This window comes from Manis pentadactyla, chromosome 14 (genome assembly GCF_030020395.1).
Source record: "Manis pentadactyla isolate mManPen7 chromosome 14, mManPen7.hap1, whole genome shotgun sequence".
Classification (NCBI taxonomy): domain Eukaryota; kingdom Metazoa; phylum Chordata; class Mammalia; order Pholidota; family Manidae; genus Manis; species Manis pentadactyla.
In genome coordinates, this window is record NC_080032.1 from 68,920,356 (window position 1) to 68,981,303 (window position 60,948).

Here is a 60,948-nt window from a genome sequence, read left to right on the forward strand (position 1 = left end):
CCATGCTTATGCTTTTCTTCGTTTACCAACCTCTAGCCACAACTAAGCCATCATACTTTAGAAGGTGTCCTTATTCTTCAGTGTGCCCATGCCTCCCCCTCTCCTCCAAACTCCTTTATAAACGCAGTTATGGAATGTTCTACCACTAGGACCCAGTCTCAGTTACCCTGACTGCTGTTTGGCCCTGAACTGGCCCACTTCTGTTCCCTTTAATCTCCTTGATCTCTGATCACCACTGAGGCCTACCACTTGTCACAGTGAGCAGGCAGTTGGCTGAAATACCTCCCAGCAACGAATTGAATTCAATAATATAAGTAAAGTTCAATGAGTGGAGTCTGGACATGTCAGGAATACTTTCTGCTGGATTTATACCCTAATCCTGTATTGACTTTGTCAATCTGAAAGAACAGAGAGATAACTAGTCCTCTACCCAAGGGCCACAAATAAATAAATACATACATACATACATACATGAGATGATGATAGATAGATGTAAATAGATGATGATAGACTAGATAGACAGATAGATATAGATAGATGATAGTTCTGCTTAAAGAACATTAAAGCAGCGGTCGGAGAAAAATTAATGGTTGTTAAAAAGGTAGAGAAATAGTATTATTTACTGGAGGACCTACTGTGTGTATAACCTCCTAATGATGACAGCTATTTATCAGTGTCCCTATCTTGCAAATGAAGCAACAAATATTAACAGTAAGAGGTTAATTGACTTTCCAACACATTATTGCTAATTCTGGACCTATGTTTAAAATCAGGCCTGGCTGAAACACAGAGCACAGAGACACCAGAGATGTAGAAGAGCCAGGATTAAAAAAAAAAAACCTCTTTCCATAAAGCTTGAATTCTGGAACCAGGCAGATCTGGCTTGAAATGTCAGCTTTGGCTTGTGTGACTGGAGGCAAGTCACTCTACTCTAAAGCTCAGATTCACCACAGTAAAATACTGCAGTCTTTGCCTTCTAAAGTTGCAGTGAGTATTGAGACAAGGTATATGCGGTATCTAACTAGACCTGGCAAATATATAGCAGGTGTTTATTAAACATTAAAGATTATTATTGAGGCCCAAGATTGAAATCCTTAGTTGTAAAAATTTGAACAAGTCACTCCAAATCTTCAAGCGTCAGTTTCCCCACATATTGAGTAAGAATGTCACTCACTTCATAGACTTAGAAGAATTCAGTGAGCTTAGCACAACAGATGGGATTTCTTAAACTCAAATAAGTAATGTTCATTTTTTCTCTCTTTCCCAAGTTATTAATAAACAATGGAAGAGCCAGGATTGCAATCCAGAATTCCTACCGCACTGAGCAAGGTTTTCTATCCTAACACATCAGGTTTGGAGTTCAGATGATTAGAAGAAAGTGGGGGAGACAGAGGGCAAGGGCTCATTAATACAATGTAGGAGCTTGGAACCATGTGGCAACATGCTACCTCCCTAGGAAAATCATTCTGGGACCTCAGATCTGGTTATTTGTATCTTACTGCCCATGGACATACTGGTAATGTTGAGCCTCTTCTCTGTTTTGATGTGCATCCTTATAGTTGGTGAAGGGTGGAGAGTTCTCAAGAGGGACGCTAGACAGGTGCAGAACCCTGTTACACTCGTTTGTCTGCTCCTCTATATAAGCTCCATCAGTTATGTGCCATGTCTGTCTCGTTCATTACTGTAACTGCAGTGCATAGAAGAGACGTGATATCTAAGTGTGCCTGGATGAACAAGGTTGACATCAAGAGGAGCTGACTACAAAATCAAGATTTTTCATTGTTTCAGAGAGAGGCAGAATGAGATTAATAATTGTAAAGCCAAATTGTGTGGCTGCTCCTCTAACTCCATTTTCTTATTACTAAGCTCTGATTTCTGGAAAAAGCAAATTTCTTCTTAACTGAGAAGACAGAGAGCATCAGAATGTAACAGCAGTAACTTCAAATGGGAATAATTTTGAAACACCTAGCATGGCTCTTTGATCAAAGAAGCACAAAACTGGAAGCACGAAACTTCATCTATTATGACTGGTTAATAGAACAAAAAGACATTTCAAGAATATTTTGAATATTCCTGTAGTTTCTTTTGGACTCACTTTTGTACAAAACACATGAATATATAAAGCATGCATTTGTTTATCTCCTGGACGCTTTGCTGCAAGGCCTTTTTCACTTGGGAAACCACACATTTTACCCCCATCCCTTCCTGACAATACTGTCAGCTAGAAGCTTAGCACACAGCTTCTAGTCACACCTTTAAGCTTTCCGGTCACACTTGAAAACCTCAATGGCTTACCATTTCACAGTAGCATGCTGTACTTCCTGTTCCAGGCTGAAGTGAAGGATGGCTAGAAAACCACCAGCTCCCAGGGACAGAGGGTCTGCACCCCTCTATTGGGAGGGGCAACTTCCCCTGGGAAGGCTCCCACCTCTGCGGTCATTCATCCTAATGTCTAACCTTCACGACATTGACACCAAATTTTCTGGCTCACAGTAAAAACTCAAAAGACCTCGTTTGAAGTTTCCTTTTCCCCTAATTAACTACTTCATTTGCCCTTCTTATCCTTACAATAAAAGCTATTTCAATGCTCTGGGAGTTAAAATCCTCTATCTTGTCCCAACTCACCTCCAGTGGTCAAAAGGTACCCATTCTTCCTCAGTTTCTAAGCAACTAAATAAGAGCGCCACCTCAGAAAATAAGCAAGCATGAAAAAATAGTGGCCAGAAAAGGATGTTAGATTGGGCTCTGTGCTAAGGGATAATGCCTATTTAGAGGTGGAAAGGGAAAATAGTTCTGGGAAGTAGTGCCATAATTAAGCACTTTTATTCTTCGGGTTCTGATTCACATAGTTCAGACTCTAAGCTCACTCATTTGCCTTTATTTTTGCTACATATTTTGCATTTTCTGCTCTAGCTCTTCACCAAATAATGCTAGACAGTCAGTTAAAATAAGACTAATGTTCACACAAAAACCTGCACTTTTTAGCATTTTTATTCATAATTGTCAAAACTTAGGAGCAACCCAGATGTCCTTCAGTGGATGAAAGGATAAATTGTGATACATCCAGACGTAGAGTATCATTCAGTGATAAAAAGAAATGAGCCATCAAGCCATTAAAAGACATGGAGGAAGCATGCATTACTAAGTGAAAGAAGTCAATCTGAAAAAGTCACAGACTGTCTGAGTACAACTCCATGACACTGTAGAAAACAAAATTACTACAGAGACATAAAATAAGATCAGTGGTTTGCCAGGGGTTGGGAAGACTGAGAAATGAAGAGGTGGAGCACAGAGGATTTATAGGGCAGTGAAAATACTCTGTGTACTATAATGGTGGATACAGTATTCATTTGTCCAAACTCATAAAGTATACATGAGAGAGTTTAAGCCCTAAGGAAAACTATTGGCTTTACGTGACTATGATATGTCACTGTAGATTCATCAACTGTAACAAATGTGCCTTCTGGTGGAAGGTGTTGATAATGCAAGAAGCTATTCATGTGGTGGGTGGGGGCAGGTAATATCTGTACCTTCCTCTTGCTGTGAACCTAAAATCGCTCTGAAGTCTCTTAAAAAATCATATGCATCAGTGGTTGAATTTAGAGTACAACCCATGTTCACAGATCTCACACATTTCAAATCAAAACAAAGTGGTCTAATGGTAGGATACCAAAGAAATAACCTCAGCTATCATTTATATTTACATTTAAAATGTCCACATGAATGTTCAGCCTGATTATTGATGAAGTATCTGTCTGCACTGTTAACTCTGAGAAGTACAGGCACAAGACCTGGAAACTCAAGTTACAAGTATATCAATAAATAGAATAGAAAGGCAGAGCCAGAGCAACCATGGCAGTTCTCATCAGTCCTTCTTGCTGTGCTGTTTGTTGCTTTGGTTGAGCAAAGTGCTCTATTCAGGCTCTACATGAGAAATTAGGATCAGTTTGCCCACATTCAAATGATATAAACATGTTCGTATGCAAAGTTCACGGTAATTAAAAGGTTTCCATAGCGACAGAAATGAGTCTCTTCCACCTCAGACTGTTACAAAGACAATCTGAAGGCAGTTAAGTACAAAAGAGGAGAGCACCTACCTTAAGGAAGAGTCTGTGCTGGGTGCCGGCAGCGGCACTCTACCCCGTGAGGGGCAAAAGGAGGGACGGAAGGCTGAACCAACACTTTGGAAAATAAGTTTATTTCAAGAGGTTTCTTAATCTTGGGGGTGTGGGGTGAGGACATGTACCTGCTGACCTGACTGGTATAAAAATCTCGTTTCATATAAAGCCAATGCTGTACAAAATTTGGCGTTTAATAATCCTTGTCCACCAGCAGTTTACAGTTGAGCAAGAGTCAGTTCTAAGTATAAGAAAATCAGAGATAATATGAAATATTTATCCTGATGACCTATTTTTCAGTCTTGGTTTGAGTATATGAGAAACTTAGTTGAGTAAAGACACAGCATAAGCAAACCAGCACTAAATGGGAGTTAGTGAATGGGAATAAAGAGCTCATATGCTGTAGATTTTTTAATCTTGCTGTCTGGAGTGGATTATCTTACTCAACAGGAGCAGCAGAATGATTATTTTGAGGAGCAATCAAAAATTGTGGGCCCGCAGGAGGTTCAAAGAGTAACTGTGTCTCCCTTTCTCCTTGAGGTTGACGTCTTAAGAAAATTAAAACATGATTTTATACTGCACATCCACCAAGTCTACAGCATGGACAGCAATGTTTATTTCCATGTAAGACACCTGACGGTGACAAGTGTAATCTTGCACACTGGAGATCAGGTGACTTTCCATTGCAAACCTGAGAGGACAGCCGTGCGTTTCTATGCAGCACAAAGCGCCAACAGCACTCCACGCAAACATTCTAGGCTCCTGCTCTAGGGTTATGTGGCCCGGTGGGTGACCACAAGGCACACTGGCGCTCTCAATTTAATCAAAATTAAATAGCATAAAATAACAAATAATTAAGTAGCCAAAGTGGTCTATTGGGACCAATTACACTAGTTATTCCACTCTTACATAAAAAAATCAACAGATCAGGAGTTATTATAGACTTATTTCAGTAAAAAAAAATATATAAAATCTGGATTGGTATATGGGTGTTCGTTTTTATGTAAATATTAAGTAATACTGTAAATTTAATTATACTAGCCACATCCCAAGCACTCAGTAGCAACATATAGTAGCCAGTGGCTACCCTACTGGACTACACAGACACAGAACATTTCCTTTATCTCAAAGTTGACTGGACAGAGCCACTCTAGAACCTACTTGCTCAGAAGTCCTGACAAGCCTTAGGAGACGAATTCTTCTACCCTAAGGTCAGTACTGACTGGCCTCTGGGGCAAGTGGATTGTGACTACCAGGACAGCGTACGTCTAAAGAGTCAGGGTTCACATGGAGGAGTGACAGAACACCAGGGCACAGTTACTATTGTGAGAAGCAACGGAAGATCAAGTCTGTAGAAAGAGGTTGAAGAGAACTGGGAAACATGAGAGGGACCTATGCTCATTAGTGTGTGTACACACACACATATGCACGGGTGTATTAAAGTCTGAATTTGAAATGTGTGAAACTGAGAATTCATTTAGTTCCCACAAACACACAAGATGTACCTACTGTGAAATAAGGAATAAGGGCATAGAGATGTGCCTAACTTGGGTTACTGACTTTGCTCTTGTAACCCGTTAGGCAATCACTGCTTATACCAAAAATATTTAAATGTGAATAACCCCCGAGGGGTTCATAATAAATGTAAGAAATTCAGAACCTTCTGTAAACAACTATAAGCACCAAAAAATGAAATCCATCAGGTATGGAAGAAATGAGGGAAGATCTACAACTGGAAATCTGGATGGCAATCTGGCTACATATTTCTAGTTCAAAGAACTTCTGCCACAGGATGTAACACTAGACGTTTTATTATCTTAAAGTGAATGAGACACAGACCCTAAAAACAAAAAACAAACCACTGTCCAGGTTTTGATATGTTTTACTGGAGTAAAATTTCAACAAAAGGCGGCTTTTATTTACAGAATTTAATGTGTGTGGGGACTGTTCAAAGCCACTTGGACCCAAGTGAGGATAACCATTAAGCCTGCTTATGTATATTTTATTTTCAGTTGGCATTCAAATACAAAAACAAATTGTTTGCTTCATGTTCATAAAAATCCCAATATTGTAAAAGACAAACCCTCCCTTACCCATCTTAATTAAATATAAAAACAGCTTCAAAATCATACAATTTAGATTGGTTTAATCTTGAAATGTAATCCAATAAGACTAAAAACTAAACATTTCAGGTCTTGTACCAAATAGTAAAATACACGAAGGCCTTCAGGATCCCTAAAATTTAAAAAGATAAAAGTTAGTTTTTTCTTCCTAGAATGAAACATAATTGTATAAATTAATTCCTAAAACAAAGCAAAAACCTCAAACAACTAAAGGCATTCAGGAGAAAGGGAGGATTTGCTGGACTAAAATGTACATACTGAATGATTTACCATCAATACCTTTTCTGTAAAGAAAAAATATATAAATTTTCTTCATCAGTATTCATTTTATGTTTTAAGTGTTTACTTTCATATAAAAAATGACTAGCTTTATATCAAAAAACATTTAAAGTAAATGAAAACTATAAAGAAAAAAATACTCCTTAAGACTATATGTCACTTCTTGTAGACTATTTTGTTATTAATATTATTATATTTTGTTATATATAATAATAATAATTTTTTGGTGTTTCCCAATCTTTTTTCACTAAAATCATTCCTTGAGCCCTTTGTAACATTACTTTTTCCATTACATTAAAAAGATAATTTACAAATAATTTTTAATAATTTAACAATTCTCTCCTTGTTAGGCACTTGGATTTTTTTTCCCAATGATAAATAAGCCTCCAATGGCCATCTTCATGAATAATAAAACCTTCTCATTATTTGAGGTTATTTCCCTAGATGCTCAGAAATGAAATTAACAAGTCAAAGATGAATTTAAAATGTTAACTTTTTGATGCATATTATCAAATTGCTTTAAAAAAACACACTGTACCAATTTATAATCTCAGTAGTGTATGAATGCCACACCTTCACCAACTGTGGGAAGCCAAGTTTGATAGTTCCAAAGTACCTGGTTGGTCTTTATGAACACAGTCTTTTTTTTTTTGAGAGGGCATCTCTCATATTTATTGATCAAATGGTTGTTAACAGTTAGCAACAATAAAATTCTGTACAGGGGACTCAATGCACAATCATTAATCCACCCCAAGCCTAATTCTCATCAGTCTCCGATCTTCTGAAGCACAATGAACAAGTTCTTACATGGTGAACAAATTCTTACATAGTGAATAAGTTCTTACATGGTGAACAGTACAAGGGCAGTCATCACAGAAACTTTCAGTTTTGATCACGCATTATGAACTATAAACAATCAGGTCAGATATGAATATTCGTTTGATTTTTATACTTGATTTATATGTGAATCCCACATTTCTCCCTTATTATTACTATTATTTTTAATAAAATGCTGAAGTGGTAGGTAGATGCAAGATAAAGGTAGAAAACATAGTTTAGTGCTGTAAGAAAGCAAATGTAGATAATCAGGTGTGTGCCTATAGGCTAAGTATTAATCCAAGCTAGACAAGGGCAACAAAACATCCATGGATGCAGATTTCTCACAAAACAGGGGGGGTGAGGTTCTAAGCCTCACCTCTGTTGAACACAGTCTTTTGTACCCAGTAGTTAATATGCATTCATTCCTTTCTCTCTTCTAATATTTACAAAGCACCTTGTGTGTGCCAGGCACTGTGCTAACTTGAAGATACAGCACTGTTCTCATGGAGCTTACGTTCAAACCAGTAAAGCCAACAATTAGGTCATTGCAATTCAAGGTGATAGGGAAAAGGAGGAGCACTGTGAAGACATGTTGAGGGGAAGGAGTAGAAAGAAATAACTGGAAGCAGAGAGATTTTTAAGACAAAGATTAACAGTGTGGCCACAAAAGCCCAGAGGAGCCAAACTTGGAAGACACAGGTAGCTAAAGCCGTACTTCAGCTTTACTGGACTTTTTCCATTTCTTCCAAATAGTGAACCCAAGGAGGGGAATGATGTGGCATGGGGCAAAGGAGGCTGATCCGATTCAATAAGGATTTCTTTTAAATTCTGTGACACTGTAGCCAGATTTTTATAAAAAATAACTAATAATATTTGGACATTATTATACATAGCTGTCAGATCAAGATTTTTTGGCAAGGTTAGTAAAATATGCTGCTAACTTCTTTGACAAGTCTTTAATGACATAAAAATCAGCATTACATCTGCATAATAAATTGACAGGATGTCAATGACATAATCTGAGCAAACTGGCTACTGTTCTAAAACAAGCCTAATAATGTATGTCAATTTAGACAAAATATTTTAACATACTCACTTTGACTGATTTACGTCAATAAGAGAACCTATTTTTGATGTGGTAAAAGAAATGTGTTCATCTCCAATTACAATTTCAAGCTCCTGAAAAAAATAAAATACAGCAATGTAGTTATTAGAAAAATCCATCCCAGAGGTATCTATGCTTCTGTTACCAAGAAGTCCCAATTTTAGCTGCAAGTTTCCTAACAGTCAGAGCAGAAAAAAAGAACTTGATCTATTAGACATAAACTGTCTGCAAAATAAAAATCTCATTCACTGCTCAGGAGTCCCCATTATTAGATCCAACAAAAAATTACTTTTTAGGGATCTCATAAGAAAATACTATAAAATATGAATGATAAAATTAAGGATGACATAGAAATGTTCCTTATAATGTCAATAAAATGTTATAAAAATAATAATATGGTATAAACCAATTTTTAATAAATAAACACAAATGCATCTAACCTTTCTACCAGACTCTATAAATAAAATGCATACTATTAATAATAGCACCACTCAATACCTACTATGTGTTAGGTCCTGCTGCTAGGGACTTCACAAACATTTCTGTAATCCCTAAAAATACCCACATCAGGTTGGCTTTATTAGTCTAATTTTACATGTGAAATACAAGACTCATAAATAAGAAAAAAACTTGTGATATTCACAACCACCAGTCAGTTAAGGTACTGCTATTTGAATCCTGACCTGAAAAACTGGGAGATTCACTCTCTTTTGGCTTCACAAAACATTAAAACTAACAATCAGTAAAACAAATACAACATAATGTGGCTGTTGCCACTGTGCCATAATTACTGCATAAATTTTTCTCTATAGTTTATCTACTAATCTAAAATCAGTAAGTGAAAGTCTACATCTGTAGTGATTTTTCATGTTAAATAACATGTGCCATTAAAGATAGTCTTAGCTATGTATTTAATCAGAAGACCTAATTAGGTACAGTTTAAGGCACATACAAAATGGAGAATTAACTAAGGCTCTCAAACAATCATAAAATCTCTGATTTAGAGATCCAACAATTTCTGGAGCATGTCTAAGCCTCCCCACTCCCCGAGACACAAGAACACATCAAGTGGGTAGACGGCAGTAGTGAGCTCTCCCTCAATCTAAAAGAGATAAAGGTTTACTGCTATAGCTTCTGTTCTACAGTACATATGCATAAAAAAACAGATCTAAATTTACTTTTAAAAGTGTTTACAATGCATAAAATAAATACTGATAACTATTACCTTTGCTTTCCTAAATAATGTTTCTTTAAATAGAAGAGTTAAGTTACTGCTACAGAGTATCAGCATCTGTTAGATTTCTCCACATTTTCTTCTAGTCAAAGAAGGTGACATAAAGTACAATCCTCAGGAATATACAAAAGTGAAATGAAATGTTTCTTCCTCCAGGAGCTGTATCTCATTTCTCCAAGAGTTGAAAAGACCCAATTCAGAAATCAAACTGTCTTTCTATAGAGTGACATTAGACCTTCAAAGCTCTTCAGTAGCCCTGTGAGAAACATCAAATGCTCTGAAGGGAATATGAGAGGCAAAGGCAATGGTCAGTTTGAACAAAGAAACCAGTCAAATCCCTCTCTGGGGCATAAAGATGCAAATAAGAGTCCTCAAAGTTATAAGTCTGAAGAAAGTGAATTTTTTACATAGTAAGTGAGAATCCTAAGTATTGAATTTAACAAGCGTTTGCACTTATTAAAAGTGATTAATATACAACAGAAATGATTCATAACAATGTAAAAACATTCTAACTTTGGCTAGCAAGGTTATACAGAGAAGACTTCAGAAAAGATGTCTAAGTTCAGAGCTATGCATTGATTCCTTTACTACTAGAAAGCAGCACAAAAAAAGAGGCTAGGTGAATAAGAGTATGGACTAGGGGCCTACGAAATGGAAAACCAAAGAATCAGTGAGGATCTATTTTAATAAATAAGGAGAAACGTTATCAATTATGTTACCGATTTTTAACACTTATACATTTAAGCAATCACTGAATACAAACCTGCCGGCCAACCCTGTCAGGGGGAGGCCACAAAGCATCATCTTCTTTTGTAATTTCACTGTCATCAATAATTCTCTTCAGTTCCTCCATGACACTCTTGTGTACGTAAGCCTGAAAGTAAGTTATAATGCAAATTAAATAATGCCTCTTTACTTTCTCCCACAACTCAGAAGGTAATAATAAAACAGAAATAAAAACCCTGGATATTTAAATAGAATATCACAGAAAAATTTAATTCTGATTCCACAAGTACAAATGGGAATCATTCATCATTCTTACTATTTTTCTTCACTCTTGCCCTTCCCTTTAATATATATATTTTCCCTCTTTACATCACAGGCCCCCTTTAAATAAAACTGTGTTCTTTCTTTGTAACATGGGACTCAAATACCTCTGAGTGGTTAATGGTGGTGACAGCGCAAAGTCTATGGGGTGAACAGAGACAAACACAAGTATATGTAAGTTAGCTCCCTTCTTATATGTAGGTTTTGAGTCTTTCGATTTAAATTCCATACTGTATTTAAAATCATGATTGCCAATTAGTTTTAAATAGTGAATAGAGTACAAAGTCAATTATAAAATGAATTCTATGTTCAAATGTGGGACTACAACTTAATATACTCAGATTGCTTCTTTCGTTGTTACAGATGTTACAATTGCTACAATGAAATCTAATTAGAATCCCTTTTCAATCTATACATTGCCTTCTTTACAATACAGCCTTAGATGTACTTCAGTAAATTCAGTAAAGATGAGAAAAATGGTCTAAATGTAAAAACTGAGACATCCTAAAAGAACTTACCTCTTTTCTGATCATGACATCATTTTTGTAGTTGCTGTTGTTGGCATATCTAAGCTTTCCTGTGGGGAGTGGGAAAAAAAATTAATCTATAACAGCAAAAACTGCTAAAAAAAATAAAGAAATGACATTGTAAGCAATTTTGAAGGTAAACCCATTTTATACTACTACTTTTATTTATATTTCGTCCCTTAGTTTAAGATCAGTGCTAGACATTCAAACACTCAAATGTAAGTTGTCTGAAGTTAGAGCTAGTCAAAGTTTTCAATATTCCATACCTTCAATATAATTGTTAAATATTCAATATCATCTTAAATATCCCATACTTTCAATCTAATTCAATAAAATGGGAGGGTCATTTTTTTTTTAAACCAGTGAAGAAGAGAGAAATTTATTCAGCTTCTAAGGTGATATAAATTACCCCTTTCTCTTCATATTACATTAAATTTTCTCTTCATATTTTCAAATTTGTATCTTTTTTTAAAATTTTTATTTTGATATCGTTAATGTACAATTACTCCCCCTATTATCAAGTCCCCCCAACATACCCCATTACAGTCATTGTCTATCAGTGTAATAAGATGCTATAGAATCATTACTTGTCTTCTCTGTATATACTGCCTTTCCCATGTCCTCACCCCCCTACATTATGTGTGCTAATCGTAATGCCCTGCTTTCCCCCTTCTCCCTCCCTTCCCACCCATCCTCCCCAGTCCCTTTCCCTTTGGTAACTGTTAGTCCATTCTTGGGTTCTGTGAGTCTGCTGCTGTTTTGTTCCTTCACTTTTTTCTTTGTTGTTATGCTCCACAGATAAGTGAAATCATTTGGTACTTGTCTTTCTCCACCTGGCTTATTTCACTGAGCATAATACCCTCTAGCTCCATCCATGTTGTAGGGAGGGTCATTTTTAAGTCTCATTTTCTTGAGCTATGTCTTGAACTGGACAGGGAATCTTAAAAAGGACCTATGTTTCTTTTAAAGTTCATATAATGCATTTTACATTTGACCTTCAAACAACATAAGTTTAAATTGCACAGGTCTACTTATATGTGGATTTTTTTCAATAAATATAATGGAAAAATGTGTGATTTGGACAATTTGAAAAACATTTTTTCTTTAGTTTATTGTAGTAATACAGTATATAACACATATAACATACAAAATATGTGTTCACTGTGTTAATCAGTAAGGCTTCTGGTCAACAGTAGGCTATTAGTAGTTAAGGTGATGGGGAACCAAAAGTTATACTTAGATTTTTAATTACAAAGGGGTCAATGCCCCAATGCTCGCGTTGTTCAAGGGCCAGCTTTATGTCTGTACTGATGCTAAATGATTTACACACAGCATTCAATCTAATCTGTAAAACAATCTCAACAAGCAGGTTTTATTCTCTCACCTGTGCAGAGTTGAGAAAACCAAGTAACTTGCCCAGGATCATACAAGATGCAGATCTACATGTACCTTCTTCCAATGCTCCTGTCTTCCCCACAACTCCACAATGTTCTTCTTACATTATTTTCCCTCAAATTAACATATGCTTATAATAGGACAATGCTATTATTTTAGAATTGTGACTAAGAAGCTATACAAACTATGTGGTGATTCCAGATAAAAGTTGGACAGTTTGCTTGCTGATCTATATCTAATTTTAATCATCATGACTTTTGTGCTCCCTGACCCATGCTTCTCCGCACGGCTTGTCAGTTGTCCCAGGTACAGATGTAATGTGGTCTTGCTCCTCTTAAACAATAGGTTATCCTAATGAGATGAACCCCTTAGAAATCACTGTCTTTGGGATTCACTATTACTGAAGGAAGTGTGTGGAACGATGTGGAGGCAGATAAATGGATGAGAACCACTGTTCTAATAAAATATTTCCCTGCTAACAATAAACTACTTAATTTCTATGACTAGCTAAAAGTGATATGAACTAAAAGCTGCTCACAGGCAAAGGCACTGAAAATATCACACAAGAACAGATGGAATAGTCCAGTAAATTTGGCTCCTTTGCTAAACTTAGAAGAGGCATGGGGAGAATAATGTGATTAGAATTTGCAAGTAACTGCAGGGCTGTAGTTACCTTGAGTTCTAACTGAAATGTGCCATATTTTTCCCACTTCCTAATAGGTGATCCTCCCCCACTTTTTCTTTTATGCCCTCACAGAACTTCATCCAAAGCATGTACTGATTTGTGGTTAGTTTCATGTGGGACACCAACCAAGATATAATTCTTTCAGGCAAACTAAAACAATTTACTATTACTGTACCCTCAATTTTTGCATTTACATGTTACCCAGCACATAACACACATTAAAAAAAATCAAAGTCCATGCAGCTGGACTGTTCTCACTGAAATGAGTTCAATATACTATAACACTCTCTACAGAGCTGTCGAAGATAGAATTTGCTGCGCACCACTTAGGCAGCAGCAGGTTTCACCTCACCCTCTGCTCATGCTGCGCTCAGCGGTCTGCCTTTTCCCCCCTCACAGGCCAATTAAATACCTACTGTCACTTCTGCTAATCCCAACTCCTACCTTCAGTCGAAAGCTTCCCCTGACTCCCTCACGTAACACTAACCACACCCCTTTTTTGTATTTTTAATGCGTCCAACTGCCTTTAAGCACCCAAAATACATCATTACACTCATTTTCGTCGGATTCCCTACATCAGAGCAGGTCTCATCCATTTCTCTAGACCTGTTGACGTATTTACAGCGCCTGAATAAAATGGATGAATGGGTATTCCGAAAGTTAAAGTCACCGGATAACTGCAAGCATCCTTTGAACCACCGTGTGACGGGCATGCTCTTTAAAATGCTCAGGTAATATAGGTCGATAAACCAAATGGCTTTAAGGTCTCTTCCAGTGCGCTGACTCTAGGATCCTGACCACCGTGGGTTCAACTTCTCAGTATCTGGCAGGATTAAGGAATCAGCCGACACCGATTACTTCTCTTTTATTCACAAAACCAACTTCCGCGTCCTCTACTCTTGAACTCCTGTCGACCTCGGCCCCCACCGGGCCTCGCCCGCACCGCCTCCCGCACGCCCACCGCGGCTCGCCCACCACCCCGCTCCTCTGCGGCCTCTCCGCGCGCCTCCCTCGCCCAGCCCGCCCTAGGTCGCTGCGGTTGCCGCCCCTCCTCTGCTCACCGTCCGGCCGAAACTCGAACTCCAGAAACTCGTGTCCGAACTTGCCCTTGTGCCCTACGTAGTAGCGCAGGTAGAAGTCGCTGCCCAGAGCCATCCTGGACCCCCGAAAGCCCGCGGAAGGCCGGGCCAACGTGCCGCGCAGCGCCTGGCGCTGACGTTATCGCGCGTCACTGCGTGCGCGCCGAGTCTGCCTCCTGGGCCCCCGGAGAAGATCGGGAAGGCGGTGTTTGCGCGAGTCACGCGGCTCCGGCCACCCAGACGGTGGGAGCTTCCCTTTACTGGGGTGGGCAGCACAGTGTTTTCAAAATGAGGGAGATATTACGTTAGGAAAGCACAGAAGGATGAAAATAGGATAGTATTTTTTATGGGCTTAGAACTAAGGTTTGCGAATCGCCTTTGCTTTTCGGGTCGCTATTGCTCCTGGCGTCCTGGGAGGTAGTGTGGTATTATTCCCCTTTTAACTGGTGGCCTGAGTAAATACAAAGCCCAGAATCAGCGTGTTAGACCAGGAATACAACCCCTTTTGCCTGCTATGTTCCTATAACATCCTTTAGAGGATGATTGCAAGTTACCCAGCAGCTAGAAACCTATAATTAATAGGGACAAGTGGAAAAATCCATCAGACAAGAAGTCTGAAATTTTGAAAGGCACATTGAAACTGATAATCCTTAATAGTTTTTTTTTCTTTAAAGTTACTTTTAATAGTAAAATTTCTTTCATTCAGGAAGAGTTAACCTTTAGTGGCTTTTATTGGACCTAAGATTGAATGGTTTATCCCACCTTTCTTAACAGAATTAAGTGGCGGAAGGAACGCTCAAGCGTGTGATGGTTTAGGGAAAATGGCAGTTCCATGGCCAGGATCCTCACCTGACCCTGTTCTGCTTGCCCACTGTGCATGTGCAATGTTCACAGGCACCTGCTTGCACCCATGTTGGCAATGGGCTATCACTGACTCTATATAGATAAAGAGCTCTGTCTGTGCTCTAGGGCTGCCAGGCACTGGAGAGGCCCAGAGGCAGAGACCAACTTGCTGCATGCAGACTGCCCAAAGGCTGGTGGGATTCTAATTCTCGACTTGCCATCACAAGAATAAAGCTTGGTGTAAGACCTTTACCCCAAAAAACATTCCATTGTCATTTTTTGGTCTCACTGAATCCAGAGTGAATTTGCCCAGGGCTCGAACCCTCAGGCGAGACAGATGGGTTTTGAAGGATGGGGAAGGACAAGGTAAGCTTTTACACGAAGTCTGATTTTCAAATATTACTGATCACCCTTTTTTTAAAACACAAACACACAGAGTAATCCAGTCTGTTTGCTGGCCTTTAACCTTCAGTGGTATTTAGTAGAGCATGGCGGTCAGAACCTTTTGCTTATCAACAAAATGAATATACTACAGTCAACTTTGCCAAACTCAAAGAATCATTGAGAGGATAAACTTATATAATTCATTTTAAAAAGCTTTAAAATTCACAATACATTATATAAGTTTTAACAGGAATTTCCTATGTGCCATAAATGGCTGGACACTAGTAATAAAGAGCCCTGTGCACTTATTTAGAAAAAAAAAAGCAAACATGTAGACAAATACTACCACAAGGAAGCAAATGCTGTAAGAAGAAAAACTTTAAAATGCTGGCGGTACAGCAGAGGAAGCAAGTCACTTTATTGGGGAATAAGGGAAGTTGAAGAAAGGGAAGGATCAAAAAAGGCTTATGACAAGATGTGTTATTTGAATTAGACCTTGTTGGATAAGTTTAATACGTGTTGAGAGGGATGGGAAAGCACTCCAGGCAGAAAAGAGCCTGAGCAAAAGCACAGAGGGTACGAGAAAGCATGATTTGGAAACGCCAAGAAATTCCGTATAGTTAGAACATAAGGTTCACAGAAAGGCAGATGGGCCTGGTTATGCTGAGATATATTAACAGTTGTATAACTGTCACTATAGAAATCTATAACATCCATTGTGTATTACTATAGAAAAATTACTCTATTACTACTATAGGCTGCCATTAAGAAAAATATAAAAGAAACATAAAGCACCATCCCTCCCTACTAGGGTGACCATTCTGGTTTGCCCAGCACGGAGGAGTTTCCTGGGATGTGTGTCAGTTGTAAAACCTGGAGAGTTTCAGGCAAAAGGATGAGTTAGTTACTGTACCTACTACAAGAATAACCTAGACATTTTCTGTATTATCTCTGAAAACACTGGCAGTGATACATTTTGTTTATTGCAAGGAGCTTCATCCAGTATTTTTAGGTTCCGTAATGCATTTCCTTCAGATTTTTGGCACAGGTGCCTGTGGTCATCTTCATGATTAAGCAGATAGAGTTACAGATACCAGAACTGTGACTGTGTAAACAGAGCTTATGGAATGCACAATGTTAAGATCTTTATTTGTGGGCCAATTACTGTCTTTATCCCCTAAAAAGACTTCCCAGCTCAAGACTAATCTTCTCTAACCCTATCTGTTTTTAAGATGAAATTTGAAAATACCTTTACTTAGTCCTTCATATATTTAGTAAAAAGCCAAAATGTGTCTCTCTTGTATCACAGTATGGACTGCAAAGTGATACAGCATTTGTGTTTCTGTGGATGTTATACAACAGACATCTGGAAGTATTCTGAATGGCTACTGAGTGCTTGCAGTGTGGCTAATTAGACTAAGGAATTGAAGTTTTTGTTTATAAATGGTATTTCATTTGTATGAATTCAAATTACTATTTGGATTGCCACATGTGTCTAGTGACTACAGTGTTGGACGGTGAAGTTATAATAACCATTTCATACACTTTTACTTGTGCTGGAAATAATGAAAATATTTTTCAAACATTGAGAAATCTCAATCTCAATTGTTACAGGCTTCAAATGAAGGGCTGCTTACTGGTATCACCACTGTTTACTTATAAAAATAAATGTTTGGGCTGCTCAAATGAAGCCAAATGAAACCAGAAAGAACTATTCCTGCCTTTGCTAATGCAACCTATCTGTGGTTAGCTCCAAAACACCCTTCTGAGATAGCTAAGAAACATTTTATTTCCAACCTAGCTGAAATTAAGGCTTAATGGTTTAATCAAAGACACAGTATTCATTAATAAAATAATTTTCCACCTGGGTTTTTAGAAGTTTATTGCCTTTTGCGATGGTGAGGAGTCAAGTCATAGGACTATAGTCAGAGAAGATTACTTCTTGAAAGTGTAAATCCTATAAAATGTTCTGATTTTTCCTGCATCTAAAACTTTTCTCTTCCTTTGATCTGTCTGCTCTGTCCTCATACCCCTTCACCTTTCTATTTAAAATTATTGAATCATTCCTACTTAGTTTTTAGAAATATGTTGTGACTTTCCTGTGATAAACACTGCAGGGGATAGTTTCTTGTTTTCATTTGTTTTCTTTATCAGTAACTTTTGCATAGCTTTGATTTTGTATTTACAGAACAAAAGCTCTTAGGTTTATCTCATTCCATTAATGGATCAGAGTAGTAAATCAAGAATACATGGTCTAAGACAACATTCTAAGGTAATTTAAAATTTTTTTAAATATCAGAATGCGATAGTCTATTTTAGTCCTTATCTATGCACATAACCTTTCTCTCCTCTCTTCTGTAATAGACTTTTTAGTGGAATTTTAATCATATGTCTTTTTAACTGCTCAATGGTATTATTTTTTTAACAAGAGAATCACCATCATGCAGAAACTATGAAATTTCCACATCATTGTTTCTCAGGTGTGTTTATATATGCTTAGCACTTAGAACTATTGATAAATTTTTATGACATGATGATATATTTAATTCCATTATTCAAACTAGTAATTTTTCTCAGCATGTGATAATGTTTCTAACATATAGCATAACTACCGTTATTTCCAAAACAAAAAAAACCCTGTTAAATTAATTATAATAGGCTGTCCTCCCAGTCTTATTAATTTCAGTACATTTTTAAATTTTAATACAATTATTACAGCAAGGTTAAAATCAAGATTCTATCCATTAAATTACTTTTCTTTTAAAATGGTGAAAAAATTGTTATTCATTTTTAATAACAAAATACTGAAATGAAGCATGAAAAACACTAGAGTTCTATGTGAGCGTGATTTAAAAACTACAGCTCAGATTATTTTAAGCTAAACTGCATTTTTAAGTTTCAATTAGACACTGTATCCAGGAGAGCGCTCACATCCTAGCTATACTGGAAATGTGTTTTAACAACAAAGCATGAATTGGAAAAACAACATTAGGGGATGTGAGAACAAAACAATAAAATAATCCTAACATGGATTTAACTTGATTAAATGGTAAATACTTTAATTCTCTTTTCCATTCATTAGCTCGGAAATACCTGGTTTGGCAGACAAGTCAAAGATGCCAGAAATATAATCCCCCTTTTGGAAAAAGCCTGGTTAGGGAAAGACCCAGTTTTCTTAGAATAAACAAATACTGTATCTAGTTTTCCAGGCCTATATTCAGAAAAACAAAGTTAGGGTAAAATAGCAATTGTCTGCTGCTTTCCTTCCTAATGAAACAAGTATTAACATAGTATAAAAGAGCAATGAATGCTCTATTTCCTTAAGCACCACTTTCTTCCTGGCTCACTATGCTCCCATCCCATTTACCTCCTTGCAGTTCCCCAAACAAACTAAGCTTTTTTGTTTTGTCTCAGAGCTTTCACACATATGGTCCTTTTCCTGGAAGGCTCATCTCCTCTCTGTCAGGCTTCCTTACCCACCCCTAAGGTCTCAGTTTAATGCCATTTCTTCAGGGAAGTCCACACCTTATACCCCCTTCTACTATCACACGTTTTCTTCATAGCCCTTACCACAATGTGTAATTAGCAAATACCCTACAGATACGTACATAATGTCTCTTACTTTCTAGACTAACCCAAAGCTTTCTGTTTCTTCTGTCCAACACCTAGCACAGCATCTGGCATAACCAGCTTTGCCATTCAGTTATTTTTAAATATTTGAATAAATAAATATTTTGTATATTTGACTTCACTGAACAGTCAAGAAGCAACAGTGAGATTCCACAGGACTTTATCACATTGTGCCCAGCCACTCGACCTCTCTTTTACGTACTGCCACTTGCCACCCAGTTAAATCTTGACTAATCATTGTGGTATTCCTGTAGGTGCAAGAATTGTTACTTGGTTGCAAGACTCATCATGACTCCATTAGGATTCTACCTTCTACAGAAATGTCAACAGTCAGTCATCTTTCCTACGGTAGCCTTAGGTATCCCGCCAGAGTACTCTTTAAAATCACAGATCATGTGTTTAACTGAATAGTCATCACCATGATATTGTTGGTGTTTTGAAATAGTAGAGACTACTATCATCACAAAGATGCTCACACACAAATGATGAGTCCATTATTTTAGGCATGCGGCACTTGTACCATACCATCACCTTTAAGCATGTCCTCCTTGCAGTGTGACTGGCAGACCAAAGTTCTCCTCTAGGCTATCATAGATTTTAAATGAAAAAGATAGGAAATAGTTAAGGATAGGAAGGGGAGAAGAAAGGAACCTAACACTTACTGAGCACACATTATCTGCCAGATCTTGTACAAATACACAATGTAACCTTCACTGCAACCCTTTGAGGTGCATATTAGCCCCACTGTTTGATACACACAATGAATTCCTTGTCTGATAAAATAGATTGTCTCTTGAATGTTTCTATTAACATTAATTTACATTTATTTACATTTATCCCCAAACGTAGAGATTTTGTCAGCTGTATACCAGAAAAGCCTACTTTCACTCAATAAATATTAATTTAATGAAAAAAGTTTCATGGTGCATCAATGGATGATTGAAAACCAGACGCTACCACACTTCCGCCAGAGGTTACATCATTTTCTAGCCCTTGTTAAAGACCTCCTAGCCCACTAAGCATCCTTGCTTAGTTTTCACATTTCCTGTTTGTCAAATACACATGCGGTGCATTCATCAGGACCTAACTAACTTCCCAGGCTCAGCCTCCCTAGTCTTATAAGAACCAGGAAGCCAGCCTGATGAATAATGTATGTCGAATGTTCTTATTCATGAAATGATGCCTCCAGCTTCTAATTAAAAGTAGTACCAACAAGGTTCACCTGTCTCAGATTTGATCAAAGGGGACCATCTTACTCTTACCTATACCCAAGGGAAACTCAGAAGTTTTCCTTCATGGTTCTCCTCCAGCCCTGCATGAAAGGACCAGGACTGAAGACCTTTATTTCCTTCCTCCACCTTCTCTTTGAAGGATGACCTTGGCCCACATCTATACTCCTGAGCAAACAGAACCTGTTATTTTCTTTCTTACCAACTTCATCAGCTTTCTGTTCCTTCGTTTGATTCCAATTTCTCTGGACCTTATAATAGTCTAGATACAATCATGCTTCAGGAAGAAACCAGCCTGTGGTGGGTGAGACCACCTGGCTTGTGCCATGCTGCAACAAACACTGCGGGTTTCTAAGACCTCCTTTGCCATGACCCCATCCGGCACGTCTCCTCTGGGTCTTTAGGATTGGAGCAGCAAAAATGAAGCTGGGGGCATAAATGAGACTGTACTTCTCAGTCTCAAGGGTATATAGTGTGTAGACCCTCATCCGGTATCATTTCAGGCACCTAGGAGTATGTGTAGGAGAAAATCCAGGATCCATGGCCGTTTCTCCCATTATGTCCCACACTAGGAGGTCTATTCTCTGTTCTTGGAGGAATTGGTTCCGAGAGTATATGATCGTCTGTAAGTTTTTCCTGCCCTGGGATCTTCAAAGGATGCTGTAGCTGTAGGAGAGGCTCTCCATGCTGATGCCTGCCACGGCCGCGTACAGTTCAGGCACCACCAGCTCTGGTACTTGCAACACAGCCTTGTCATCCGCAGTCCGAGCGGCGGTTTCTAGGCGTGACTGTAACTCTTTGAGAGAGGGGCGGCTGTCCACACTCCAGCGCCAGCAGGACTTCATAAGATTGTACCTGAAAGGGAATCATGAGAAACTGACTTCCGTGCCGAGGCAAGTGTTTGAGGAAGAAATGTTAATAGAATCCTGCAGTTCTTTAATCTACTTCTCGTTTCACATGTTCTTCCCAGAGAATAACATTCCTTCTCATCCTCTTAATGGTAATTAATTCTCTTAACATCACCACTTCAACAGGACCCTTCTCATAACAGGAATGACTGAAGGTTTTCCAATCTACAATTATTGTAACAGAATGGGTTTTGTGTTTTCATTTTATTGCCTAGAATTATTTCAGAAGTTAAGTGTTCTCATTCTTAGATGCCGCTAACTTGCAGCATTCCACATTATTGCTACAACTTTTCTGCTGGTAAAAGCTACATTACAGCCGGCAAAATTAGCTGTGAAATAATATCATTCATACGAAATTGGGGTAATGTAATTAGATGTTTCCTTCCATTAATCCAAGTATTTCCCTCTATTATTTAGCCTCTCCAGGAAATAACCTTATTCTAGATAAACTACTTACCACCTTTAATCTCTCTTTTCTTCAATCTAGTTTACACAAAGTTTGTAATGTAGTCTGTTTCCAAACATTTTTCATCATATCTCATCCTGTTCAAGAACACACCTACCATATGGAGTCAACATTCTATGCTTCTCTACCTATAGGCCTTTCCCAACTGAACCCCCCTCCCCCAGCCAATCGGTGTCATGCTGTTCCCTAGATGTACTTATCAGCACCCAGCCCTGCGTTTGCTCATGCTATGCCCAGTTCCTCGAACATCCTTCCTCTCCACAGTCATCATTTCCTACAGGTTTGTCTTAAATTCAATTGCTCCCCTTCTAAACCTCAGCCTACACTGTGCTTCCCACACTCTTTAATGTTGTACCATGAGATTTTGTAAAAGATGCTACTTTAAAAACACTGCTAACACTTACCAAGAACTTACTTATCTAAGGCATGGTAATGGGCCTTAACATGCATTACCTCATTTTAGTCTCACAAGAGCTTTGAGGCAGGATTATCATTGTACCTATCTTAAGATAAGTAAACAATGTACAGGAAAGGATGAGGACTTGGACTGAATATGTGTCTTCTTGACTCTGTGACAGAAGTCTGAGCTTTTAACCATGCTACTATATTGCCTCACACTTTATGTTGATTTTCCCATTATTTCAGGTATCTCCCCATCCAAATGTTAAGTTCTTCAAGATCAGGTGCTTTATCAGTGAAGAGTCTCTCCCCAGTATCAAGGACAGCCTTTTACATGTAGAAAGTCTATAAGAAATATTTTTCAGCAATTTCATTCTAGTATACCCAGCCAATATTAGTATGCTATATATACAATATAGCACACTATATATATACACACATACATTGTGTGTGTATAAATAACATCTCTTTTTGTTCTTTATTGGTTAGAAAATTCTGTGTGTAATTTTTAATCTTTCCACTTTCTGCCTCTACATTGGCTTACCAGCTATCCCTTTCTGCTGACAATACTGGATACTCCTTCTCCAGTCTTTCTAATTTCTTTCTACCTGCCTTCTTTTGGTTGGCATCTAACATGCTCAGAGCTGGAAAACCAGATAGCAACTTTTAAAGTTAAATACTAAACCAGTCAGTAACTCTAGTGCAGTGGATTTTATGGCAGTTCTATTCGAACTGAGGCTGGCAGTTTTCTGACTGAGATTGACGTTCGGACAAATAAAACAGTGCACCTGCACTACATTTGGTCCACTTCTTACTTATTCAAGAAGCTTCTGGAGGAACCAAACTTTCCTCAAATTCAAACTGGGGATCCTAGAATGAAACTGCTGAGAAATATTTCTTGTAGGCTATCTACTTGTAAAAGGCTGTCCTTGATACTGGGGAGAGACTCTTCACTGATAAAGCACCTGATCTTGAAGAACTTAATATATGAATGGGGAAATGAGTTTCTCATCTCATTTTCAGTGGTTGCCTCAACACTGTATGTACATGTATGTGTACATATACACACACATGCATATATACATATATATGATATGTGTGTATATGTATGTGGTATGATATATGAGATGTGTTTACTGCATAAGTTTGATCTAAGACTGTACATTAACACATCAAGGACAGCTGGGGATCATCTGAGCCACTATGAAAACAGCATGACTGATGAAGAGCAAAGAGGATTTGGAATGAGAGAAGAGTAGGCTTTAAAATCCACTTACATGGTAGGTGTGCAACTACTGGGTCTCTTCATGATTTTTCTTCTTTGGAGATGCTGTAGGATGCTGGTAGGAGGGACTTCAGGATATGGTGGTGCCCCTGTTGGTATGGAAAGAATGAGAGGTCCTCCAGAATATGAACTATAACACTAGTCTCCATCCACCTGGGCTAACTGCCTGCAAAAGGTAGAGCCATAGGAAAAATACTGGTACAAAACAGTTGATCTCTGCTGATCAAGTAAGGATATAGCTTAAAGAGTTTTAGGAAAAAAGTTTCTTGGGGAAAAAATTGATAATTTAGGAGAATGTTGAGTCTTTGGGAAAGTAACAAAATAGAGCAAAGCGAGAAAGAAGGCCTGCCCTCCATTCCCCCAGACGCAGGAAGTTGCTGCGGTTTCTCAGTCAAATGACTAAGTATTTTTTTGTTTATGCAAGATCACTCTTGGAATTATCCTTTGAATTTTATTATCCTCTGAAATGGGTAGTGGTGAGGAAAAGAAAGAAAGCAAAAGAAAGTTCAAAAGGAGGAGAAGGATTTCATGTCAGCCCAGTACAAACCTCAGAGACTGTACTGAAACCCCTCCTGCCAGCATATGTCATCCACCACCCACACACATTCTTGCCTGTTTGCATACACGTACACACTACTTCAGGGATCCTCCTTACCTAGAGTCACCATCTCATAAAGCAGGATTCCAAAGGACCAGCTATAAGAGAAACAAAGCCATTTACTTAATTTCCATTTCTGCCTTTCCTAAAGGGAGCTCATTTAAAATATCAGGGGCCTTCAGTAAGAACCCTATAAAGAAGGTAATGAAGGAGAATTGGTGGTGTCTGATATAATAGGTAGAGTAATAGTGCCGTGTGAAAGCATTCTGTCCTATCCCCTTAGAGTCTAATCTTTTTAAGGACTGAATTTATGTCTTCTTTCTTCTTATATTTCACTTTAGTAGGTGTTTAGTATTATTTGTTAAATTGTGTGTGTGTGTGCAGTCTTACAAACACAGTCACCCAAACATAAAGAAATCCACCTCTGCGTCTTTTTCATCTCTTTTCCTTCCTGCTGAAAATTCCAGCCTTTATTCTTAGCACAAGGCCAAATGAAGTTCATCACTTATCTGCTATTTCCTTAGGAGATCTAATTGCCCAAAGCTAGGAAAAATATTAGCAGAGCCAGCCTTACACATAATTGGAATAGGTATTTGCCTAAGCAATATGAGTGAAGAGAGGTATATTTCTCTATTCTATAGTATCATCATTCAATTAGCAATATTTTTCAGTTAAGCTTATTACTCCCAAACCTCTATTGAAAAGCAGATATCAGTGAAGCATAAATGGGGTTTCTTAATTGACTCACCATATTAACTGATGTTCCAAATTGCCTCAACTGCTCATGACATTCATGGCTAGTAAGATATTCTGTGTTACATCTGTGTGCTTCTCCAGGCAGGTGAGTTAGATGGTTACCAAAAGTCAGTTGTGATTCCTTACAATCCTGCTTATGCCAATCGTATGTGTAACTGTAACTATGTAATCAATTGAATATTTTGTAAGCTGATTAAATATAAATGCAAAAATGTATTGACTGCCTCCCTGAAAACTGGGTTGAATGTTTTGAAAATATTCTATAAAAAAAGGCTGCTTAAAAGAAAGTGTTGCCAAATTGTGTGGGTGATGCAACTATAGAAAACTGGGAAAAATAACAATAAATGTCTGCAGTCAGATTGCTTCACAACTGTTTTCCAATTTCTCACTCTACTTAGAATCCCAAACTGAAACTCAAAAATAATTCATTATGGATGCTATTTATACAAGAAACACAACATATAGCTTCATTTAGCAGGTCCACCCTTACAAAAAGGGCTTTGGCCCTCTACCAAAAGATTCATCAATAATTATCTATTAATCTGTTTTAAATTAAATAATTTTAGGTATGTGTAGTTCTTTGTGTATTTTAATAATTCTTGGTTTAACTGAACTTTTAAGTGGACCCACCTCCTTCACATAAAAGGAACTCTACTAGATTAAGTCCTTGGATACTGGTATGAATACTCTTTTGATTTTTATTTTTCCTTTCCTAACTCAGGCTGCTACTCTCATACAGAAGGAATACTTCAAAGGCACTAAAAAGGATTGCAGCCAGGTGCCAAATATGAGCTCTATCACATCTCACACATTTCTGCTTGTGAGCCTGACTTCTAAGTAGAGAGGTCACTTGTGGACATAACTGACAACAGATATAGTCATGGTCGGGGACGGGAAGACACCTATGTCATGAAGGGAAGAAATGCAAAGATCAGGAACAAACCGCACATGTCTGCTCTGATGCCAGCTGGTCTCAACAGGAGCCGTTCTGGGGCGAGCCACTTGACAGGTATGGTGCAAGTGGAGGATATGGCCCCTTGGGTGTACACTTCATAAGCCAGGCCCAGGCCACAGAGCTTGGCGGTGAGATCACTTTGTATCAGGATGTTCCGGGCTGCCACATCCCCGTGGAACAGGTGCTTATCCTGGAGAAATTCCTGCCAACATAAAATCAAAGATGGGTTGGCTATCTGGGGTCATGGCTTGGGTCACAGACAAGGAGACAAGTCCTAGGAATCCTCAAAAAGACAAAGACATTTTCTCTCTGAACAAGTCTCATTAATAATGATCTGTCACCTCCAAGTCATGATAATGAATCAGACACTTTTGCATTGTCTCCAAATCATCCAAATGACATTATACTTGGTCTGAAAAGTATAATCACCCACTCTGTGTCATGCTGTGATGCCTGCTTGATTGCACATTCCTCCAGATAGACAACAGAAAAAGGAGTAGGTCCCAAGTTTCCAGCACCAGGCCCCAAAAAAGGCGACACTGAGTGTCATGATAATGAATTTATGTAGGGCTTTACATCATGCCATTTTGTTCCTAAAATAACTAAGTGAGGTGAGTTAGGGAAGTATATTTTAGATAAATCTCAATGTTTGCTCAAGGCCACGCAGTTATTGGGTGGTAGTGACCAGAACCAGGAATTCCAATTCATAGGAAGCACTACAAATTCTACTACTAATTCTCAAGTCAGCCTACAAATCAGAACTTCCTGAGAGCTTTTAAAAACAAGACTTTTCCTTCCAGATTTACTTAACTAAAATCTAAGAAGAGGTACCTGTATTATATATATACATATATATTACCTCTATTCCTGTATGTTATAGTTATATATATATATATATAACATATATATATACCATATATATATAAAGATAACATATTTATATATTATAGATTACATCTTAGTATATGTTCCAATAATATATTATTAAGTTAATATGACTATCTTATCTATGCTGTAGAAGAGGGAATCTGCATTTTCAAGAGATATCAAGATGATTCTAGCATAGAACAAAGGCATTTGAGAACCATTACACCTGGATGACATTGATTTGCTGGATTCATCTCCCCCAGCATCAGGCTTTTCAAGACACATGGAGAAGCTGAAAAGCCATCCATAACCAAAAAGCTAGAGACTGAGGTCTAGGCTTACTAAACTAAACAAGAATTGTATAACAAAATAAAAGATTAAGGTGGTAACTTCCAGTCAGTGATGATAAAGGAAACAGTGACTAGCAGTTGTCTGCCTCTGGTGAAATTTTAGAACCAAGAAAGTAAACTGTGATGAGAATAACTTAAAAATGTAGTGACTTTGAGGCAGTTAAAAGTAAGAAAAAATAGTATGATATTGCCTTGTAACTGATGGGCTCTGATGAATGCATCAGTGTGATCAGTGCATCCCTCATTGGCACCACTGCAGTTATGGTTCAGAAGGCAACATAGGCTGTACCCTGACTTCTGAACTTTATCGTGAGAACATGCCAATGCTCTCCAAACATTGTAGGTGACTGTCGTTTACAGGATGTGCTCTCTTGGGTGCTGCGTGGGAATCGTAACTGTAACTGCTATTCTTTCTCACCTTCTCTTCTAAGCTTTCCCTGATTCCATTTAGATCCCTGATATAGTTCACATCTGCAAGAAGCAAGATATAGCAAATACTTAAATAGTAGCTTCACAGGGCCCTGATTTTCTATAGCAAAATAATTCTGTTCAAGTACATTTTTTTCTAGTAAACCCTGATTTCTTTCTCTTACTGCTTCATTTACATTGGTTTAAAGTACAGGAATGAGCTTACTGTTGCCCCTTCTTATTCCTACTCTTCCATTTGTTCCTTGTGCTTTTTAAAGTATACATTTTTCCTATCACATTCAGCATCAGAGCAAGTCTCCAACCAAACATGTTTAAACTAGTATTTCTTGTTTTTCAGGTATAAAACTGTTACTTCCTCCTGGTTCTGTAACCTATCACCCAGTCCTCTTATCTCCCAACTTGCTTCCCTATTTGCCCATTTTACATCTGTTGGAATCAGCCTATATGGGGAAGAAAGAGTATCAGATAAATGGACATATAGCTCTTAGTCCTGGTTTTTTTACCTTAAAAACTGGGAACCCTTTAAAAAACTGCCTGTTCCTTCTAAAAACCCTAAGTTGACTACCTCCTGCTTAGAATTACCAAACCTATGGTATGTTATATAAATAATTTCATAAAGAAAGAACTGAAAACAGTTTATCAGTGCTTGAGTTTCTGACCCCTTACTGACACCTGATTTACTTAAGAATATATATCCTATTTGGGAATCTAAATATGAGAAAAATGGCATCAGTTACCCAGCTAACAGGAAAAATCCCCACCATCTATTGTCATTTTTACCAGCCTTACCAAGGCCAAAAGGACCTGCTTTCCAATGTGATAGACTTGTTTTTCTGTGAGATCATAGAGAAGGCCCTCCATGGTCATCACATCCTAAAGAAATAGAAAAAAAAATTATATCAAAATGACATGAACAGATTTGAAAAACAAAATAGGAGCAGAGATTGTCTTAAATGCAGATATCAAAACTAAGGAAAAGATACAAAAACATAGAACCTAAGATTCGAGGAGAGACTGCTGTAAGAGATTCTCAGATATGCAGAGAAGTACAATGATTTATTGGACTGGAAAAACATGAAAGAATGTAAATAAATATAAGAATGAAGGAAAAACAGAATAGCAGGTAAGAAAGACAAATACATACATAAGACTATCCACTGGATAATGCAGCAGTTTTCCTGGAGCACATTAACTCAACACATCTTTATTGAATGCCTACTATGTACCAGATTCCTCCTTAGGAACTCAATACAAAATTGAACAAAATAAACATGTCTGCTGTTGTCTGGATGTTATAGTGGGACAAACATGTAAATCAAAAGCAAATGCTCATACACAAATATGTGGTTACATAACTATGAGCACCATGAACGATATGTAAAAGATAGCATATGATGGGGCGGGGAGTGGGGAATAAAGAACTGATTCAGTTTGAGGTGCACGGAGAGCCTTTTATGAGATCTGAAGACGAATGGACACTGATTAGATGAAGAAGCTTGGTGCAATGAGAAAAGTATGTGAAGATGATCTAAAACAGAGACACAGTAAGTTTGAAAAAATAGAAGCTGGTGAGGTTAGAGCACAGTTGGGTAATCTTGAAAATGCCTCAAGATTTGCACATTGCCCTCTTTGCACTGCTGGATGCGAGATGTTAACAGGGTACCTATTCCATACATATGTAGTAGTAAAATAATCAGCATATTGAGGAGGCTGATTAATATTGAACTTGCTCATTGGCTGGTGAGGAACTAACTGGGGGAACACACAGCATTTCAGATAGAGGAATATATAGAGAACTAGGTAAATGCCGAGGAAAAAGACTTGTTCTTTTAGTCTGGAAATTTCTAAACGTGATAATTTTTAAAAATATGTGTTTGAGGTATGAAAACTTACAAGCAGGCTTCTCCTCAAGACAGGCTTGCATACTAGCTTGTTGTTACAGAATGGACGACACTTAACACTAACAGCAACAAAAAGATTACATCAGTACTAGCTTGTCATGTACCAATCACATTTATGTTTTTATATACATAATTTATTTTAATTTTATAATCATTTATTATTATTCCCATTTTACAGATTCAGAAAACTCAGGCCCAAAGTCACACAGGTAGTAGGAGGTGGAGTGTTTAGTTCATACTCCACATCTGCATGGCCCGATACGGTAGCCATTAACCACATGTGGCTATTTAAACATATGTTATTTAAAATTAAATTAAACATTCAGTTTCACAAGCACATCAGCCACATATCAAGTGCTCCATAGCCACATGTGATTAGTGGCTACCACATCCGACAGAGCAGATACAGAGCGTTTCTATCGTCATCAGATGTCGTATTGCATGGTGATACTCAGCCACTCTGCTACATACTGTAATGTCTCTCTATTTTGTCATATGTCAGTTAACATGTGCACAGCTAATCAGCCAGGTCAAGTCTTTTCTCCTAACCCTTGTACCCTACTGCTCACCCGGCGACAGGTCCAGAGAAAGCTGAGCAGGTCCCCCTGAGCCACGTCCTCCAACAACATGTAGAGCGGCAGCCTTTCCGTGCAGCAGCCAACCAGCTGTACCAGGTTCTTATGCTTCCCCAGGTGCTCATAGAACTGGATTCGCCCTAAGAAATCCTGCACCTCCTGGAGCCTGGCTGGTTCTGCAGAGGACAGAAAAAGCAGAGGCAATGAGCCTTCAGAGCTTCACTGATAAAACGGGAAGCAACCTCAGATGATAATTTTCACGGCTCCACAGGGGAGTGAGGGTAGACAAAAACAAACTAGAAAGGAAACTTGTTAGAAGATAATTTTCAATGTCACTGATCTTTTGCCAAAGGTTAACACAGAATCATAGATCTTAGAACTGAACAGGCTTTCATCTGCCTATATAAGCAAGTATTCTGTTCACATTAATGTATTATCACTGTCTGAGCCTTTTGACTTTCCTTGTTCTGTTTTATGGGTCCACCATTACTGGCCCATATCATGAATATCAGCAAGAAAAAAGAAACACAGTACCAGGAAAGATACCACCTAGCGAAGAAAAATGCAGAGACCACCTCAGAAACTCATCTAAGTAATATCCAATATGGAAAAATCAGCTCTCACAGCCTCTGTAGGCAAGGCTGACCTAGGGAAAGACCCCAGGAACACTGGTCTCAAGTTTTCACTTTCTACTCTCTTCTTATTCTGCACACAGTTGTGATCACAACTATCTGTTGATTAACATCTAATGTCTGCAAAGCCTTCTAGCAGTCACGGTGAGGGGCTCATGGCAGAACAGTAAAAAGGGGAAGGGAAGTCTGACACTTCTTTTACCTTTTAAAGCCTTGAGGACAACACTCTTGGGCTTAGCAGGGTCCCCAGTATACATGCTGGTTCGATAGATGGCCCCACCAGTACCACTGTAGATCTGCTCCAGAGCTTCAGAGAGTTGCTCCCGGGGCACCTGCAGCGTGGCCAGGGTGTGTGTGGTTGCTCGCAGGAGGCTTTCCACTGACGTTTCTGTAAGTGGCACAAACACACTTCCTCCGTGTCCCACTGCATCCCAGTTTAGGCCCCTAGACGGAGGCACGGCGGCAATGCCTGGAACAAAAAGATGACACCAATCATCTTCCCCCATCCTAGGGATTCCAGGAGAGAAGAGCCAGGAACGAACTGCCAGGGAAGTTCCTTTAGCAACTTTCTCTCTGGCCAATGGGGGGATACCTTCTAAAGCTTCTCTATGAACCAGCATCGACACCGACCTTACAGAACTTTTACAATAATCCCATTACTTCTAAGACAACTCAAGGCGGACCTCTGGATAATGACACTCTGTCTGTCTTCCTCAGGATGACAGTACAGCATAAGTGTTAGGTAGGAAAACAGGTATGAGTGGGGTGGAGAGAGAATAAGGCCAGTAAAGCCCACTAGAAGGGACTCAAAGAGTTAGCCAGTTAAAACTAGACAGCCAGAAAAGACTCACAGAGTTAATGAGTTCATCAGTTGAAGCTCCAAAGGCCAGGAGTAACTTGGAATGTCCAAATATTCCCCAGATAAAGAAAAGTATCTGAGCATAGCCCATGTCTTCCTTGTGTCAGTTAGATCATGCCATTGTAAGGTTCACTTTGGCCTGCTAAAAGACCCAGCTTATACTTTAACTTAACCTATATGCGTTTCTTTTTTCAAGATTTTAGACTGAACACATAGAAAGCCAGGCTTGCCATTTACTAAGATAGGGAAGACTACTGGGGTAGGACATTTCAGGATGGAATTTCAGGAACTTCAGGAACTTGAGGTGTGTATTAGGTCCAACCCAAAAAGTCAGTGGTTTAACATGAGAATCTGGAGTTCAAGGGGGACGATAATCAGAAGAGAGAAAGTATTTGAAACTGTAACACTAAAATGAGAACATTTAGAAACTGACAATAGAATTAAAAGAAAAAATGCACGTTTTAAAAGGAGAAAGTGCAAAATTGTTCCAAATGCTTTTAACAGGTCAGTAAGAGGAGGCTGACTCAACATAGCTGTCACTGGTGATCTTGGAAAAAGCTGTTCTGGTGGAGTGGCAGGGATAAAAGCCTTATTCTAGCATGTCCGAAAGGGAATGTGACAAGAAGGAGCGAGAGTACGTTTAGACAACTTTTTTGAGTTGTTCTGTAAGAGTGAATTTTAAGGGAATTGGGATAAAATTTAGAGAGGGGTTGGGGATCAGCCACTACAGAGTTTCCAATCACTGTCAGGATCTTTTTGTCCTATTTTCTACTCTCAGTTTCATGAATGGGCTGATTCTCTTTCATTGTATGCTCCGTGGAACTCCAGAACACTAGGTCGTCTCCTACCTAATACTTCAAAGACTCTTGTGCAGGCGGCCCCTTTTCATCATATATTCCAGGGGCACAGAGCAAGGATGGGGTGTATTAGAGAGTAAGATGTCATCCTTCAAGGCTTGTAATGAAGCCGTGGACTTGACTCACTAGGTCTTCCTCCCCAGTGCTCAGACACTCATATGGCCAAAGACCTGATAGTGTAATAGGACAAAGAAGCCAGAACAGGTCACATGAGGCCTCCCTTGCCTACTCTTGTTTCAACTAACACAAGCATATATTGAGCTTCTTCTCATGACTTCCTAGAAGAGCTCACTCCCCTTCAGTCCCACAGGAGGGGATGCACACCTCCTCTCCCATTGCAGGGACAGACCTCCGAACTAGTGGCCACAGAGGCATGGTCTTATTTTCTGCAATCTTCATCTTCCCTGAGGCTCTGTCCCACCACAGTCTGAGCTTTACCTTGGGGTCCGGGGGACTGTCGTTGGGCCCTTTGTCCCCTGATAAAAAGCCACAGGATGACTGCGAGAAGGATGAGGAAGATGCCAACCAGCATGGCTGGGATGATGATGATTTCATATTGCTGCTCCCGGATAACTGGAGATATAGATGAGGCAGGACATCAGGGAGGAAGAAAAGAGACTGATGAGGCCTGCCCTGGTATCCACACAGCCTCCCCTACCTGCCAGTCCTCAGCTCATTGTACTTGATACGATCATCTCTTCCCTCTTCCCCTGTACTTCCAGGCAGTGGAAGTACTGTTGGGAGCAACTCTCTAATCAGAAACCCCAACGTCGCTGTTTCTTAGCCCATCACATGTGCTCTGTGCCTCTTCTCTCATTTTTCCTGCTGAAATGAAGGATGCAGCATCTGGGTCTTGGATTGGCATTTGCCCCCTACAAAGACAGTGGTCTCTAGTGCCTATTCTTTAATCAACAGTCTTCTTTTCTACTAGAAATCAAACTCATCCTTCTAGAATCTGTCTAGACCTTAGTCTCCATTATCCTAAAATCAAAAGATAGTCATCTATGGAATCTGTACTTACTACACAACTTGTCACTGAGACTGCATTCCAGGAGCATCCGGGTCATGCCCCTCTCATCTCCCATTGCCACACAGTTGTCCTCGTCTATGTTTGACCCACAGAGAATGCACAGCACGGCAGAGAAGAATTCCCAAGGATGAAGCCAGTCTGAAGTCTTAAAAAAAGAAATGAAATAGAGCACACACAGAATTTTAAAACACCTCTACAGATCAGTAGTTATTAAGTACATGGCTACCTGGAACTCTCTGAGCCAACCACTCATCTCCATATATCATCCATTCATCTCCATCCAAATCCTAAACATCAGGTATATTCAGGCAGGAAGAGCTTAATTTTTTCTAGCATTTTTCTCATTTCTATTATACAGCAAGTACATCCCTGATCTGGTCTCATCCTTTCATGCCATTGTTTCTCAAATTATTTTAAAGGCTCCCCTCCTACCCCAAACTCCTGCTCCAATGTTCAAGTTCATGTTCAAAGCACATGTCTGAGCAATTGTGGTCTGTGGGTTATACGAGAAGGATTTACCTCCCTTATAATCCTTTAGCAGCTCTAATTTTTCTTTTGTTGTGTATCACTGTTAAACAAAACATTTAATTTCATTTATACACAAATTAATTCAGGCAATGAATAAATAGTTGGCAGATTTCAAGAGAGAGATGAGCTATGTACTTGCTTTCTTCTTGAGTCATCCCCCACTGTATTCTTACAACCAGTGAACAGACATTTATCAATAAAAACTATTTAATTCTGCAGCTTTCCAAGCTCCAAAAAGCTTTCCCTTCCCATCACGTATAGAGAGAGACACTCATTCTTACCAGTACATAGATTAAAGGGAGTGTTAGAACCAAGCCATCTTCTTTTTCTCTGTCTCTCTCTTAAACAAAAAGAAAATATATTCATAAGAGTCAAAAATTTTCAATGTAAAATTATTTCTCCCTTCCCATCCTTCTCCATTTATCAGTTCCCAATCCCCCCACCCCTCAAGTAGACTATAGTTACTATTTACTTGTTTACCTAGCCAGAGATCCTTCATGTGTATCACTTTTAATTATGTGACATCAGCATATATTTGAAATTACACCTCCCAAAACCCGGTTCTTTCTCTCTGAAAAGAACTGCTGATTACCACTCTTCCATATAACGTTTAATTCCAAAACATTTAATTTAAAATATCTGCAAACTTTATTTTGCCCTTGAAAGTAGAGTCTCCCCTGGTTCTTATGATCAGCAAAACCTATTCTATAATTAATTTTGATTGATCTGAAACAAAATATGGCGATCATCCAATGTCTAGGTAATCCTGAATATGTGATCACCTTTTGTGGTGATTTGATGACAACGTAAATATTTTAAAGTCAGAATTGTAGCATATATGATATTATACTGTGCATTGATGGCATTGGCCATATTATGTTGCCTTCTGTTAAATTACATGGTGTGCTTTATTACTGATACTAATAACCACATGCTACTTATTGAGACAGAGTCTCTTAGTTCCTGAAAGACACAAGTTAAGAAACCTCTTGACTCCAGCCTCACCCCCTTTTTGCTCTTCCTGGAGCTGCGCGAGCTTGTGTGGGCGCGGGGATGAGAGTTAAACAATTCCCTTGCGACTCTTAGAAGAGAGGCAGGTGGTATGTGGTTGGCTGACAGAAGCCCAAGCAAACAGAGGAGTATTCAGAAGGAGGAAAACTGCAGAAAGGAAAGGGAAATTCTTATCTGTGGGTTTGTATCAATGAAGCCAATGGATACTAAGACAGCAAAGTCCATCTCAACGAGTTTATAAGCCTAAAGCAAGGAGAAAGGGAGCTGAGACTTTCCGCAATTCCACAAGAGCACGTGGAAGGGAAAGCATTCCTAGAAGGGAAAGGAGCAGAGAGCCTTGAGAGGGTGGCATGAAGGACATAATGGAACATAAAACATTAGTTCAGCCAGGAGGATTCCAAACCTATATGAAAATTTCTCTCAGTCTTATTTTCCCTTCCTCTTAATTCCTTTTCAGTGCATTATCAGATGTAATTATTTTCATTCAAGGAGCAGCCAGTTTAGCAGGTTTGACTCTCTGGGGAGGAGGTTCTGTGAGCATAATCTATCTTAGCAAAGTGCAAGAGGGAGAAAGGGTCAGTCAGCAGCCAGCTCAAACCTGTGAGCTCTGCCCAGAAACCAAACTACACACCCACTGATACATACGGAAGGAGGAAATGTAAAGCCCTGTGAGCACATGTACCCCCACACAGACCTTCTTGTGGTGGACCCAGCTTAACTGCAGGCGCATGGCCAAACCCATGCCTACACCCAATGACTCAAACCCGTGTTTATACCCTCCTGTCTGGAGATCACCCGTATTACAGAACACAACGTCATCACTTGGGTACATATGACCTCCTACTGCATTTCCTGAACAAAGTTCATTTGTGTGTAGATAATTTAAAGAGGCTAGGTTATTAGCACCTCGTAGCCCAAAGAAATTGGACGCTGGAGCAAGGAAATAAAATAAATGGTGAGGCCCACTCAATAAATTGCTTTCCAGATGTTCGTACAATAAGTTCTCTCCAATTATTCCAGTTTGGCTAGAGGCATATGGAAACATCAAATCAGTCTAGAATTGTTTTTTGTTTTGTTTTGTTTTTTTCTTTTAACTCTGTCACTATGTTTTAAGTTTTGTTTTTTTAATAATTGATAACATTAAGTTCTTGATTTGAGGACTGGTTTTCTTTACCTAGCTACATGGAACAGACGGGCTTCTTATTTGATATGATTTGTTTATATAAAGTGGAAACCAAAGGCAGAGACATTAATCACTTGAGAAAATGCTCATCACTTAAAATCTAATGCAATACCAAAGGTAATATACTCATATAAAGCTTTTTTGCACAAAGATACACTGAAAAGATGTACCACTGAGAAAGATGAGACACTGCGCCCGTATAAACATGGGAAGTGACATCTCATAAGGTTCTCTAGAATCTTGGGACTTGTGATTGTTATTTGTTGTTTAAATAGAAATAAACAAGAAATTAAGTTTCTCTTAATCCATTCTTTGAAATAAGACCCTGTTGAGATAAGGTAAACATCTTCAGTTTTTCAAGGGGTTGTTTGATTGGTTGGTTGGTTGGTTGATTGATGAAAGAGCTCAGAGAACTCCCTGTGGCATGAGCCTGCCTGAGCCGCTACAGGCTTTCCGTACTTGCACATGGAATTCTCTTCAACCTCCTGGTTGCTTCCTGACAACTCCAAGAATGAGTGAATATCAAAACATAGATATAGTAGTCACATTCATGTATAGCAACTTAACATTTATTTTTATACCTTTAGCTTTAGAATTGTTAAGGTATACACAGCAGGCATAGCCACCTATCCATGGACGCCTACACAGGAAACCACATCAAAGCACTTATGTCAGAAGATGATCAGACTCACTCGCGACAGTTCCTCTCCACCTCACCTTTCTCCCTGCAGTTAATAGGCAGTCACCACATAACTTTGCTCTCCCACTGTGTCAAGCTGAGAAAAGGCACGGCTTGATGCCAGAGCCATCTAGGACGACTCTTCCTAAGGGTTAGGTTCTAACCCATCTTACTATTAGAAGGAAGTTCCAGACCAACATTTCTGTGCATTCTGACCAATACTCTCATCCCCTTCAATTATATACAGAGTTTTCTCACTGTGTTAAGAAACAAAAAAAGTATGTTGGTTACTGCTGCTTCTCTTAACTGGACTGTAAAATCCTTCAGTAGGTAAAACCCAGTTCTTTCCTTAGTGTCCTGCAGGCCACTGGAATCAGGAGTCTAGTGAAGTTGTGAAATTGTTTATTCTGATAACTTTATTTAACAGTTGGAAAGTATATATAAAGCTTACCCATGGTTTAGGCTCTCCAGATGGTTTAGGCATACTGACATCTACAGTGTCAAATCTGTTCAGACAGGGCTGTAATGAAAACAATGCTATTGCCTCACTGTGGTTATCATTCCCTGTTTTTCTCTCTTCTCCGTTGCTTCTGACTTTCCATTAGCATATTAAAAAGTTTAGCTTCCCTCTTGAGTTGAGACCCTAGAGGGGGAAACAGCACAACGAGAGAGAAATGGGGAGTGAAGTCCACCCCCAAATCTTTGCAAGACTATAGTCTGGAGACAAGAGAAGTTAATGATTATAACTAGAATTGAACTAGGTATTACTGTTAATTCTCCAAATTCTTACACATCCCCGCAATCTCTGCACACAAAGACAGTTCTATTTGCAAGAATAATGCAGCTCTTACTAGTGACAGTTCTGTTGGGTTAGCACAATTTAGTCTCCTAGACATAATCATCTAGTTATCCATGAGTATTCAGAAGAAACTTCTTACCAAAATACATCTACAAACCGACCTTTAAAAATTAGATCCATTCTCCTGTACTGTGTCTGCCGTTGTGCTGTAAGAAATCCCTTGATTGACTTCTGTATAATACCTGGTCCCATTCTCATAGGATGAGATTAAATCTGGTGTGCCAGCCTCACCCTCAGCTTTAGCACTGGCACATCAACACAAGCGGATCTGGCAGTGTGTTCTTTTCATGTAGACAAGTGACTCACCTACCCAGGAGGATGCCACACTGGACGAAGGGAGTTATTAATGGCCCTGGGCTATGGCAGAGGACTCAAAGACTTAAAGCAAGGAGGGTGAAATAGAAGGAGCTAGCAGCCCCCCCAGCTAAGGTGGTCTGCCTTCTCACTCAATCACACAGTCTTCTCTTTGCCTCCCCTTCATCCTTATACTTGAGCTGTCTAGCAAAAATCAACAACAAACAAACAAACTCATTTAACAGAATGAACATGTTAACTTGGAAACGAGATAGAACTCGGAAACTGCGCAGATCTAGAGGATGCCAGAATTATCTACCTCCAACAATCTGAAAAGCAAGCCGTCCTTCCTGTGTTCAGTCCCACTAAAACAATGCACCAGGTATTTGTTCAGCACTTTTGCACAAAGAAAAAAGCTGAGGTTTAGAGAGTTGAGTTCTGAGTTAGAAATGTCCAGTAAATGGCAGAGGAAGGTTTCATACCCAATACTCCTTAAACTACTTTCCTACCTGCATGTACTTGTCACTCAAATGGATAAGAAGAATAGTGTCAAGAAGGAATTCCAAAGAATCATGGAAACTGGAATGCTGAAACCAAAGTGCACCAACAAATAAGACAGCCCCTAATTTGGAAAATGCAGGGAGTAAATCTGCCCGTGTTCTCTCTAAGGTCTTATGGAGCACAGACAAATGTCCTCTGTCTTCAAAATGTATTCTGAAAATAAAGGTAGAATGAGACATTTTTTCCAGTACTCACCAGATTATGGAATCTTGGGTCATTTTCTTTGCTCATTTTCCTGGATGTGACCCCAGTCCTATTGCTACTTTCTTTTTTTTTTTTTTTTAATTTGGAGGGAAAGGGTCTAGTGTCCAGGGCTAGCAATCTTTCACTGAGGGTTAGGGTCAGGAAGGGGCCAGGATCCCCAGCAGATAGGATACCAGTCTCAGAATTAGGATCATTAGGATTGATGGCCACACAGCACCCCAGGCTCCACCCTTCTGCTGAAGCACACTTGTGAGAGGGCAAAGAGTAAATGGTGAAGCCCCCTGGACTGGTGACCCTCCAAGTCCAGGGAATTAGACCACTGCCTATAACGTGCCCTATGCTTACAGGTCTCTCCCAGCCTGACTGAGGCAGAGAGGAGGCAGGTTACACAGAGGGAACCCCTTGTCCTCCGCTCTTCTTAGATTTTGAGGGCTTGTGATTGTTCTGATCCTACCCCAACCCCCACTTCTTAGAAATCCAGGGCTTGAAATGCACTTTGAAATGGTAGAAAGAGTCCTGAGCCTGTTTAAACAAAGGTCTTCTAACAATAAGACTGAGTGTTATCAGGCTTTTCTTGCTTTTTTTCCCACTTGTCTGCAGGGATTCCTGAAACACATATGATATTCAGTAGAGATGAGGAAGCCCAATTTGTATTAGTGATTGCAAAACAGGTAAGAAATACAGTGCTCATGAACACTACAAGCAGCATCAGATTTTAAGTATGATTCCATAGATGAACACAACTTATTTTCTTTGAGGTGTGTGAAATAAAGTGAAATTTTGTGATTTCCCGCAGTGGTCCCGCAGGCAAAGGGCTGTGCAAGCTGCAGAGGCCCAAGTCAGCCAGGTCAGCTCCAGTGGTGCTGTGAAGATGCCCTGCAGCCCTTCTGGCCTATGTCACAAGACCCACAGACCCCTCACCCCTCACTCCTGACCAGAGGCGATCCAGCCTGGAATGCTCAAAAGAAGACAAACCAGTCTGATTCTCATGTCCTTCAGGAGAAGAATTAGCCAGCCTGATTGCCACCTTCTCTCACACATAGACAACATCAGAATATTCCTTGTCTGTTCCTTTAGACACTTACGTTACATAACCTCTTTAGATTGACATAACCTCTTCCCTGCACCCATCCCCGTTGTGAAAAAAAAAAAAGGTATTTAAGATGTTCCCAAACAAAGGGGCTTTGGAGCAATTTACCAGAACATACTGATGGGCTGCTCCAGGGCCACAGTCCTCAGGAAGACACTGAATAAACGTTTTATTAAATGCAACAATCATGTTGATTTCAGTTGACAGGTGTTATACAGATTTAACACTTTTTTAATTATAGTTGTCATTCTGTTTTTCATTTTCCCTTGAGGTGCTCTACAAATTCAAGGCCTTTTCTTTTTATTGTAACTATCATTCTATTTTTCCTGCTTCTGTTTCCTTAACCCCTCCATCTACCACATTCAAACTTCAAGAGCCCAGAAATAATATACCTTAAATGAGATGTTCTCCCACTGATTATTTTCTCTTCTTGGGATTACCAATGAATGAGAATTTCCCCAGCCCAGAATAAGAGTTATGAATAAGAGAGAAAAGCCCAAAACACACTACCACCACCCGGCTCCAAGCCCAGCATTGCCTCTGATCTATCCGGGTCTCCTTTCTCCTACCTGATTAACACACCAGGAGATGCCTGCACGTGCCTGGGGCTTCTTTCAAACACCTGGTTCCTACTGCTGACAGGCACATTGCATTTCCATGGATGGGTCCCCCTCTTTGATCGGCTTTTCCTTCTAAGGGGGTACTCCTGGTACTTTAAAAAATCTTTTGGCAGTTTCCCCCCATTCGTGAGATCTGTTTCGTTTGGCTACTCCTCCAGTCTATTCCAGCATCTTGCCTTCTGGCAGAGGAGGTCCCTGGCTGAGCAGGATAGAAGGAAGAAGTCTGCGAAAGATTACAGGAACAGACACACACACACACACACACACACACACACACACACACACACACACACACACTTTCTCATTCTCTGATAAATGAGCCCCAGACACAGGCAGAGAGACGGATGGACAGGAGATTTCGCAATGAGGAAGTCAGCTCAGTTGCCGTTTGCCTCAGTGATGTGTCACTCTGGGTGTGTCCCTAAACGATTCTCCACAGAGAAGGTAATTCCAGGTAAACAATAACAAGCCCCTGGCAAGATGAAAAAGACACCTCTGGGAATGCATAACATCCAGGAGCAAACAGCAGATTCCTTCCTTAGGAGGAGGTCAGCAGGTTCAGAGCTGGGCAGTCTGGGAGTTGGGGAAGGAGAGTCAGCCCTGACCTGGTGCTGTGATAACAGAATCAGAGGTCTGAAATTCTCGTCCTGGGAGGTGATTCATCAAACATCCACAGGCATATCACCTGACCTCGCCATTCCTTCTCTTCCCACTGTAGGGACCAGGACACCTGTTCCTTTCGTGAGGGCAGTGAGGACATAGTGCAGCAGGAAATGAATCACATCAGAAAAGGGGCAGGCCATCCAGCAAGTCCCCTCAATCAGTTATTCCACCTTCCCCTTCTCAGATCCTGAAGGCTTCCTGTGACCTGCATCTTCCTCCCCACGTCATGGCCATCCCAGAATCTCACAGGCTTTTATTCCTATCTCAATGTTGCCTGTAATTTCCTCTGGGCTGGTGGGAATAAAGGAGCTTTGGGGCCAGCTTGTATTTGAATCTCAGCTGCAGCATTCACCGTGAGTGTGCATCAGTTATTCTAACTTTCTGAGCCTCTGTTTTTCCATCTGTAAAGTGGAGATAATAATATCAGCCTCCCAAGTCTGTTGAACATGAAATGGGACCGTTTCTGTAAACTACCTCACCTCCCAAACTCACCAGGTTGGGAGGAAGTCACATGGCTGCACCAATCAGGTAAGTATATATCACAGAATATAACAAACACAAAATCTTTTATCAAAGTACGATATTTGTGGATCTAAGTATACTTAGTCTTGTGTGTGAAGGAAGGGGTTAAAATATTCATAAAGTTAATGTGGGTTTAAAACTTTTCATATATCAACTAGGTGTGGTGTGACAGCCTGAGTATTACACCTGCTTGGAGGTCTCTGAATATGACAGTCAACTGAGGGAAGGAGATTTAAACAAGATGTACCAAGGAGCACAAAGCTGTGAATTAAGGTTCACAGAATGCTAAATGGTGATATATTAATTAACTAGTTAATTAACTAACTTTCGGTCCCTAAATTTCTCCTTCAAGCTGGTTCCATGGGTCCTACCTAACTGCTGGCTGAATTTTCTCCCAGGTCCTAAACCAACCTTGAAGGAGGCAGCGAGGAGATGAATGGTTTTAGCTCCCTTCTCTCTGTTCTTCTCACCACATGAGCTGCCATGAGAAGACACAGTCTTGCTCCATTTTCACAAGGTGTGTGTGTTGTTCATGTTCAGTGTCCAAGTACTGTCAGATCTGCAACCCTATCCCCCCGGTCTTGTGGGTGGACAATGTCTCATGTCCTCTCTGCCTACATCAATCTTTTCTCATGTGATGAGAACTCTGCTCTGTACTCTGGCTACTGAGGTCCTGCTATGAATGAAAAGAACCCCCCGGTAAACACCCCTGCTGCCTAGTGCCTGAATACCAGCCATCACTCATCCCTTCTCTACTATATCTACCCACAAACCCTGGCCCTCTCGCCTTTGTTCTGCTCACAACACTAAAATCCAAGAGGCTTCTGCTTGCCTACCTTTGGTTCTGTAATTGAACTGTCCACCTGTACCGAGCGTTCTGCCTCTACAACCTAGCTAGCTTATCCCAAATCACTTGCTCAGAGAACTGGCCCTAAAGCTGGCATACAGGATGCAAAAGGAAAAAGCCGCTGGCGGATACAGGCAAAATGGAGACATGACACTCAAGGTCATAGAAAGAGCAGCTGTAGGGCAGAGGCACAGCCAGAGAGCGGGTGGGTTCAGGAAATAAATCGAAGGTGAGGATAGGGAGAAAAAATGTGTTTAGGTAGCTTTTCTAAGATGTTTAACTATGAATGAGAGGACTAAGGTGAGTCCAGGGAGGTCTTGCAGAGTTGATTTGTCTGAACACTTAGGGCTCCAAGATAAGGAAGGGACTGAGTGATATCTCAACATGTAGGAATTTCTCATTCTAAAAACAAAACAAAGCAAAGTTTGGGGGAGAGGGCTGAGTTCTACACCTGAGTATATCACAAAGCCTAACACACATGTATACACACACATATACATACACACATTTACACACACAATGACACTGAAACACAGAGAGATTAATATAACACGTGAATATCCCAGAAATAAAATACATATTTAATCTAAAGAAGTCAACATGAAACAAAATAAGCAGATTCTCAGACTTGGCTGTACATTAGAATCCTTTAGGGAGCTTTGAAAAAAAAAACCAATGCTGGGGCTCACCCCTCATTCTGGAAGAGATGAAGACAATTATGATTGCCATAGATTATAATTTCACCTTGAAAAAGGCAATGCTTTCCAGGAGATACTAAACTATAGGGTTGAGAACTACTGAGATTGATCATGCATGGTATAGATTATGAATGATAAACATATTATGGATTTCTCAGTTGGCAAAAATAATTTAGATCCTTGCTTCATCCATATGTAAAAATAAATTTTAGTTGGAAAAATGACTATATATTTTAAGAAACAAAAAAATAATGGTATAAGTTATATTACAGTGATAAGAACTTGTTAAGTTTAAAAGAAAGGATTCCTTCCAATAGAAAAAAAAATCACAATGGAAAGCTCAACCAATCTATGAATAAAAACACAGATATTTGTACTAAATGAGAAAATTTCTAAGATGTCAATAAATAAATGGTCGTGGAAAGTGCAAAACAAAAGAAAACCAATTCACAAACCAAAATGTTTAACAAATGTGGAAGCAAGGTGTAGTAAGATTAAAGATGTCCAATTTAATTGCAGTCATTAAATAATACACATTAAAATTAAAACAAGGCAAATTTTCTTTTTGCCTATCCATTTAAGAAAAACATTGAAAGAGAGAATTTCTCGAAAGAGCCCTGTGAAAAAGGCCCACTCTTACACCTTCACAGGAAATCTAAATTTTTACATTTATGGAAACAAATATACCAATCTGTAAATAAAGATTCAAGGGCATTCACAATTTTGACCCAGTAATTTCATTCCCAGGAGTCAATCATAAAAGGGTTTTTTTAAATGGAAGCTGTTTCTGAACACACATACACATTTTATTGTGCTATTATTTATCTCTTTTGAAACAGAAAGATGCATTTGTTTTAAAATAATCCTACTAATTGGAAAAGTAGAAGTGAGTGGAGATCTAAATGGAACAAGATTGGCCATGTGTTGAAAATTGTTGGATTTGGGCGATTAGCACATGGGTAGTCATCCTACCTTCCTATTTTTTCAGCTTTTGTATATTTGAAACATCTGCAATAAAAAATTTAAGAACAAAAATAAGCTTAAATTTTCATCAAGAAGTGTGTGATGGTTAATTTTATGTGTCAACTTGACTAGGCCATAGTACCAAGATATTTGGTCAAACATTATTCTAGATGTTTCTGTGAAGGAATTTAAAAATGAGATTAACATTAAAGCCAGTGAACACTGAATAAAACAGATTCCTCTCCAGAATAAGGCTGCCCCTTCATTCAATCAATTGAAGGTCTTAATGAGAATTTTTAAAAAGACTGACCTCTCCAGAAGAAGAGGAATTTTCTGTCAGCAAATTACAAACTTTGGACTCAAACTCAACTCTTCCCTGGGTCTCCTGCCAGCTGGCCTACTCTGAAGATTTTGGACTTGCCAAGCATCCACACATTCCTTAAAATAAATCTCTGTAGATGACAGATGATAGAGAGATAGGCAGACAGATAGATGTACATATCTACACATCTTGTTAGTTCTATTGCTCTGAAGAACCCTAACTAATACAAAGAGGGCAACCAAATTACATTAGCTGTATAATGTAATACTGTAATATAGTGATTTTATTTTCACTAAAATTTTTAATAATCGGGGAATATATTATGTTATAAATAAAGTGGTGAAAGCAGATTTAAAAATATGAATAAAGAGAGAAAGAACACAACTGTATAGCTTAGGGGAAAAAACACCTATTCATGAGAAACCCAGGAAAGAACCCTTAGAATGTTACAATGGTGACTGAAAGAATGATTTTTTTCCCCTCTACTGTTTATTTTCCAGGTTGTCTGAATTAAGCCTTAATTATTTTATAATAAGAAAATGGAAGGAGGAAAGCCTGGAAGACAGAAAAACTTGAAAGCAGAAATACAAAAAGAAGAAAATTGGCTGAGGGTGACAGAGAAGACCAAAGGGAGAAAATCTTATTAGAGAGCTAGTGATCAGAATGCACGACGAACTAGAATCACTAACTCAAAACTTGTGGTTTCAAAGAGGGGCCTGGTGGCCTAACATTACGGGGAGGACCTGGGGTTTAACAAGCCGTTGCTCGTTTCTTGCTTCAGGCATTATCTTTCCTACCTGGGAGAGCACCAAGTTGGAACTGCCAGGGTCAAGGCTGATATGTCATCTCCATCAAACTATGGGATAGTAAAATGAACACAGGGTCAGCATCAGAGATGTGGGATGGATTTATCTCGGCCTTGTAAAGCCTTGATTTTCTAATCTATACACTGAGATAGTCATGACCACTTAGAGGAATCTAGTGAGAATTAATAAGACTGTAAACGTGTTCTTCCACTGTAGTAGTTACAAGTGCCTCTTCTAGCAAGAGTTCATTTGTGTAACATAATTACTTTCAGACCAAGGATTCCAATTTAGTGTTCCTGAGTATTACCTTCTCCTTGAACTTCTCCAGTTTTGATTACGACCATCCCACCACAATGGTCTCAAGAGTGTGGCTTTCCTTCAAAGCCTGTACACAGGTACAGTATGATCAAAGGGCTAAGAGATTTGCTAAACGTTAAAAGAGAATAGTTGGAAAACAAATTCAGTAAGCAAAAAAACGCAGAACCAGTATGTGTACGTGGATGCGGACATGGCGGGGTTGGGGGCAGGGTGGGGTGTGGGTGTGTATTTTCCTAAGTAGGAGCTTGCAATTTTACTATAGCCTACTTTTTATCTGAATATAGCCACACAGAAGCCCAACAGCAAGCCCCTCCTCAGCCATCTGCCATCTTCCTTTACTCCCTGCTCTGAACTGGTACCCAGGAGAAAGGTCAGTTTTCCAACACTTCTTTCCTTATGGTCCTTTATATCTTCCATGAAAAAAGCCAGTGAGGCATATTCCTAGGCTTCAGCTCACTTCCAATTTTTGTTACAAGTTTCAGAAGCATAGCCCAGCGCATTTCTGAGATCCATTAACTTGGTTTTGTTACTGATCGCCTGTGTACGCTTGAGGAAATCACTTAATCTCTCCCAAACCTGTTTTTTCATCTACGACTGTCTAACTCAAGGTCATTGTAAGAATTAAATGATACTTACAACAATGTCTACCACATATTGTAAAGAGCAGCTGTTATTAATTTTTCCTATGATAATTATAGGAATAAAAATAACTCTATAATAATTACTATTATCATTATTAAAATTATGACGTCTTCAAATGATCTCTCCTTTTGGATAAGACCTTTATTCTACGCAGCACTGATATCCTAATACCATAAGTGGAATACCCCTGTTTCTGTAGATCAACACAGGGGCAAGGGAATTATTTCCTGAGATCTAAGTTTAGCATATACTTCAAATAAATCTCACCTAGGCTTCTAGTATGATTTTCTCACTATCCTTCTGGAAAGCATTCGCTTTTTATAATCTTACATTTTCAACTGTCTTGTTATATTTTGCTAAATTGCTTCATAGTTTTTGAATTTAAAATATCATATGCTTACAATAAAAGTGAAGGTGGCTGATTTTAGACTTCATTCCATGGGCTAACTCTCAAAATATAAGCCCGTGTGGTTCCTCCTGAGGAGTTTTGTAAGTCTCAATGCCCAGGACCCATCAATTAAGTCCAAATCAGACTCTCCGGGAATGGGAACCTGGTACAGGAATTTGTTTAAAGCTCCAGATGTTAATTCCAATAAGCAGTCAAGTTTGGGAACTCAGCCTTAATCCTCTTTATTGTCCTTCTTAATTAATATAGAGGAAATACATCAGCTCTAATTTAAAAGGTAAGGTTCTAAATTGGCAGCCATGTTTTAATATTCTCTCTCTCTCTCTCTCTGTCATATTGGGCAAGTTTCATCACTTCTTTGGGTTTTAATTCCTAATCTGTAAAATAATGGCTCAGAATCCTTACACTACCTAATAAGAGGCACTCTGATGGGAAAATGAGAAAATATATGAAAGGAGTTAAAAGTTTTAGAATAAAAGTATTTCAGAGGCAGAATTATCATGTTCCTCTCCACCCCAGCCACGTGCCCACTGCTATCTCTTCTGAAGTATCTCTGCCTCCCGCAGTTAAAGAACCAGTGTGTGTACGTGGATGCGGACATGGTGGGGTTGGGAGCAGGGTGAGGTGTGGGCATGGTGGTCATGAGTGATGGCATGAGGTCATTTGATTCCTACGCTGTTTTGTCATTCAGAAATTATGCATAAAAAGGAGTTTACTCTTTTTCTCTTAATTTCTAAGACTAAGATAGTAAATGGTTCCTGAAAATAATCTTTCTTAAGATTTCAAAGAAACAGATAAAGAGAAAAAAGGTGACTAAGAAGAGAGAGATGGTAAACGATTTGGGGACCTGTTAAGCTGTTGCTAAGGCTTTGATATTTCAGAGAATTTCGAGCCACCTCTACTCATTGCCCTGTCATTTGTTGATCAGACTTTTTGTCCTCTCAGTTATCACGACTAATAATTTTTAGGGCTACAAAGGTTAAGGCATCAGAAGACAGGTGATACTTTGGGGAATAATCTAAGATCAGATGAAATTTAAATAATGTTATTTCTATACCACTGTGGACTCCAGAATAATGAGGCATTAACCTTCACTTTGGCTTCAGCAGCCTTCTCCCTTGGAATTCATCATATTTTCCGCACCTACATGATTTCTCAATAGAAAGTTCCAGAAGAAATGTACAACTAAAGGGAAGGATCCTCTCCTAATAAAGGCAAAGGAGTCATGTGATCTCAGTGGTGGCATGAGGTCAGCAGCTTCGTGTGACCTTAGCAGATCATTTAACATCTCTTTATCAGATGGTTATCTGTAAAACATCATGAAATTTATAAAGAGTAAAAGTACAAGGCATTGAAATTACTAACTGACATCCAATGAGGAGTATCTAAGAAAGCAGAACTATGATGAAGCCAAGAATATATAAAATAAAATGTATTTACATAGGAGAAGAGAATTCAGAAGTGTAAAACCAGACAACAGTTTTTCTATCTCCCTTTAAGTAAAGTATTTAATAGCTTATATCATTCCCTCAAAATGGGTATGTAATCTGGTCCATCTAGTAGAATCTATACTTGCTGTATGTGGACAGAAAAAGTGAGATCTACAGAAAAATCCAGAATTGTAAGCACACCCCTACAAAGGTGCAGAAAACAGTTTAAAGCAAAGAGATGTGAATGTTGCTCGAAACACCTGCCACCTTCCTGGCTTCTTGATTTGTCCTGGGAATAAAGATGTAGCAGTGACATGAACTTTAACGATCTTGGTTTAAAGTTAATCTTTGTTTAAGAGCCCTGTTTGATCTTACTTTCTGAAATGAGAGAGAGAACAAGAACCCAGTAAACACAGGACGGAACAAAATTCTGAGTTTAGTGTTTAAATTCCAAAGGAAAACCCTAAACATTTTTGCCTAATCTTTATTTCAATTGAACAATTGAAACTTCATTTCAATTTAATAGATAATTGAACAATTAATATATTAAATACTGCTCATCATCTCTTGGTCTCATTTTCTCTTCTGTGTGTCTCCCTAACAAATTTTTGGACTTTTTCCCAGGATCCAGGTATGGTTAAATTTAGTTATTTTATCCTGGACCTACATGATCTCTCCCTCCTTTTCCACTAAATGCAGTCTCTTTCCACAAGTCAGCGTGGATCAGAGTTCAGACAATAAACCAGGGAAGCAATTAGCTTTGTACTCTGCCCTGCTGTGCTCCTCCTTAACTGACATTTATGCTCAGCACAGCTTCCTTGATAGTGGTTTTTGCTTCTCATTATTGCCTAGTATGTTTTATGGTGTATGGTTAAAATGACAAACATTTATAGAGTGCTCACCAGGTGTAAGGCTCTGTTCCAAGCACTTTCCATAGAGATAAAGAAACTGGGTCATAGAAGGGTGAACTAACTCTCTCCAGATAACACAGCTAGCAAGCTGGGATTTAGAGCTCCAACCAGGCCATGCGTCTTTAGAACCTGTGTTCTTACATTCTATTATACTCTTCCCTAGTAAATTCTTGAAAACCTGTTGTTTCTTTGCAAAATTAGAATTGCCTTAAATATTGCTTTTGATTTTTTGATTGAAGTATAATTCACATACCATAAAATTCACCCTTTTAAGGTGCACAATTCAGTGTTTTTTAGAATATTCTCAGAGTCGTACAACCATCACTGCTGTCTAACTTTAGAATATTTTTATCATCTCCCAAAAGTAACCAGTACCAATAGCAGTCATTGCCCAATGCCCACTCCCCTGCCCCCCAGCCCCTGGCAATCACTAATCTTTTTTTGTCTATGGATTTGCCTATTTTGGACATTTCATATAAATTGAATCACACAATTTGTGGTCTTTGTGTAAGATTTCTTTCACTTAGCATGTTTTTAAGGTTCATTCAGAACCAGTAGGAGATAGAGATAAATGATGAGATAGACAGAGATAGAGATAGAGATGACAGAGATGGAGATGGAGATGGACATGAGCTACAGAGAGAGAAAGAGAGATGAGATGAGACTTATTACAGGAATTGTCTCATGAAGTTTTAGAGCCCAAGAAGTCCCACAACCTGCCATCTGTAAACTGGGGAACCAGGAATGCCAATGGTATAATTCAGTCTGAGACTGAAGGCCTGAGGAATGGGGGCCACTGGTACAAGTCCAAGAGTCTAAAGGCCAGAGAACCAGGAGCTTCAATGTCACAGGGCAGGAAAAGATGGACATCCCAGTTAAGAAAAGAGAGAGAATTTGCCCTTCCCTCACCTGTTTGTTCTATTCAGGCCCTCAATAGATTGGATGACGCTCACCTACACTGGTGAGGACAGATCTTCTGTGCTGTCTACTGACTGAAATGCTAATCTTTTCCAGAAATATCCACACAGACATACCCAGAAAAATAATTTACTAGCCATCTGGACATCCCTTAGCCCAATCAAGTTGACATGTAAAAGTAACCATCCTATCCATGTTGTAGCAGTAATCAGTACTACATTTCTTTTTTGTGGCTGAATAATATTTCATTGTATAGTTATACCACTCTTTGTTTATCCATTTGTCAGTTAACAGACATTTGGACAGTTGCCAGTTTTGCACTATTATGAATAATGCTGCTATGAACATTCACAGACAAGTGTTTGTGTGGACATATGTTTTCATTTCCCTTGAGTATATACCTAGGAATGGAATTTCTGGGTCATATGGTAACTGTTTAAATTTTGAGGAACTGCCAACTCTTTTCCAAAGTGACTGTACCATTTTACATTCTCACCAGCCACTTATAAGGAGTCCAGTTTTACCACATCCATTACTAATTCTCACCAACACTTGCTGTCTTGTCTTTTTTATTATAGCCTCCCTGATGTAGCATAGTATCTCATTGTGGTTTTGATTTGCATTTCCCTGATGACAGATAATATTGAGCATCTTTTCACATGCTCTTTGACCATCTGTATGTCTTCTTTGGAGAAATGTCCATTCAAATCCTTTGCTCATTTTTTTAAATTGCTATTTGTCTTTTTATAGTTGAGTTCTAAGTATATAATGGACACTAAACCCTGTTTGATATATGATTTGAATATTTTCTCCCATTTTGTGTGTTGTCTTTTCACTTTTGATAGAGTTCTTTGCAGCCCCATGATTTCTAATTTTGATGAAGTGCAATTTATCTTTTTTTCCCCCTGGTTGCTTGTGCTTTTGGTGTCATATCTAAGAAACCATTGCCTAACCCAAGATTATGAAGACCTACACCTATGGTTTTTTTCCTAGAACTTTATAGTTTTAGTTCCTACATTTATGTCTTTGATCCATTTTGAGTTAAGTTCTGCAAATGCTATGAGGTAGGGGTTCTACTTTATCTTTTTTATGTGGCTATTCCGTTGTTCCAGCATAATTTGTTAAAAGGACTCTTTTTCCAATAAATCCTTCTGACACCCTGTTGTAAATCAAATCCCCATAGGATATGGGTTTATTTCAGGACTCTCAGTTCTATTAGTCAATATGTCTATCCTTATGCCAATAGCACACAATCTTAATTACTATAACTTTGTAGTAAGTTTTAAAATCATTAAATATGAGCCCTCCAACTGTATTCTCATTTTGATTCTTTTGGATATTCTAAGTCCCTTATGTTCCTATATAAATTTTAGAATCAGTTTGCCCATTTCTATAAAAAAAGGGGAGGAATTTTAGTAGTGATTACATCGAGTATATAAATCAATTTGGGTAATATTGCCACCTTAACAATATTAAGTCTTCCTACCCAAGAATATAAGATGTCTTTTCACTTCAGATCTTCTTTAATTTCTTTCAATGATATACTGTAGTTTTCAGTGTACAAGTCTCATTTGCTGTTGATAACACTTACATTTCCATGGCCTCTAAAAGTTAAACCAGGGTTTGTGTATGAACACAGAATGTTCTTCTGTCTCTAAGAAAATCAGTTCTAGAACAGGTTAGACCATACATGCATCCCAAAGGCTGGCTAGCCATGCTATCTATGTCTAGTACCCTGGCACAATATAAGGCCACTACCGATCCTTCTCATATCTGAATTAAGTACACAGACTATAGAGAACCACCTTCTGTAGCTCTGTGTCAGATCCAGTTTATTTGCTTTGACAGCCCTGAATTGGTCTAAATTTCTCGGGTCACCATGAACTGATAGAGCTAGAGAAGGTTCCCAAAGAATCACATCTGCATCTACATATCTAACCTACAGAGACCACTATTCCCTGGGCACCCAAAATATGTTTGATAGAGGTTTAAATAAAAGCCACAAAGGTGTAGCCCCCAATATCACTGTTAAATCTCATAACTCAGGTATGAAGATAGAGGGATTTCTATCTAGCACAGAGAGTTCCATTCCAGGGTTCAATGAACTTATTTCTATAGGCAGTTTATCTCACCCATTATCTGAATACCTATATACCCATGATCTGTGGCCTTGCTGTTATCAAATCTTTATTGACCATCTGTGTATAGATAACCTAAGTTCATACTTTTATTTTTAAGGTCAACTGGTCTATTTACCAATGTTAACTCAGTGAATTAAAAATAATCCATTTTAATATCAGCCAAAGAAGAGCAGATGTAGATAAATGTGGTGATAGTGAACAGGAGGTGCTTTATGGATAATTATAAAAACATTTGGTTTATCCACATTTCTCTTTTTCCCAACCCTGGAAAAATTGGAATACTCTTCAAAGTTACCTTCACTACTATTTAAGAGCCACTTCAGAATAATCCATGGCTGTTTTAACACTTCATATTGCATGTTGACACTAAGATTTAAGTGACAGGTGACTTGCCTAGGGTCAGAAAATCAATCATATCTGATCAGATGAGGGACCTCCTGGTCATGAATCCATGATTAGACCATCCTAAGAGTGGGCCATGGCTGAGGTCAAGAAAGACAGGGAGTGAATGCCAGGGCACTTGGCGTTACAGGAGCTGCTTCAAGAAGGGATGCAAACACAGCGGGTTCAACTCTCAGAGTCAAAAGCCACCTTGTCCCCACACTGTAAGGGAAGTCACTACACACCTTCTGTGCCACTGCAGTCACACCTCCTGCTAAAGTAACAATAACATAGCAACCCTGCCTTCCATTTCTATTCTGCCTGACAAGCACACTATGAAATCCAACACATGCTCCACAAATCCCATGGAATTCTAAGTCTGCACAACCAGAATAGCCCTTTGAAAGCAACAACAACAAAAAACCCTACCCTCCATTACTTACTGGTGAGGAAACCGAGGCACAGAATTTAGGGATCTTCCAACAGTTACTGAGCCCTTAAGCTAAGACTGGCATTGCGTGTCATGAGCCTCCCTCTGGTGCCCTTTCACTACGCTGCCCACCATTCCCAAGGCTGACTGAATATTTGGCCTCCTTGAATTCAGTTAAGTGTTGTTGAAGGGCCCCCACCCATAAGATGGCGAACTTCCTGCTTTTCTTCCGGGTCCTCGGTTCCCGCCGGCGCCACCTGAAGCCCAATCACCCCTCGCCCCCCTCCCACTCCCAGCACCTAGCCAATAGCCACCAGCCCCGTAGAAGTGACACCTCAATCACCCCATGCCCCTTCCTATATAACCCAGCACCTTTCCCCAATAAAGCGGAATTCTCCGGTGAATTGCTGCTGTGTGTCGCTCCTTCCTTTCAGTTGTTAGGAATGCGGGTAAGGAGGAAGATCCTGGTTCTTGGAATTCATCATGTGTGCACGCGTTCATCGATTCTTCTGCCTGCCAGGCCCTTAGGCTGTAACATGTTTCTGGACTAGCCTCTGGAACTCTACCCCATCCCTGCCCAAGGTTGAAGACTAGAGACCTCACATGCCACTTGTATTTTCATTCCTGGCACTGCAGGGCTTAAAGAATATTCTAGTAAATATTCTACTTCTTTCCTCTTCTTCTACCAGAACTCATTTTGACTCATACTAGGGTATCAGCCCTAAGGAATGTTAAAGGGCTCAGGCACTGAGACGTACAGGGAAAGACCACAGAGGCAGGAGGCAGGGCAGTTCAGATCAGACTGGCTAGATATGTAGAATCTGCCCATAAATCTCATGGAAAAAAGGCAGTCAAGGGAGGTTTTCAACATTCCCTTAGCCCCGCTCCTTCTTCCTTGAACCAGAAGCCAGGCCTGTTACTTCTCCTACTCAGATAAACAAGACCTTTCCTGCTGCCTGGGCCTCCGGCCAGAGGGAGCACTAAAGTCGGGCCCAGCTGAAGGGGTGTCAGAGAGCACTAGGCCAGGGTCAGCAGGAGCCCTGTCTGGGCCACACCAGCCCCATCTGACTTAAGGGAGACTTCAGAGAAGTTGATCCTAATGACACAAAATAGGGGTGGCTTTGACATACGATTGGTCCTGACAGCTGATTACTGTCAGAAAAAAAAAAGTGCTTAGGTCATCTTCGCTAAATTCGTTATTATCTTTGGCCAATATGTTTCCTCTGTCCATTGATAGCATGTTATGAACATGGCATAAATGGTGTCTCCTGAAGTTATTCAACCCCTACCCTGCATTTACCCAGTAGTATGGTATGTTTGGTTAAATCATTCAAAACTGATTATAAGATGAAAGCTAATCATTTTCAAGCTTTCTCCAGAAAGCTAACTGGCTGAAAATATCAGTATTATATGCATATTGTTGATATTTTCCTATGGCCACAATGTCCTTTTTGAAACACAGTTTTTTTCTTAACCTTTACCATCTGTTATAATTTGTTCTTAGACTTCTAACATAGCCTAGAATTATACACATATGATAATCTTAATTTAGATCAGTGTTCTAGAAATAGCATTTTATTTGTATGTATTTTGTTAACTGACAATTTTAAGAACCACTGCTAAATATATAAAGAAGGGGCTGAGGCTACAAGATTTTAACAACTGTAGAAGGAACAATTAAAACAAGTTTCCTTTTCACTTACAATTCTCACTGGTAATTTAGTCCATAAAAGTGTGAAACTGTAGGTCTGAAAAATGCAATCCTTGCCTTCAAATTTCTTTGATCATGGCAACTATTAAGAATTGGTTGAGCTGATAACTGGCTACTGCAAGCCAAGAACACTTACATTATAAATGCGGAAACAGATTGAGTCAGGGGCAAATGATAGATACTTGGAAGTTGGGACACAGTGGGGTTGATAAAGGTTAGAGAAAGCCTAAGCATCAGGAGGCGCTGGTCCCTGAAAACTCGCCCTTAGGAAATGGCATTCCCAGCTCCGCATAGTTGCATCCACACTGTGCAATCAGGCTGGAGTTGTAGGAGTTGTAGGAAGGGGAAAGGAGTGGAGGCCCCTGAGCTGAGGTTGAGGAGGTGAGAGAAACTTCAGGAAAAGAGACTGAAGTCAAGGGATGGATAGGCACCCTTTCACGCCATCCTCATTTTCCTTTCCTTGTCCGGATGTGACTGTTTCCCCAGCTGAACTCTTACTTATTATTATTCTGGTTAGGAAACTCAAGAGAAATTGTGAGCAATTTGAAAACAAAACACTCACCTTTTAAACCTGGAAGAACCTCCTGAAATTTCCAAGTCCACTTCCAGCCTTCATTTTCTAAAAGAGAAAAAGAAAAAGAAAGCAGCTATGGACACTAAGGAAAGTGCTTTGTTTTTGCTCACAAGGAAAAGAGTGCCAGAGCTTAATACAGCCTCAGTTCCCTGGACTCAGGACAGGACCCTCTTCTCTACACCGATGTCTGTGCAATTAGCTTTTCCTTTGTTTACGTCCCTTCCCATCTACTTTCATGTCTCCTGGCTAGAAACTGTGTCCAAGAAAGGAGAAGTTAATATAGAGCATGGAATACCCAACCTAATTATTCGGTCGGTACTCCACCAACTTGCCAGACATTATCTATTTTTTCCCAACCAGAGGGTAATTTTCCTGAGGGCATAGGCAGCATCTTTAGGCCCTTCATTAGCACTGCCCAGAAGTAGGCACCCAGCAGCAACCACCTCTGAAGTCAGAGATGTGTTAGGGAACTGACACCAGCTAAACCCGAGCTCGTGGGAAGGGCAAACATGAAGTGACAGAGCTAGAAAGGAAAGCATAACATCTTCATGACAATAAGAAAGCAGGGACCTTGGCTGTTTTCTTCATCGCTGTACCCCCAGCACCTAGACCAGTGTCTGGCATGTCTCAGGACTCATATGCTTGCTCAGTGAATAAATCGCTAACTTCACCTATAAAAATAGCATTGGATCTGAAAGAAATTTTTATAGAAAAATGATTTCCACAAATTAATTGGGTATAAAGGATTCAACTAATGCTAAACATATGAGTTTTGTACCATGGTACATAAGAAATAACATGGAACCCAGATTTCTGCCCAATGGGGAAACATTTTTAGTTATTTCATTAGTAAGATCCTGCTGTTCTCTGCAAAGAGATTATAAAGTTCTTTGCTATGCATAGTAGAACAATGAACCCTCAGAGTGAAAATAGGACAATAAGCCTAATAAAGAAAGTCATTGAAAGTGCAGTGTGGCAGGCAGATAATGCCCCCTGGCCCCCCTCCCCAAAGATGTCCATGTCCAAATCTCTGGAATTTGAATATCTTAGTTTTCAACAGTATTAGAATAGCAAAGGGGAAGTAAGATTGTAGATGGAATTCCTCAACTGACCTTAAAATAGGGAGATTATTCTGGATCATCCAGCGAGTCCAATGTAATCACAAGGATCCTGAAATGTGAAAGGAGGCAGAAGCGTCAGGGTCAGCATGCAGGACGTGAGGAAGACCTGGCCGGGCTCTCAAGACAGCGGAAGAATCGTGCTGAGGAATGCAGGCAGCTTCCAGAAGCTGGAAAAGACAAAAAACAAAAAGTTTTTCCCCTAGACCATCCAGAAGGAAAGCAGACCTGCCTGCCCATTTTGGACTTTTGACCTGCAGAAGCATAAGATAAAAATTTGTGTTGTTTTACAAAGTTCGTGGTGATTTTGTTACAGCAGCAATAGGAAGGGAACACACTTAGATGTAAACAAAATAGAGCTGCAGAATCACATAACTCCCTGTAGAAGTTTGGAACACGTGCTTCTAGGAGCTGTTTGTGAGAGGGTGGGAAAGGTGGAAAAAATGAAGTTTCTGCAGAAGACAACTGAAATCAATATGGTGCTCTACTAACGCTGGGGCTGTGCACAGCTAGAGAACTGGTCATTGTTATGGGTTCAAGTGTGCCACCCGCAAACTCATCCATTTAAGTCCTAGCTTCCCGTACCTCTGACTGTAACCTTATTAGAAAGAGGGTCTTACAGACATATTCAAGGTAAAATGAGGTCATTAAGGTGGGCCCCAATCCAGTAAGACTGGTGTCCTCAAAAGGGGAAATCTGAAGACAGAACATTTGCAAGGAGGATGTCCTATGAACAACAAGCCAGAAGAAGAGGCCTGGGGAAGCCCCTCCTCTCACAGCCCTCAGTTAGAACCCTGCCAGCACTTCCATGTCAGAGCCCGACCCTCCAGAACCGTGGCACAATAAATTTCTGTTGTTGAAGCCAATCAGTTTGTGCTACTTTGTTACTGCAGCCCTGGGAAACTAACACAGTGCTGAAGGCCCTGAGGAAGGGGTATGTGATTGTCACTGAGGCAGTAACAGGTGTGCCTTGTTTCATAGCAGTTTCTCTGTCATTGCCTTTTCTACAAATTGAAGGTTTGAGGCAACCCTGTGTCGAGCAAGTCTATCAGCCCCCTTTTTCCAACAGCACTTGCTCACTTTGTATCTCTAGGTCACATTTTGGTAATTCTCACAATATTTCAAACTTTTTCATTATGGCATTTGTTGCGGTGATCTGTGATCAGTGATTACAATCTGCTGAAAGTTCGTACGACAGCATTTTTTGACAAACTTTTTTCATCAAGGTAGGAACACTTTTTTAGATTAATGCTATTGCACACTTAGTAGGCTATAGCAGAGTGTTACATAATTTATACATGCGCTGGGAAACCAAAACACTCATTTGAATCAGTTTATGGCAATATGCGCTTTACTGCAATGGTCTGGAAGCAGACCTGCAACACCCCCGAGGCTCGCCTGCCCTTTGCCCCGTGTCACTGAAAGCCCTGGATGGCCCCAGCCGGCTGTGGGGACGGCAGAGGACAGCAAACCAGGCCGACAGCACGAAGCCCTGTTCCCAGGGCATTTCAGTGTGTGTGCTGCACGTTACAGGAGCTCAGCGGCTTTACTGCCCTGACTGCTGGTGACTCTAAGTGGGAAGAAAGCTTGGGGGGCCTTGTGTGGGAGACTCGCACGGGCACAGGCCTGGTAACACAAGGAGGCCACAGTCACACAAATGAAGGGGAAAGAAAGGAGACAAGACCGGGATGAGGCTGAGGGACTGATAGGAAGGAGAGACGAGAGGAAGACAAATTAAGAAGAAAACAGACAGTCAACAAGGAGCAGCGCGTCAGACACTACCTCAAATTTCACAGTGACACCTAGTAGTTACATTATTATTCATGCATTACGGGATGAGGAGGCTGAAGCTGGGGCAGCGAGCCCCAGACCGCAGTCTGAACGACCGCACGGTCCCGTGACAAGCAGTTCCTGAGCCCTGCTGTTGCCTCCTCCCCTGCCCTGACTGCCCCTCTTCAGGGAGGCACAGGGGCCCCCCACCACTAGGCTTTCCGGCTGCCCCCCTCTGCACCAAGAAGGCTGAGGCAAGTTTAGCCTCTTGTCATGAAAACACAGGAACCAAAACCCACAAGATACATTTTCCAAAGAAATAGTCATTGCCCTGGCCATCATTCTTTGTTGCCATAAAATACCCGCAGCCGCTCGCCGCCTCTCCACTCTCGGCCTCTCCCTCCTTTTCTTCCCAAACGCCGGAGGCCACCCTTAGCTACATCACCGCCCCCCCTCGCACCCCGGTCCCTCCCACCCCCGTGCACTACCGTGTCCCTCCTCCGCGCGCTGGTTTCAGATGCAATTCGCACATGCAGTTAAAACGAGAAAGTGACGGGTTTGGGCACGGCGAGGGGCGCCCGCCTCAAGGAAAAGCTTTTCAGGCTCTCCTTCCCACCGTGGGGCGGCGCTGCCGCGAAGGATGGAGCTGGGGCGGGCTCCCCGCAAAGGGAAGTCTGCGGGCGCGGGGGTTTCCGGGACTCACCGCAAGCTAGCCAGCGGGAAATCTCTGCTGAAACCGTCAAAGCTGGACTTCGTTGCTGGTTCACTTGCTGATTTCCTTCTCTGGTGATTGCCTGGCGATCGGGTATCTTGGAGACGTCGGTCCAAGTGGAAATGGAAAATCCTGATGAAGCGCAACAGCGCCACCTCCCGTCCGTCTCTAATAGCCCCGCCTTCGTTGTGCTCAAAATGGTCTCGGAATTTGCCATTCAGCTGACTGGTAGTGTCTCCAGGGACAGGCGCCGCCCCAAGCTTTTGCTGGGTATACCAGATAATACGGACCACTGCCATGTGGGACATGAGGGAATTGATAAGGAGCAAGTGGAAATGAAACTCTCAGGAGTAGGTAATCAATCGTTAGCATATGCTTTTAAAATCTCTGTACTGGGCTCTCCTCTAAGGAGAGCAGTGGACAAGCTAGTTACTTTACCTGCACACAGGGAATTTACAGTCATAGGAGGGTGCAGCTGAAAGAATTCCAGGTAAGATCTAACACCTCATACAAGTTCTGTTAAAAAAATATATAGGTCGTAGATAACTCACATAGGTGACCGGTCTGTTCAGCATTGATAGCAAACCGAGCAGAAAGGGGTACCCATTAGAACAGAAAAAATTTGAGTGCAATGAGATGTGCAGGGTTTAGAGACTGCGGCGCTTCAGTTCTCCCATGTAGTATAGTCTTCCCTACTAATTTTGATATCCTTCGGAGCTCTTTGAAAATGTCACTGAAGAGTACACTGTAAAATCGTTAGTGGTGAATTTCATGTTATATGAATTTGGCCTCAGTTTTAAAAAGGATGAAGGCTCATCAGTAAACTGTTCTTTTCATCCTTTGTGTCATACATGATCAATAAAAGCCACATGAACTTATCTGAGCTTCATATTATGAAATCTCCTCCTCTGCTTCCCCAAGCACTCAAAATCTGCTTGAGGACGGAGACTGTGGCTTTCTCGTTTTGTAATTCCTGCTACACGCTAGCGTATGGCTAGATTGCATTCTGATACAGAACTGTTTAGAAATTTCATTATTGTCAAGAAACTTCTAGAGTGATAGAAGTTATAACCTAGGACCTAGGGATTTTTTAAAAAATAAAATATAACAAAGAGGGCAAGACAAAAGTTTACTCTCCCATTTTATCGAGCAGTTCAAACAAATGCATTTTTAAAACTTCTAGGATAAAGAAAACCCTTGAAATATCAATGCTCAGCCATAAAAACTCCTAAGCACATACTAGATAGAATACTAGTTAAACAGTAGGTATAAACAGGTTCCACACATATACTCACAAACTTGTGGCTAGATATCTGTTACTGCTCTCTTCTTTCCAAGTGTTCATTCTCTTATAATTTTATTTATTACCTCTGTCTCATATTTCTGGCCTTCTGGCTCATTTTCAGCAGTGATTCAGTCCCACCATCCCTGTCAGATGGTTATTTCTGCCTCACTATTAATTTAATAAGCATGTATTTAGTGTTCATTACCTGCTCTGCTCATGTAAAGTGCTGAACAGCAGGAAATCACACTGAAATACACACTAGGGATCTCTTCATTCTGCTGTTTATTCTACATGATCCTGCTCTGCTTTAAACCCTGCCATCCATGCACATGTTATTTAGCGTATTCTCTCCTGTGCAATTCTGCAATTATCAGCAATCCCAGCATGCAGTCTGCTGGGGTGGACACTCCTGAAATCTACATGAGGCACAGAGAAATGCCTGTGAAATCATCAATAATAAAGGAAAAGAGTCCAAGCACGCAGGCTTTGCCCAATAACAAAAACAGCTTGGTGTTCAGCATGGTGCCTCTTAAAGGCCTGTGGACGAGGCCTCATGACTTAAAACTGAATCCTATGGAAATCTTCATCTGAAAACGCATCCACCTTCACCACTGGACGGTAGCAGGAGTGCCCCAGATCCTATGGCCCGCCTGGAAGGTGCAGGGAAACAGCAGCCTTGATGGGAGCTGTTAATAGAGTGAACAACAGAGCTGCTGCAGGAACATCTGGGACCTAAATGGGGCTTCTTTGGCATTAAGAGAATCGTAGACATTAGTGAGAGATCTAAGCAGAGAAGGAAGATAGCGGACTGTATGTAAGAGCTGGGTTTGGGTGGGTGAAAATTCATGAGGTCTGCCACTGCCTCGAGGGCCCCCAGGAACAGTTGAGGAAAGGGTTTTAAAGGAAAAAGGAAAGATAAGCCAGAGGTTCTCTTACCAACTAAAAGCAGAGACAAAAGAACACAAGCTATCACTATCAGCATGACTG

At 39.9% G+C, this 60,948-nt stretch overlaps 2 protein-coding genes across 12 annotated transcripts; both read right to left on the minus strand.

Annotated features, from left to right (window-relative positions):
• Positions 1 to 5,984: 5,984 nt before the first annotated feature.
• Positions 5,985 to 14,561, minus strand: LOC118924795 (protein mago nashi homolog 2). Its single transcript, XM_036909909.2, has 5 exons — positions 14,394 to 14,561; positions 11,244 to 11,302; positions 10,442 to 10,552; positions 8,436 to 8,518; positions 5,985 to 6,353 (listed from the first exon to the last, which is right to left on the minus strand). Exons 1-5 carry the CDS (start codon positions 14,485 to 14,487, stop codon positions 6,254 to 6,256), a joined length of 447 nt encoding a protein of 148 aa, XP_036765804.1. The 5' UTR covers positions 14,488 to 14,561; the 3' UTR covers positions 5,985 to 6,253.
• A 5,507-nt stretch (positions 14,562 to 20,068) lies between these two features.
• Positions 20,069 to 58,899, minus strand: STYK1 (serine/threonine/tyrosine kinase 1). Of its 11 annotated transcripts, none has more exons than XM_057491510.1 (16): positions 58,668 to 58,899; positions 56,189 to 56,364; positions 55,065 to 55,121; positions 45,206 to 45,264; positions 36,804 to 37,022; positions 34,174 to 34,232; positions 33,356 to 33,509; positions 33,017 to 33,159; positions 32,773 to 32,907; positions 30,821 to 31,087; positions 29,981 to 30,162; positions 28,300 to 28,383; positions 25,858 to 26,066; positions 24,211 to 24,251; positions 23,548 to 23,644; positions 20,069 to 21,352 (listed from the first exon to the last, which is right to left on the minus strand). In XM_057491510.1, the coding sequence occupies exons 8-16, from the start codon at positions 33,027 to 33,029 to the stop codon at positions 21,148 to 21,150; spliced, it is 1,233 nt and encodes a 410-aa protein (XP_057347493.1). In that variant the 5' UTR covers positions 33,030 to 33,159; positions 33,356 to 33,509; positions 34,174 to 34,232; positions 36,804 to 37,022; positions 45,206 to 45,264; positions 55,065 to 55,121; positions 56,189 to 56,364; positions 58,668 to 58,899; the 3' UTR covers positions 20,069 to 21,147. The 11 variants fall into 11 exon arrangements, with proteins under 11 accessions (XP_057347493.1, XP_057347489.1, XP_036765758.2 ...); XM_057491506.1 differs by lacking the exon at positions 33,017 to 33,159 and adding an exon at positions 35,810 to 35,928 and having other exon boundaries at positions 56,189 to 56,246; positions 58,668 to 58,898; XM_036909863.2 differs by lacking the exon at positions 33,017 to 33,159 and adding an exon at positions 35,810 to 35,928 and having other exon boundaries at positions 58,668 to 58,898.
• Positions 58,900 to 60,948: the final 2,049 nt, after the last annotated feature.

Excerpts from the sequence above, each read along its gene's own strand:
- LOC118924795 (XM_036909909.2), bottom strand. The coding sequence starts at position 14,487 with ATGGCTCTGGGCAGCGACTTCTACCTGCGCTACTACGTAGGGCACAAG. Across the intron at positions 10,553-11,243 it reads ATGTCATGATCAGAAAAGAG|GCTTACGTACACAAGAGTGT; the intron begins GTAAGTTCTTTT and ends ACTTACTTTCAG. Across the intron at positions 6,354-8,435 it reads ATTGACGTAAATCAGTCAAA|GGATCCTGAAGGCCTTCGTG; the intron begins GTGAGTATGTTA and ends TTTAAATTTTAG.
- STYK1 (XM_036909847.2), bottom strand. The coding sequence starts at position 35,948 with ATGTTTCCATATGCCTCTAGCCAAACTGGAATAATTGGAGAGAACTTA. Across the intron at positions 23,645-24,210 it reads TTATGAGATGGTGACTCTAG|GGGCACCACCATATCCTGAA; the intron begins GTAAGGAGGATC and ends CCATACCAACAG. Across the intron at positions 21,353-23,547 it reads AGTAGTTGCACACCTACCAT|GTACAATCTTATGAAGTCCT; the intron begins GTAAGTGGATTT and ends ATTCCCTTTCAG.